This window comes from Triticum urartu, chromosome 2A (assembly GCF_056163025.1).
Source record: "Triticum urartu cultivar PI428250 chromosome 2A, HENAU_Tu73, whole genome shotgun sequence".
Lineage (NCBI taxonomy): Eukaryota > Viridiplantae > Streptophyta > Magnoliopsida > Poales > Poaceae > Triticum > Triticum urartu.
Genome location: NC_141874.1, coordinates 742,425,957 through 742,496,530, shown reverse-complemented (window position 1 = coordinate 742,496,530; position 70,574 = coordinate 742,425,957). Strand labels below are relative to the sequence as shown.

General features: G+C 47.2%; 5 protein-coding genes across 13 annotated transcripts in view; 3 read left to right on the top strand and 2 right to left on the bottom strand.

The window, feature by feature from the left end:
• Positions 1–21,989: 21,989 nt before the first annotated feature.
• LOC147987540 (uncharacterized) lies at positions 21,990–22,546 on the bottom strand. Its single transcript, XM_087542422.1, has 2 exons — positions 22,176–22,546; positions 21,990–22,086 (listed from the first exon to the last, which is right to left on the bottom strand). The coding sequence occupies exons 1-2, from the start codon at positions 22,544–22,546 to the stop codon at positions 21,990–21,992; spliced, it is 468 nt and encodes a 155-aa protein (XP_087398548.1).
• Positions 22,547–25,906: 3,360 nt separating this feature from the next.
• Positions 25,907–29,587, top strand: LOC147987539 (uncharacterized). The gene is made up of 2 exons (XM_087542420.1): positions 25,907–26,237; positions 29,322–29,587. Exons 1-2 carry the CDS (start codon positions 25,907–25,909, stop codon positions 29,585–29,587), a joined length of 597 nt encoding a protein of 198 aa, XP_087398546.1.
• A 4,048-nt stretch (positions 29,588–33,635) lies between these two features.
• Positions 33,636–48,091, top strand: LOC125540257 (uncharacterized). 7 transcript variants are annotated; one of them, XM_048703846.2, is made up of 9 exons: positions 43,726–44,029; positions 44,120–44,241; positions 44,788–45,095; positions 45,202–45,348; positions 46,460–46,552; positions 46,733–46,813; positions 46,945–47,034; positions 47,218–47,298; positions 47,545–48,091. In XM_048703846.2, the coding sequence occupies exons 1-9, from the start codon at positions 43,974–43,976 to the stop codon at positions 47,557–47,559; spliced, it is 993 nt and encodes a 330-aa protein (XP_048559803.2). In that variant the 5' UTR covers positions 43,726–43,973; the 3' UTR covers positions 47,560–48,091. The 7 variants fall into 7 exon arrangements, 2 of the variants coding, with proteins under 2 accessions (XP_048559803.2, XP_048559801.2); XM_048703844.2 differs by having other exon boundaries at positions 46,724–46,813; XR_007297266.2 differs by lacking the exons at positions 45,202–45,348; positions 46,460–46,552; positions 46,733–46,813; ... (1 more) ...; positions 47,218–47,298; positions 47,545–48,091 and adding exons at positions 33,636–33,885; positions 33,954–34,124; positions 40,499–41,242; positions 42,333–42,473; positions 43,045–43,274 and having other exon boundaries at positions 43,414–44,029; positions 44,788–44,941.
• An 11,970-nt stretch (positions 48,092–60,061) lies between these two features.
• On the bottom strand, positions 60,062–62,287 carry LOC147987538 (uncharacterized). The gene is made up of 3 exons (XM_087540369.1): positions 61,762–62,287; positions 61,382–61,608; positions 60,062–61,285 (listed from the first exon to the last, which is right to left on the bottom strand). Exons 1-3 carry the CDS (start codon positions 62,285–62,287, stop codon positions 60,062–60,064), a joined length of 1,977 nt encoding a protein of 658 aa, XP_087396495.1.
• A 5,053-nt stretch (positions 62,288–67,340) lies between these two features.
• The window catches only part of LOC125540256 (wall-associated receptor kinase 3), a 3,515-nt gene continuing 281 nt past the window's right edge, over positions 67,341–70,574 (top strand). Inside the window, exons 1-4 of one of the 3 annotated variants that reach the window (XM_048703842.2) lie at positions 67,341–67,506; positions 68,101–68,998; positions 69,165–69,272; positions 69,472–70,574. The exon at positions 69,472–70,574 is cut by the window's right edge and continues 281 nt beyond it. In XM_048703842.2, the coding sequence (XP_048559799.2) occupies positions 68,110–68,998; positions 69,165–69,272; positions 69,472–70,574 (2,100 nt within the window). In that variant the 5' untranslated portion in view covers positions 67,341–67,506; positions 68,101–68,109. Of the gene's footprint in view, positions 67,507–68,087; positions 68,999–69,128; positions 69,273–69,471 lie in introns of those variants that run through there. The other 2 variants (XM_048703841.2, XM_048703843.2) reach the window with 2 other exon arrangements.

Sequence of the window (70,574 nt, the reverse complement as noted above, 5' to 3'; positions counted from 1 at the left end):
GGGAGTTCCGCCGCCGCAAGCCTCTGTAGCCACCAAAAGTCAATCGGGACCCTGTTCCGGCACCCTGCCAGAGGGGGGGATCCCTCACCGGTGGCCATCTTCATCATCCCGGTGCTCTCCATGACGAGGAGGGAGTAGTTCACCCTCGGGGCTGAGGGTATATACCAGTAGCTATGTGTTTGATCTCTCTCTCTCTTGTGTTCTTGATTTGGCACGATCTTGTTGTATCGCTAGCTTTGCTATTATAGTTGGATCTTATGTTGCTTCTCCCCATCTACTCTCTTGTAATGGATTGAGTTTTCCCTTTGAAGTAATCTTATCGGATTGAGTCTTTAAAGATTTGAGAATACTTGATGTATGTCTTGCCGTGCGTATCTGTGGTGACAATGGGATATCACGTGACTCACTTGATGTATGTTTTGGTGATCAACTTGCGGGTTCCGCCCATGAACCTATGCATAGGGGTTGGCACACGTTTTCATCGTGATTCTTCGGTAGAAACTTTGGGCACTCTTTGAAGTACTTTGTGTTGGATTTAATAGATGAATCTGAGATTGTGTGATGCATATCGTACAATCATACCCACGGATACTTGAGGTGACATTGGAGTATCTAGGTGACATTAGGGTTTTGGTTGATTTGTGTCTTAAGGTGTTATTCTAGTACGAACTCTAGGGCTGTTTGTGACACTTATAGGAATAGCCCAATGGATTGATTGGAAATAATAACTTTGAGGTGGTTTCGTACCCTACCATAATCTTTTCGTTTGTTCTCCGCTATTAGTGACTTTGGAGTGACTCTTTGTTGCATGTTGAGGGATAGTTATGTGATCCAATTATGTTATTATTGTTGAGAGAACTTGCACTAGTGAAAGTATGAATCCTAGGCCTTGTTTCCTATCATTGCAATACTGTTTGTGCTCACTTTTACCGTTAGTTACCTTGCTGTTTTTTTATCTTTTCAGTTTACAAAAACCTATATCTACCATCCATATTGCACTTGTATCACCATCTCTTCGCCGAACTAGTGCACCTATACAATTTGCCATTGTATTGGGTGTGTTGGGGACACAAGAGACTCTTTGTTATTTGGTTGCAGGGTTGCTTGAGAGAGACCATCTTCATCCTACGCCTCCCATGGATTGATAAACCTTAGGTCATCCACTTGAGGGAAATTTGCTACTGTCCTACAAACCTCTGCACTTGGGTCATCCAATAGTTCGTACTAAAATAACACCAAATAATTTCATATTCATAATACTCAATCCAACACAAAGAACCTCAAAGAGTGCCCCAAAATTTCTACCGGAGAAACAAAGACAAGAACGTGCATCAACCCCTATGCATAGATTACCCCAATGTCACCTCGAGAATCCGCAAGTTGAGTGCCAAACATATATCAAGTGCATCAATATGATACCCCATTGTCACCACGAGTATTCATATGCAAGACATATATCAAGTGCTCGAATCCATAAAAGTATTCAATCCGATAAAACGAAATCTCAAAGGAAAAACTCAATTCATCACAACAAGATAGAGAGTGGGAAAACACCATATGATCTGACTATATTAACAAAGCCCGTGATACATCAAGATCATGACATCTCAAGAACACGAGAGAGAGAGAGAGAGAGAGAGATTAAACACATAACTACTGGTACAAACCCTCAGCCCCGAGGGTGGACTACTCCCTCCTCATCGTGGTGGCCGCCGGGATGATGAAGATGGCCACTGGTGATGATCTCCCCCTCCGGCAGGGTGCCGGAACGGGATCTAGATGAGATCTCGTGGATATAGAGGCCTTGCGACGATGAATGGTCTAAAAAGAACCATAATCTTGTCTTCCTACTTACTCTTACTGACAAAGAAAAATAAACTATAAAGGAACCTTTTAAGAAAATAGATAAAGATCCTTTTCGGTCTAGAATGTACAACTCCCAACTTGACTTTTACTTCTGCTATGTGCATGTTCATCCTGCTGAATGAAGTGATGGATGGTTTCCAGCAAAGAAAACAATGTCATGTTGTACTTGTACATACTGGAACTGTAGGCAAATCAAAGTGATGGATGGTCTACAAGATGATCTGGATGAATTCATCTCCAGGGCAAATGAGCCAACCAGCCTGCATGTCGTTTGGTTGGAAATAATATTGCCTTGAAAATGTATGAGTGCATTATTGGCACCCGACGTCGCCAAATCCGTATTCGTGCTTCCTTGTTAAGCATATCTTTGTAAATTCTCTTGGGGACAAAAAGTATAACTTGCTATTTGCAACATTCCCACTACATGAGGTTCACATATATAATCATCTACTAGCAATGTGCCCGTGCGTTGCACCAGATCCAAAGTAGAATAGTACTTTGTTCACAAACTTGAAAGAAAACACTCTTGTTTTGATATACATATATACCACTAAAAATATATTACATTTTACTCAAAATATATTTCTTGGGTTGTTTTGATGAGGCGAGGGAGGGATTGTTGGGGAACGTAGTAATTTTAAAAAATTTCCTACGCACACGCAAGATCATGGTGATGCATAGCAACGAGAGGGGAGAGTGTTGTCTACGTACCCTCGTAGACCGAAGCGGAAGCGTTGACGCAACGTAGAGGAAGTAGTCGTACGTCTTCCTGGTCCAACCGATCCAAGCACCGTTACTCCTGCACCTCCGAGTTCTTGGCACACGTTCAGCTTGATGACGCTCCCCAGGCTCCGATCCAGCAAAGCATCGGGGAGGAGTTCCGTCAGCATGACGGCGTGGTGACGATCTTGATGTTCAACCGTCGCAGGGCTTCACCTAAGCACCGCTACAATATGATCGAGGTGGAATATGGTGGAGGGGGGCACCGCACACGGCTAAGGAACGATCACGAAGATCAACTTGTGTGTCTTTGGGGTGCCCCCTGCCCCTGTATATAAAGGAGTGGAGGAGGGGAGGGCCGGCCCTCTCTATGGCGCGCCCTAGGGAGTCCTACTCCCACCGGGAGTAGGATTCCCCCTTTCCTAGTCCAACTAGGATTCCTTCCATGTAGTAGGAGTAGGAGACAAGGAAGGGGAAAGGAGAAGGGAAGGAAGGAGGGGGAGCAGCCCCTCCCCCTAGTCCAATTCGGACTAGGCCTTGGGGGGGGCGCGCGGCCTGCTCTAGACAGCCCCTCTCTTTTTCCCGTATGGCCCAATAAGGCCCAATACTTTTCCCCCGTATTCCCGTAACTCCCCGGTACTCCGATAAATACCCGAACCACTCAGAACCTTTCCGAAGTCTGAATATAGTCGTCCAATATATCGATCTTTACGTCTCGACCATTTCGAGACTCCTCGTCATGTCCCCGATCTCATCCGGGACTCCGAACTCCTTCGGTACATCAAAACTCATAAACTCATAATATAACTGTCATCGTAACGTTAAGCGTGCGGACCCTACGGTTCGAGAACAATGTAGACATGACCGAGACATGTCTCCGGTCAATAACCAATAGCGGAACCTGGATGCTCATATTGGCTCCTACATATTCTACGAAGATCTTTATCGGTCAGACCGCATAACAACATACGTTGTTCCCTTTGTCATCTGTACGTTACTTGCCCGAGATTCGATCGTCGGTATCCAATACCTAGTTCAATCTCGTTACCGGCAAGTCTCTTTACTCGTTCCGTAATACATCATCCCGCAACTAACTCATTAGTTGCAATGCTTGCAAGGCTTATGTGATGTGCATTACCGAGAGGGCCCAGAGATACCTCTTCGACAATCGGAGTGACAAATCCTAATCTCGAAATACGTCAACTCAACATGTACCTTTGGAGACACCTGTAGATCTCCTTTATAATCACCCAGTTACGTTGTGACGTTTGGTAGCACACAAAGTGTTCCTCCGGCAAACGGGAGTTGCATAATCTCATAGTCATAGGAACATGTATAAGTCATGAAGAAAGCAATAGCAACATACTAAACGATCGGGTGCTAAGCTAATGGAATGGGTCATGTCAATCACATCATTCTCCTAATGATGTGATCCCGTTAATCAAATGACAACTCATGTCTATGGCTAGGAAACTTAACCATCTTTGATCAACGAGCTAGTCAAGTAGAGGCATACTAGTGACACTCTGTTTGTCTATGTATTCACACATGTATTATGTTTCCGGTTAATACAATTCTAGCATGAATAATAAGCATTTATCATGATATAAGGAAATAAATAATAACTTTATTATTGCCTCTAGGGCATATTTCCTTCAGTCTCCCACTTGCACTAGAGTCAATAATCTAGTTCACATCGCCATGTGATTTAACATCAATAGTTCACATCACCATGTGATTAACACCCATAGTTCACATCGATATGTGATCAACACCCAAAGGGTTTACTAGAGTCAGTAATCTAGTTCACATCACTATGTGATTAACACCCAAAGAGTACTAAGGTGTGATCATGTTTTGCTTGTGAGTTAATTTTAGTCAACGGGTCTGTCACATTCAGATCCGTAAGTATTTTGCGAATTTCTATGTCAACAATGCTCTGTAAGGAGCTACTCTAGCTAATTGCTCCCACTTTTCAATATGTATCTGGATCGAGACTTAGAGTCATCCAGATTGGTGTCAAAACTTGTATCGACGTAACTCTTTACGACGAACCTTTTTGTCACCTCCATAATCGAGAAACATATCCTTATTCCACTAAGGATAATTTTGACCGCTGTCTAGTGATCTACTTCTAGATCACTATTGTACTTCCCTTGCCAAAATCAGTGTAGGGTATACAATAGATCTGGTACACAGCATGGCATACTTTATAGAACCTATGGTTGAGGCATAGGGAATGACTTTCATTCTCTTTCTATCTTCTGCCGTGATCGGGCTTTGAGTCTTACTCAATTTCACACCTTGTAACACAGGCAAGAACTCTTTCTTTGACTGTTCCATTTTGAAGTACGTCAAAATCTTGTCAAGGTATGTACTTATTGAAAAAACTTATCAAGCGTCTTGATCTATCTCTATAGATCTTGATGCTCAATATGTAAGTAGCTTCACCGAGGTATTTTCTTTGAAAAAATCCTTTCAAACACTCCTTTATGCTTTGCAAAATAATTCTACATTATTTCCGATCAACAATATGTCATTTACATATACTTATCAGAAATGTTGTAGTGCTCCCACTCACTTTCTTGTAAATACAGGCTTCACCGCAAGTCTGTATAAAACTATATGCTTTGATCAACTTATCAAAACGTATATTCCAACTCCGAGATGCTTGCACCAGTCCATAGATGGATCGCTGGAGCTTGCATATTTTGTTAACACCTTTAGGATCGACAAAACCTTCTAGTTGCATCGTATACAACTCTTCTTTAATAAATTGATTAAGGAATGCAGTTTTGTTTATCCATTTGCCAGATTTCATAAAATGCGGCAATTGCTAACATGATTTGAACAAACTTAAGCATAGATACGAGTGAGAAACTCTCATCGTAGTCAACACCTTGAACTTGTCGAAAACCTTTTGCGACAATTCTAGCTTTGTAGATAGTAACACTACTATCAGCGTCTGTCTTCCTCTTGAAGATCCATTTATTTTCTATGGCTTGCCGATCATCGGGCAAATCCATCAAAGTCCATACTTTGTTCTCATACATGGATCATTTCTCAGATTTCATGGCCTCAAACCATTTTGCGGAATCTGGGCTCATCATCGCTTCCTCATAGTTCGCAAGTTCGTCATGGTCTAGTAACATGACTTCCAGAACAGGATTACCGTACCACTCTGGTGCGGATCTCACTCTGGTTTACCTACGAGATTCAGTAGTAACTTGATCTGAAGTTTCATGATCATCATCATTAGCTTCCTCACTGATTGGTGTAGGTGTCACAGAAACCGGTTTCTGTGATGTACTACTTTCCAATAAGGGAGGAGGTACAGTTACCTCATCAAGTTCTACTTTCCTCCCACTCACTTCTTTTGAGGGAAACTCCTTCTCTAGAAAGGATCCATTCTTAGCAACGAATGTCTTGCCTTCGGATCTGTGATAGAAGGTGTACCCAACAGTCTCCTTTGGGTATCCTATGAAGACACATTTCTCCGATTTGGGTTTGAGCTTATTAGGACGAAACTTTTTCACATAAGCATCACAACCCCAAACTTTAAGAAACGACAACTTTGGTTTCTTGCTAAACCATAGTTCATATAGTGTCCTCTCAACGGATTTAGATGGTGCCCTATTTAACGTGAATGCAGCTGTCTCTAATGCATAACCCCAAAACGATAGTGGTAAATCGGCAAGAGACATCATAGATTGCACCATATCTAATAAAGTACGGTTATGATGTTCGGACACACCATTACACTGTGGTGTTCCAGGTGGCGTGAGTAGTGAAACTATTTCACATTGTTTTAACTGAAGACCAAACTCGTAACTCAAATATTTTACCTCTGCGATCATATCATAGAAACTTTTATTTTCTTGTTACGATGATTCTCCACTTCACTCTGAAATTCTTTGAACTTTTCAAATGTTTCAGACTTGTGTTTCATCAAGTAGATATACCCATATCTGCTCAAATCATCTGTGAAGGTCAGAAAATAATGATACTTGCCGCGAGCCTCAACACTCATCGGATCGCATACATCAGTATGTATTATTTTCAATAAGTTAGTTGCTCGCTCTATTGTTCCGGAGAACGGAGTCTTAGTCATCTTGCCCATGAGGCATGGTTCGCAAGCATCAAGTGATTCCAAAAGCCCATCAGCATGGAGTTTCTTCATGCGCTTTACACCAATATGACTTAAACGGCAGTGCCACAAATAAGTTGCACTATCATTATTAACTTTGCATCTTTTGACTTCAATATTATGAATATGTGTATCAATGCGATCGAGATCCAACAAACCATTTTCGTTGGTGTGTATGACCGTAGAAGGTTTTATTCATGTAAACAGAACAACAATTGTTCTCTAACTTAAATGAATAACCGTATTACAATAAACATGATCAAATCATATTCATGCTCAACGCAAACACCAAATAACACTTATTTAGGTTCAACACTAATCCCGAAAGTATAGGGAGTGTGCGATGATGATCATATCAATCTTGGAACCACTTCCAACACACATCGTCACTTCACCCTTAACTAGTCTCTGTTTATTCTGCAACTCCCGTTTCGAGTTACTAATCCTAGCAACTGAACTAGTATCAAATACTGAGGGGTTGCTATAAACACTAGTAAAGTACACATCAATAACATGTATATCAAATATACTTATGTTCACTTTGCCATCCTTCTTATCCGCCAATCACTTGGGGTAGTTCCGCTTCCAGTGACCAGTCCCTTTGCAGTAGAAGCACTTAGTCTCAGGCTTAGGACCAGACTTGGGCTTCTTCACTTAAGCAGCAACTTGCTTGCTGTTTTTCTTGAAGTTCCCCTTCTTCTTCCCTTTGCCCTTTTCTTGAAACTTGTGATCTTGTTAACCATCAACACTTGATGCTCTTTCTTGATTTCTACCTTCATTGATTTCATCATTATGAAAATCTCGGGAGTCGTTTTCGTCATCCCTTGCATACTATAGTTCATCACGAAGTTCTACTAACTTGGTGATGGTGACTAGAGAATTCTGTCAATCACTATCTTATCTGGAAGATTAACTCCCACTTGATTCAAGCGATTGTAGTACCCAGACAATCTGAGCACATGCTCACTAGTTGAGCGATTCTCCTCCATCTTTTAGCTATAGAACTTGTTGGAGACTTCATATCTCTCAACTCGGGTATTTGCTTGAAATATTAACTTCAACTCCTGGAACATCTCACATGGTCCATGACGTTCAAAACGTCTTTGAAGTCCCGATTCTAAGCCGTTAAGCATGGTGCACTAAACTATCAAGTAGTCATCATATTTAGCTAGACAAACGTTCATAACGTCTGCATCTGCTCCTGCAATAAGTCTGTCATCTAGCGGTGCATCAAGGACATAATTCTTCTGTGCAGCAATGAGGATAAACCTCAGATCACGGATCCAATCCGCATCATTGCTACTAATATCTTTCAACATAATTTTCTCTAGGAACATATCAAAATAAACATATGAAAGCAACAACGCGAGCTATTGATCTACAACATAATTTGCAAAATACTACCAGGACTAAGTTCATGATAAATTTAAGTTCAATTAATCATATTACTAAAGAACTCCCACTTAGATAGACATCCCTCTAATCCTCTAAGTGATTACGTGATCCAAATTAACTAAACCATGTCTGATCATCACGTGAGATCGAGTAGTTTCATTGGTGAACATCACTATGTTGATCATATCTACTATATGATTCACGCTCGACCTTTCGGTCTCCGTGTTCCGAGGCCACATCTGTATATGCTTGGCTCGTCAAGTATAACCTGAGTATTCCGCGTGTGCAACTGTTTTGCACCCGTTGTATTTGAACGTAGAGCCTATCACACCCGATCATCATGTGGTGTCTCAACACGAAGAACTTTCGCAACGGTGCATACTCAGGGAGAACACTTCTTGATAATTTAGTGAGAGATCATCTTATAATGCTACCGTCAATCAAAGCAAGATAAGATGCATAAAAGATAAACATCACATGCAATCAATATAAGTGATATGATATGGCCATCATCATCTTGTTCTTGTGATCTCCATCTCTGAAGCACCGTCGTGATCACCATCGTCACCGACGCGACACCTTGATCTCCATCATAGCATCGTTGTCGTCTCGCCAATCTTATGCTTCCACGACTATCGCTACCGCTTGGTGATAAAGTAAAGCATTACTGTGCGATTGCATTGCATACAATAAAGCGACAACCATATGGCTCATGCCAGTTGCCGATAACTCGGTTACAAAACATGATCATCTCATACAATAAAATTTAGCATCATGTCTTGACCATATCACATCACAACATGCCCTGCAAAAACAAGTTAGACGTCCTCTACTTTGTTGTTGCAATTTTTACGTGGCTGCTACGGGCTTAAGAAAGAACCAATCTTACCTACGCATCAAAACCACAACGATAGTTTGTCAAGTTGGTGCTGTTTTAACCTTCGCAAGGACCGGGCGTAGCCACACTCAGTTCAACTAAAGTTGGAGAAACTGTCACCCGCAAGCCACCTATGTGCAAAGCACGTCGGGAGAACCGGTCTCGCGTAAGCGTACGCGTAATATCGGTTTGGGCCTCTTCGTCCAACAATACCGCCGAACCAAAGTATGACATGCTGGTAAGCAGTATGACTTATATCGCCCACAACTCACTTGTGTTCTACTCGTGCATATAACATCTACGCATAAAACCTGGCTCGGATGCCACTGTTGGGGAACGTAGTAATTTCAAAAAATTTCCTACGCACACGCAAGATCATGGTGATGCATAGCAACGAGAGGGGAGAGTGTTGTCTACGTACCCTCGTAGACCGAAGCGGAAGCGTTGACGCAACGTAGAGGAAGTAGTCGTACGTCTTCCTGGTCCAACCGATCCAAGCACCGTTACTCCGGCACCTCCGAGTTCTTGGCACACGTTCAGCTCGATGACGCTCCCCAGGCTCCGATCCAGCAAAGCATCGAGGAGGAGTTCCGTCAGCATGACGGCGTGGTGACGACCTTGATGTTCAACCGTCGCAGGGCTTCGCCTAAGCACTGCTACAATATGATCGAGGTGGAATATGGTGGAGGGGGGCACCGCACACGGCTAAGGAACGATCACGAAGATCAACTTGTGTGTCTTTGGGGTGCCCCTGCCCCCGTATATAAAGGAGTGGAGGAGGGGAGGGCCGGCCCTCTCTATGGCGCGCCCTAGGGAGTCCTACTCCCACCGGGAGTAGGATTCCCCCTTTCCTAGTCCAACTAGGATTCCTTCCATGTAGTAGGAGTAGGAGACAAGGAAGGGGAAAGGAGAAGGGAAGGAAGGAGGGGGAGCAGCCCCTCCCCCTAGTCCAATTCGGACTAGGCCTTGGGGGGGCGCGCGGCCTGCCCTAGGCAGCCCCTCTCTTTTTCCCGTATGGCCCAATAAGGCCCAATACTTTTCCCCCGTATTCCCGTAACTCCCCGGTACTCCGATAAATACCCGAACCACTCAGAACCTTTCCGAAGTCTGAATATAGTCGTCCAATATATCGATCTTTACGTCTCGACCATTTCGAGACTCCTCGTCATGTCCCCGATCTCATCCGGGACTCCGAACTCCTTCGATACATCAAAACTCATAAACTCATAATATAACTGTCATCGTAACGTTAAGCGTGCGGACCCTACGGTTCGAGAACAATGTAGACATGACCGAGACATGTCTCCGGTCAATAACCAATAGCGGAACCTGGATGCTCATATTGGCTCCTACATATTCTACGAAGATCTTTATCGGTCAGACCGCATAACAACATACGTTGTTCCCTTTGTCATCGGTACGTTACTTGCCCGAGATTCGATCGTCGGTATCCAATACCTAGTTCAATCTTGTTACCGGCAAGTCTCTTTACTCGTTCCGTAATACATCATCCCGCAACTAACTCATTAGTTGCAATGCTTGCAAGGCTTATGTGATGTGCATTACCGAGAGGGCCCAGAGATAACTCTCCGACAATCGGAGTGACAAATCCTAATCTCGAAATACGTCAACCCAACATGTACCTTTGGAGACACCTGTAGAGCTCCTTTATAATCACCCAGTTACGTTGTGACGTTTGGTAGCACACAAAGTGTTCCTCCGGAAAACGGGAGCTGCATAATCTCATAGTCATAGGAACATGTATAAGTCATGAAGAAAGCAATAGCAACATACTAAACGATCGGGTGCTAAGCTAACGGAATGGGTCATATCAATCACATCATTCTCCTAATGATGTGATCCCGTTAATCAAATGACAACTCATGTCTATGGCTAGGAAACTTAACCATCTTTGATCAACGAGCTAGTCAAGTAGAGGCATACTAGTGACACTCTGTTTGTCTATGTATTCACACATGTATTATGTTTCCGGTTAATACAATTCTAGCATGAATAATAAACATTTATCATGATATAAGGAAATAAATAATAACTTTATTATTGCCTCTAGGGCATATTTCCTTCAGGGATGTGGTTGCTTTCAAGATAATAAGGGGTTTTCTTCAAATTGAAGCAAAGAAGTGGGCTATTGTTACAAAAATGCCACAACTTACCTCGCAGCTATTAGATGTAGATCTAATGGTCAGAAATGATGGATGGCAGACACACCATCATCACCAACTGAGTCTTTTATAGGAGTAGAGATTTGTTTAGTTTGTGATCAATCAAAATGCTTAGAGTTTTTTAAAAGCACCATCAATAATCTCTATTTATATAGAAATAAGTAATAAAAAAATGACATTCAACAACTTTAAACCTAACTCTCGGTAGTTGCCTGCAAATGTGGTCCGGACCTCCCATGCTAACTTTGAAAGTATGGTACCATGTCATATGATGAATGTTTACCTTGGTTGTTTTTTGTTGTTGTCATTTTCTTACACCAACATCAAGAACTATAAGAATATGGTAGTATGACAGACATGTAGGGAAGGTGTATTTGATTGGGAGTAGATGTATTTAAAAAATTAATTAGTCGAGACGTGCGTTGCACGTGCAAGCTTACTTGTTTAATTAGGTATACACTCAGATTTGTGTTCCGAGGTATACACACTTGGCATCGTTTCTTAGAGCATCTACAGCCGGACGCTCCAAACCCGCCCCAAAACCGTCACAATTTTTCGACCCGGACGGCCCTGTCAAACGAGCCTCAAATGCTCGGACTAACCAACACTCCTCATATCCAGCCGAAAAATGGGGCGGATATGGGGCGCCCGGACGCGCCCTGGCACGCCCGCCACGGACCCGACTGATGAAGCTATGTACCTAGGGTAGGGGCATGGACCTGTCCTAAGAGCCCTACCCAAGGACATCCCTAGAAGAAGTCACCTTTCAATCGACTTGAAGGTATCCCACTCGATGGATTCAAGACACTCGACCAGGAAGCTATCACTCGACCACGAAGCCAACCACTCGACTGCCAGGAGATCTAAAGTCACTCCGCAGGCAAACGGTCGGCCATTAAGTAGTCTTTATAGTCATCATAGCACTTTATTAGGGACATACCAGTAACGCCCAGTCTTAATGTATTTTAACCCTGCATTACTGAGGGCGGGAGAGGTCTGGCGAACTCTATATAAGCCACCCCCCTCCTCAGTATCAAGGGTTCGCACCCCTGTTATTCACACACCTATAATCCAATCGACCGCCTCCGGGCACCGAGACGTAGGGCTGTTACTTCCTCCGCGAAGGGCCTGAACTCGTACATCCTGGTGTGCTTACAACTTCTCCATAGCTGAGATCTAGCCTCTCCATACATACCCCCCTACATCACTGTCAGAGTTAGAACCATGACAGTTGGCGCCCACCGTGGGGCAAGGAGTCTTAGCGCCTAGTTGGAGAAGTTGCGATTTTTCCGATCCCTTTGATCATGGTTTCGTGCGGAGTTTTGGTGGAGGGCCGCGAGATCCATCTCGACGCGCTCACGTTCACCGCCGACGACTCCGCTTGGCTTCAGGAGGCTCCACTCGACATCGACGCGCTCCCCGTCCGCGGTGCGATGCACTTCCGTGCATGTGTTCGTGGCGTCCTCCTGCGGCAGCCGTCGACCCAGTATCGGTCGGCTCCCGTGTCATCTTCCCGCCCTGTCTCCCACCGGCGCAAGCACTCCGGTCGGTCGAGACTTCAGAGGTGGGTGAGGCATGTCGTGGCTCGCCAGTCAGCCGCCCCACAAGTCACGGCAATCGAGCTCGACGAATCCCTCTACGGCCTGTTCGACCTGTCGACTGGCTCCGCGGAGACCGCATCCGAGTGCGACAGCATCGACCCAGCGGCTGAGGTTCTGGTGGTCGATGGAACACGCAGTCCTCCCGGTTTCCCTCGCACCGATGGAGGCACGGGTGGGGGCGACCCGTCGCATCCCCATGAAGAGTATCTCCCCGAACCTCTCACGTCATTGCAGCGAGAGGAGCTTCGCCGCCGGAACATGGATGCACTCCACACTCCTATCGTCGGAGAAACCCCCGAGGCTCGGGCCTTGGAGGACGCGCGCTTGGCTAACTTGGCCGAGCGCACTCGACTGGAAAATCTCTAGCGAATACTCGACGAGCAAGCGCGTCAGCGAGCTCCTGAGTCCAGTCGATGTCAGCTCTTCCCACCTACGCAGGTATATCGAACTCCAGTTCAGAATTTGGCAGCCGCGGCCCGTATAGTAGAATCGATTCAGCCCTCCCAGTCAGAGGCTGGCAGGGGCTTGTTGCAAATCAGAGCGTTTCTCCGGGCAGCGGGAAACCAGAATTCCGCTGTTTTTCAGTCGCGGAATAGGATCCACAGTCGATCCGTTGCAACGGATACAGTGCAGTCGGCTCACAGCCCAAGATCGCCCCCGAGGCGTGAGGGACGTGGAGACCGGCACGATCAGTATAGAAGAAATGAGCAGTATGATCACCGATTCGATCGTGATGATCGACGTCGAGTGCCAACCCCTCCCCCGAGGAGTGGGTCATATGCGCCTCGACAGCGGGATGACAGGCGCCTTCATAGTGTTGGGCGGAGGATTCCAGTCGACCCCAGGGACCCAGGCTTTGATGCGAGATCCATCCTCGTTCAAGGTTTGGTCGACAGGAACAGAGCTCACCGAGAAGGCCACGACAGAGATGCGCCTGCCAGCAGCAGAGTACATGTTTCAGGGCCAGAGTGTTTCAGTCGAGCCATCAGAGCCGCAGTGATTCCTCCCAACTTCAGGTTGGCGACTGGAGTCAGAAAGTTCACCGGTGAGTCTAAGCCTGACACTTGGCTCGAAGATTACTGAGTGGCTGTCCAGATTGGCGGTGGCAATGATGAGGTGGCTATGAAGCATTTGCCTCTCATGTTAGAGGGCTCAGCCAGAGCGTGGCTGAATCAGTTAGCACCTAGCAGCATCTACACTTGGGAGGACCTCTCCCGAGTGTTTGTCACAACCTTTGAAGGAACATGCAAGCGACCTGCAGGCCTTACAGAATTGCGGTCTTGCGTGCAGGAACCGAATGAAACTCTGAGGGATTACATCCAGAGGTGGATCACATTGCATCACACAGTTGAGAATGTACCAGATCATCAAGCAGTTTGTGCCTTTAAAGAAGGCGTTAAGTACAGAGATTTGAATCTGAAGTTCGGTCGAACTGGAGAGATGTCTCTGAATCAGATGATGGAGATTGCCACCAAATACACTAATGGTGAAGACGAAGATCGACTCCGGAGTGGCAAGCACAAGGCAGTCGCCCAGGAAACCGGAGGAAATTCCAATCGGAAACAGAAGCGGAAGGCCGAGCCAGCCGCTCCTGGGGAGGCCCTGGCCGTAACCCAGGGAAAATTCAAGGGAAAACCCAAGGGGCCCTGGAACCCCAAGAAAGTTAAGGATCAAGATGGAAATGATGTTTTGGATCTTTCATGTCACATCCACACCAAGAAAGATGAAGAGGGTAAACTCATTTACCCAAAGCATACCACTCGACAGTGCCGGCTCCTGATCCAGCAGTTTCAGGGCAAGCAGTCCAAAGATAAGGAAAAAGAGTCGGACAAAGTTGAGGACAAGGAAGATAGTGACGATGGATACCCCCAAGTCAATTCCACCCTGATGATTTTTGCTGATGTCGAAAGCAAAAGTCGACTGAAAGTCATTAACCGTGAGGTGAATATGGTTGCTCCGGCAACACCCAGTTATCTGAAGTGGTCTCAGACTGCCATCACATTTGACCAGTCTGATCACCCTACGCACATTGCCACCCGTGGGAGGCAAGCTTTGGTGGTCGACCCAGTTGTCGAAGGCACTCGACTGACCAAAGTCCTGATGGATGGTGGCAGTGGCCTGAACATACTGTATGCAGAAACATTGAAAGGGATGGGCATTCCGATGTCCAGGCTCAGTACCAGTAACATGAGCTTCCACGGAGTCATTCCTGGGAAGAAAGCCGAATCACTCGGCCAGATTGCTCTTGATGTGGTTTTCGGTGATTCAAAGAATTACCGCAAGGAAAAGTTGACGTTCGAGGTTGTGGACTTCCAAAGTGCTTATCATGCTATTTTGGGCAGGCCAGCTTATGCACGCTTCATGGCTCGACCGTGTTATGTGTATCTCAAATTGAAGATGCCTGGCCCCAGAGGTGTGATCACTGTTATAGGCAATCGGAAGAAAGCAGAAGAGTGTTTTCAGAAAGGCTCAAAGATCGCTGATGCTGAGATGGCAGTGGTCGAGATGCAAGAGTACCAGAAGACTGCTGATCCGAGTGAATTGCTACGAGCCAAGAAGCCTGCTTCAGAATCATCTTTTCAGTCGTCCGGTGAAACAAAGCCAGTCCACATTCACCCGACCGACCCCAATGCTGCTCCGACTCACATCTCAACGACGCTCGACTCCAAATAGGAAGAAGCGCTCATCCAGTTCCTCCGTGAGAGCTGGGACATCTTCGCATGGAAGCCTTCTGACATGCCTGGAGTCCCCAGGGGGCTGGCTGAGCACCGTCTACGAGTCGACCCAAAATTTAAGCCTGTGAAAGAACATCTTCGACGGTCCGCCGTCCAGAAGAGGAAAGCTATTGGCGAGGAGGTGGCTCAGCTCTTAGCAGCGGAGTTCATCCGAGAGATTTACCACTCCGAGTGGCTCGCCAATGTTGTCATGGTCCCCAAGAAGGACAAGTCACTTCGCATGTGCATTGATTTTAAACATATCAATCGGGCCTGCCCGAAAGATCATTTTCCTCTCCCTCGCATCAACCAAATAGTCGACTCGACCGCGGGGTGCGAGCGATTGTCTTTTCTAGACGCCTATTCCGGGTACCATCAGATCCGTCTGTATGGACCCGACGAGATCAAAACGGCTTTCATCACTACATTTGGATGCTTTTGTTATGTCACCATGCCATTCGGCCTCAAGAATGACAGAGCCACATTCATGAGGATGATTCAGAAGTGTTTACTCACTCAAATCAGTCGGAATGTGGAGGCATACATGGATGATATTGTGGTTAAGTCGCGGAAAGGTTCCGACCTGCGGACTGACCTTGCCGAAACCTTTGCCAACCTCAGGAGGTATGATATCAAACTCAATCCATCAAAGTGCACGTTCGGAGTTCCAGGTGGAAAGTTACTCGGTTTTCTTGTTTCCGAACGGGGAATCGACGCCAATCCCGAAAAAGTTGGTACCATACTCCGGATGAAGCGTCCTGTGCGTGTGCACGATGTCCAGAAGCTTACAGGTTGCTTGGCCGCTCTAAGTCGATTCATTTCTCGTCTCGGTGAAAAGGCGTTGCCTCTTTACCGACTGATGAGGAAGTCTGACAAGTTCGAGTGGACTCCAGAAGCTGATGCAGCATTTGCAGAGCTCAAAGCTCTGCTCTCCACCCAGCCGGTGCTTGCTGCCCCAATCAGTAAAGAACCTCTGCTGCTTTACATTGCAGCCACGGGACAAGTTGTCAGTACGGTACTTACGGTCGAGTGGGAAGAAGAAGGAAAGGCCTTCAGAGTTCAGTGCCCAATATATTATGTGTCTGAAGTTTTGACCCCTTCAAAACAAAGATATCCTCATTACCAGAAGCTTGTATATGGGATTTATATGACCACGAAGAAGGTTGCACATTACTTCTCTGACCACTCCATTACAGTCGTAAGCGACGCCCCACTGTCAGAGATTCTGCACAACAGAGATGCAACTGGTCGAGTGGCAAAGTGGGCGATTGAACTCCTTCCCCTAGACATCAAGTTTGAAGCAAAGAAGGCTATCAAGTCCCAAGCAATTGCAGCTTTCGTCGCCGAGTGGATTGAACAGCAACTTCCGACTCAAATTCACTCGGAGCACTGGACCATGTTCTTCGATGGATCTAAGATGCTGAATGGTTCCGGTGCTGGGGTAGTATTAGTCTCCCCCCGAGGAGATAAGCTCAGATACGTTCTCCAGATTCACTTCGATTCCTCCAATAATGAAGCGGAATATGCAGCACTTTTGTATGGGTTGCGCATGGCCATTTCACTCGGCGTCCGTCGCCTTATGGTCTATGGCGACTCAGATTTGGTGGTTAATCAGGTGATGAAGGAGTGGGACGTCAGAAGTCCGGCAATGACTGGTTATTGCAATGCAGTGAGAAAGTTAGAAAAGAAATTCGAGGGGTTAGAGCTTCATCACATCCCCCGACTGAAAAATCAAGCGGCTGACGATTTGGCAAAGATAGGCTCCAAGAGAGAAGCCATTCCCAGCAATGTGTTCCTGGAGCACATCCACTCGCCGTCAGTCCAAGAAGATCCTTTTACAGAAGAAGCCCCACAGCCGAAAAGTGCCACAGATCCGACTGAAGTCGAAGTTCCTGCTGTGGTCGACCTAATCATGGAAGTCTTGGCAATCACTCCTGACTGGACGATACCGTACATCGCGTATATCCTAAGGAAAGAACTCCCGGAGGACGAGGAAGAGGCTCGACAGATCGTCCGTCGATCCAAGGCCTTCACAGTCATAAAGGGACGGTTGTATAGAGAAAGCGCGACTGGAATCGGTCAAAAGTGCATAACACCAGAAGAAGGCCAGATAATCCTTGATGATATCCACTCGGGGACCTGTGGTCACCATGCATCTTCTCGGACCATTGTGGCTAAAGCATACCGAGCAGGATTTTACTGGCCAAGAGCAAATGAAATGGCAAAGGAGATAGTCGACAAGTGTGAGGGGTGTCAGTTCTACTCCAACATGTCGCACAAGCCTGCATCAGCCCTGAAGACCATTCCACTCGTCTGGCCCTTCGCTGTTTGGGGACTGGACATGGTTGGCCCATTGAGAACAGGCAGGAGCGGCTTCACACATGTGCTTGTGGCAGTCGACAAGTTTACCAAATGGATTGAAGCTAAACCTATCAAGAATCTTGATGCCTGCACTGCTATCAGTTTCATCAGGGAGTTAACATTCAGAAATGGAGTCCCGCATAGCATCATCATGGACAATGGATCAAACTTTGATTCGGACAAGTTCAGAGCGTTTTGCGCCTCGCAAGGCATGCGAGTCGACTACGCATCGGTCGCCCATCCCCAGTCGAATGGACAAGCTGAAAGGGCAAATGGTCTGATTCTCAAAGGACTAAAGCCTCGACTGATGCGTGATCTCAAGCATGCGGCAGGTGCTTGGGTCGACGAGCTTCCGTCAGTTCTGTGGGGATTGAGGACCACCCCGAACCGGTCGACTGGAAGAACTCCATTCTTTCTGGTTTATGGAGCCGAAGCAGTCCTGCCGAGTGATCTACTTCACAACTCACCCGAGTCGAACTTTATACCGAAGATGAAGCAGAACAAGCCCAGCAAGATGCAGTCGACCTCCTAGAAGAAGATAGGGAAATGGCTATGATCAGATCGACCATTTATCAGCAAGACTTGCGTCGATTCCACGCCAGAAATGTGAAGAGTCGAGCCTTCCAAGAAGGAGATTTGGTCCTCTGAGTGGATCAACAGAAACCACACAAGCTTGCTCCTACTTGGGAAGGCCCCTTCATCGTCACCAGAGTCCTCCACAATGGAGCGTATCACCTCTACAATGTTGATCGCCAGATCGACGAGCCACGAGCTTGGAATGCGGAACTGCTCCACCCCTTTTACACTTGAGTTCTCTCTCGGATGAGATGTAATAAGAAAAACTTCTGCAGTTTATTTTTATCAAAGACAAGAGTGTTCCAATAATTGCTGTCACTTTTGTTTGCGTATGAAATCCCCCAGTGGGTGACTTAGCTGCGAATCCGTTTCGCCTAAGTTTGTAAAAAAAATCCTACCGAGTGGAGAGCAAACCTCCCACTCGAGGGCTTAGCTGCAGTCCAGTACTCGCCTAAGTGTTTAAAAATCCTACCGAGTGGAGAGCAAACCTCCCACTCGGGGGCTTAGCTGCAGCCCAGTGCTTGCCTAAGTGTTTAAAAATCCTACCGAGTGGAGAGCAAGACTCCCACTCGGGGGCTTAGCTGCAGTCCAGTACTCACCTAAGTGTTTAAAAATCCTACCAAGTGGTGTCCCACTCGGGGGCTTAGCTGCAGCCCAGTGCTCGCCTAAGTGTTTAAAAATCCTATCGAGTGGAGAGCAAACCTCCCACTCGGGGGCTTAGCTGCAGCCCAGTGCTCGCCTAAGTGTTTAAAAATCCTACCGAGTGGAGAGCAAACCTCCCACTCGAGGGCTTAGCTGCAGTCCAATACTCGCCTAAGTGTTTAAAAATCCTACCGAGTGGTGAGCCAGACTCCCACTCGGGGGCTTAGCTGCAGCCCAGTGCTCGCCTAAGTGTTTAAAAATCCTACCGAGTGGAGAGCAAACCTCCCACTCGGGGGCTTAGCTGCAGTCCAGTACTCGCCTAAGTGTTTAAAAATCCTACCGAGTGGTGAGCCAGACTCCCACTCGGGGGCTTAGCTGCAGCCCAGTGCTCGCCTAAGTTTTTAAAAATCCTACCGAGTGGAGAGCAAACCTCACACTCGGGGGCTTAGCTGCAGCCCAGTGCTCGCCTAAGTTTGAAAAAATCCTACCGAGTGGAGAGCAAACCTCCCACTCGGGGGCTTAGCTGCAGTCCAAGTACTCGCCTAAGTTTAAGAAATCCTATCGAGTGGAGAGCAAACCTCACACTCGGGGGCTTAGCTGCAGCCCAGTGCTCGCCTAAGTTTGAAAAAATCCTACCGAGTGGAGAGCAAACCTCCCACTCGGGGGCTTAGCTGCAGCCCAGTGCTCGCCTAAGTTTGAAAAAATCCTACCGAGTGAAGAGCAAACCTCCCACTCGGGGGCTTAGCTGCAGCCCAGCGCTCACCTAAGTACGGAACGCAACCCAATCCGCAAGGACGACGAGGTGCAAATCGACTGCTACCTTCTCCTTCAGAGCTGCACCACAAATACAAAGTTATTTCGAGTGAAGATCGAGTTCCACTCGACGGATCATCCATGAAGATATTCAACGATAAACCAAGTTCAGATAAGACCTAAAGGTCCCAGACCTCAGATCAAAGTACTCGAGCCCTCAGCTCGACAGAGTTTAATGGTTACAAAACCCACTCGGCATTTCGATGCAAATTTAAAGTGAAGCATAAAAGTTTTTCATTCTTCAGGCGGAGGACTGGAAGGGGCAACGAACTCGTCCAAGTCGATCCCGTCTGCAATACGAGTGGCAGCAGCGATGAAAGTCTCCATGAAGTCTTGAAAGCTGTGCTTCCTGGTATTGGCAATTTGGATGGCGGCCAGCTTTTCTTCTCGCGCCTCCTTGCAATGGACGCGGACCAGAGACAGAGCGACATCAGCACCACATCTAGCAGAAGATTTCTTCCATTCCCGCCACTCGACCCGGGACTTCATTCAGTCGAACCATCAGAGACTCGAGGTCGTTCTGAAGCGTCGTCCCAGGCCAGAGTGATGTGTCGATCCGCGACATCGCAACCTTCAGCCGAGCAAGATATCCAACAACACTGGTAACACGAGACTCCAGTCGGAGCACGTTCATAGCAGCCTCGTCCTTCATGAGAGAATTGGCGGGGTCCAAGCCTGGCTCCACTCGACTGGTTTCCTCTTCGAAGCTCTGGCAGAATTCTGCAAACACGATTCAAGAATAAGACAGTGGCCCTACACAGGCTTGGTAACTGCAAGACAGTCGGGTCGGAGTAATTACCTTCGAGCATGACGAACAGCTTCTTGGCGAGTCCACCGAGATAAGCCTCCAGATCGTTCCTCTTCCCCGCCATCTCACCTGCCTTGTCGTGCAGAGCCATCTTGTCGTTCTTCAGTCGGCTAACCTCTTGATTAGCTGTGTCGAGAGCAGTTTTCAGTCTGGAGTTCTCCTGTTCAAGAGTACCGACTGAAGCCAGTTTCTCTTCTGCAAGCTTCATTTTGCTCAAGGCCTCCTTCTGCGCTTCGGCAAGATCTTGATCCTTTTTCTTCAGAGCCTCCTCCAGTTTATCTACAGAACGTCGAGTGAGCTCAACATCAAGAACGGGCAAGAAAGAAAAGTCATTCGTCAAGAATGAGAAACCTCACCAGCCATACCTTTTGCTTCTTCTCGTGCCTTCTGCAGGTTCTGTTGAGCAAGCTTCAAGTCAAGGTTGAGCTGGATCTGTTTGTTCTCCAACTCAGTGTAGAGAGCCACAAGTTCACAGGATTTCTGCAAAAATCAGTCGACAGAGGTCCAAGATAAGTTGCTTCCGAGTAACCAAGAGACAATGATGGCGTTTCTAAGACTACAGCTGAATCAAAAACATTCAATAGTAGTCTCGGGGACTACACCCAGTGGGTGCACTCAGCGTGCCCCCACTGGTTTTGAAAAAAAAATCGACTGCCCGCAGTCGACTGGATACAGTTTCATTCGACATGGCCTGACCAGACCGAGTGAAGAAGTACAACTACAGCAACACAATATAAAGACTACAGTCGACTGCCAGCAGTCCACCGTAGTCTCGGGGACTACACCCAGTGGGTGCACTAAGCGTGCCCCCACTCGTCCAAAACTTAACAGACACCATACCCTAACAGAACAAGCAGTGAATCGACTGACCTGGATGTTACTCTGAAGAGCTAAACTCGCGTCATAAGCTGCTTGGCTGGCTTCTCGAACCACCTTGACCTGCTCCATCATGATCCCTGCCTGGCGTATAGCTTCCTTAGCTGCACCCACTTGGTCCTCAGGGACGTGGTGTGTGGCGAAGAGCGAAGGCGGATTTGCGGTCGACGTCGAGGGCCGCACACTCGTCAGAGGAACGGCGAAAGTCACAGAAGCCCGAGTGGTATCACCACCGTCTCAAGCTACGGCCTCAGGCGCCGGAGTAGATTGTGGGGTCTTGCCAGCCGACGCCTTCCTGTTCCGTCTCACTCTCAGCGGCACTTCGTCGTCGTCGTCAGGGAGGTTAATAACATGAGGAGGAGCTACGAGAAAAATTCAATCGACATAGTTATAAGAAATCGTCAGTCGACTCAAGGCAGAACATCAGTAATCATATCAGGGTTGGAAGTAACAGCATCTTCCATCTCTTGATCGTCGTCCTTGGCGGAGATCTCAGAAGTAGCAGCACTGCAAATTTCGAAAGACAGTCAGTTGGCTCAATGAATCGACCAAGGATCTGTCCACGGTCGGCAAAGGAAAACAAGTTCTATTATTACCCAGAAATGGTGGGGACAGTCATCTTCATCTTGGGCAGAGCCTTGGGTGGCTTGGACGGCGCCGCGCGTGGTTGCTTGGGAGCTTTTTCAGTCGGCGCTGGAGAAGAGGTCCGAGGGCGCTTCGATGACTGCCCAACGGGAGCAGTCGCCTTACCACGTTCCCACGCAGGGTCGTGTGTAAGCTTGGATCGCCTTTCCGAGCGGGGAGGTTCAGCTTCCTCCTCCTCCTCCTCCTCTTCGCTGGAGTCGACGTCGTCATCTCCCTCTCCTTCGCCGTCAGATTCCCACTCTCCTTGTTCGTCTCCACTTTCGCCTCCGCTCACCTCCCCTTCCTCGGCCTGCTCCTGTGCTCCATTGGGTGTCGAGTACATCTCTGTAGTTGCCTGGAGAACAGCAGACAAGTCGAAAGTCAGTCGACCGATTCAAAGAGAGCAAATGAAGAAAGCAAGATCTCAGTCGGGAACACAAGGTCAGACCTGGTCCACTTCGTATGTGTTGTCAAGCGGAGGAACCCTCCTGGCTCCTCGGGGGTTGTCTTTGTTTCCTGTGATGCTCGACAGCCACCCTTCCAGCATCTCGTCAGTGACCTCCTCTGGGTGAATCCGAGTGGTGTCTTCGAGACCCGAGTACAGCCACATCGGGTGGTCACGAGCCTGAAGCGGTTGGATGCGCCTCCGAAGGAAGACCTCCAGCAAGTCCATGCCGGTCACGCCCTCTCGGACAAGTTGAACCACTCGACCAACCAGCACCTTGACTTGCGCCTTTTCCTCCGGCAGCACTTTCAGAGAGGCAGGTTTTTGAGCTCGGTCCAGAGAGAAAGGGGGAAGCCCAGTCCACTGTCCTGGAGTCACCTGGTCTTGGCAATAAAACCAGGTTGACTGCCAACCACGGACTGACTCGGGAAAAGTGATAGACGGAAAAGAACTTTTTCCCCTCATCTGGATCGCCAGGCCCCCGCACAGCTGGATCACTTGCGTCCATTCGTCACTCGACTTGGCTTTCTTTACCGATTGGGAACGGCAGCGAAGATGTGTTTAAAGAGTCCCCAATGAGGGCGGCAACCCAAGAAACTTTCACATGAGGAAACGAAAGCAGCAAGATACACGATGGAATTGGGAGTGAAGTGATGGAGCTGCGCTCCGAAGAAGTTCAAAAAGCTCCGGAAAAAAAGGATGAGGAGGTAGAGAAAATCCACGATCGATATGGGTGGCGAGGAGGACGCACTCACCGTCAAGAGGTTGGGGTTCGACTTCTTTCCCCGGGAGACGTGCAGCTTCATGGGGAATGACTCCCCCCCTCGACCATGTCATCAAGATCTTCCTGCCGAATCACCGACGGCATCCAGTCGCCCTGGATCCAATCCTTGGGCAGAGCAGTCCTCGAGGAAGATCCGCCCCGAGCGGACTTCTTCCCCTTCCCCTGCACCGCCGCCTTCTTTGCGCGCTCCAAAGCCGACGTCTTATCCTTCACCATCGTCGCCGGCGAGGCTCGAACGGACCTACGACGCTAGGGTGAGAGCGGAGGTGGTGGAGGACCTTGTGTGAAGGGAGAAGGAAAAGCGAGAGCACACTGTTTGGGAGCCCCGAGCCGGCAGCTTATAAGAGGCCGCTTCCGAGTGGCTGACCGGTAGGCCCAGGTGATCCTGTCAAATCCCGCAACAGGCGCGCGCGGTACGTGGCGAAAAAGGTGGCGCGGGAATCGAGGAGCTTCCGTCCTATCCCATCCGATTACTGCGGCCGCCCCCGTCCCGCTCGCTTCCCGAAATTCAAATCCCGCAAAATCCGCGGGCTGCAGAACAACTCATCAAACAGAAGATCCCTCTCGTGCCGGCACTCGGTATTTCACAAGTAAGGAAATTCACTCGACGAGAGACCAAGAATGGATCAAGGTGACCGAAAGAAGTTGACAACGTCATCCGTGACAATTGATCCAGTACAAGACATTCATATAACGCTAAGAACCAGTCGGAAGGATCCCCAACTCCTTCCCCACTCGAACCTTGATCCATTCGGGGGCTAATGATGAAGCTATGTACCTAGGGTAGGGGCATGGACCTGTCCTAAGAGCCCTACCCAAGGACATCCCTAGAAGAAGTCACCTTTCAATCGACTTGAAGGTATCCCACTCGACGGATTCAAGACACTCGACCAAGAAGCTATCACTCGACCACGAAGCCAACCACTTGACTGCCAGGAGATCTAAAGTCACTCCGCAGGCAAACGGTCGGCCATTAAGTAGTCTTTATGGTCATCATAGCACTTTATTAGGGACGTTACCAGTAACGCCCAGTCTTAATGTATTTTAACCCTGCATTACTGAGGGCGGGAGAGGTCTGGCGAACTCTATATAAGCCACCCCCCTCCTCAGTATCAAGGGTTCGCACCCCTGTTATTCACACACCTATAATCCAATCGACCGCCTCCGGGCACCGAGACGTAGGGCTGTTACTTCCTCCGCGAAGGGCCTGAACTCGTACATCCTGGTGTGCTTACAACTTCTCCATAGCTGAGATCTAGCCTCTCCATACATACCCCCCTACATCACTGTCAGAGTTAGAACCACGACACCGACAGCCCGACCCTACCGCAAATTGCACCAAATCCACCCAAGGCCCGCCGGATCCATTTGCTATCTCCTCTCTTCTTCCTCCTCCGCGTCGTCCGTCTCGCAGCTCCGCCGCCGCGCGCACTCCGCAGCCGTCCCAAAGTGGACGGCGTTTGTGAAGACTACATCTGAACCGCATGGCAATAAACAGAGCCACTTTGCAATTATGCATGAATCGGCTAGGAAGGATGTTGAGAGGGTATTTGGTGTGCTTCAAGCTCGTTGGGGAATTGTGCGAAGTGCTGCAATGATGTGGGAATCTGAAACTTTGTGGCAGCTGATGACATGTTAATTATTCTGCACAAATATGACTATCGAGGATGAGGGTGATGGTGTAGCCCAAACCAATGATTTTGAAGTACCTGGAGAACAAGTTGAAATCCCGAAAGATCAAGATGTGGCTCAGCTTATGAACTTTCTGCAGATGCATCAGAATCTTCGAGATCACCAGGTGCACACACAGCTACTCAATGATTTTGTGGAGCACATGTGGACCCACAATGGAAACCAAGGAGCTAATGCTTGAGTTGTGCACTTAAAATAAATTGTATGTAAACGATATTTATGCTTCGTACCAACATTTGTTATTTACATGCGACGTGTCTTTTATGATCGACGTGCATGAATTTGCATGGATTTGGGAGTCCAGATTTGAGATATGTGGATGCTGGGAGGGAAATATAAGGACCGTCCGGATGCGCCCACGGACGTGTTCGGGTGCGTCCGCGGACGTACGTGGTCGAATTTACCAAGTCCACCTGTAGATGCTCTTAGAGCAACTCCAACGGGCCGACCCAAACGGACGGCGTTTTTGTCCGCTTTTTGTCCGTTTGGGTCGGCCGCCCGCCCGCCGTCCGCCCTCTTTTAGTTTTGGGTCGGCAGTGCGCCCAACGGGCCGACCCATTTCATGATCGCGCGCGTTTAAGATCATGCCGTCGCCCTAGTTTTGGCGCTCCAGCGCACGGGAAAGGTTCGAGCGCGCGGGGGAAAGCGGCCTAGCGCGTGCTGGTTTTGGCGCTCCAGTGCGCGGGAAAGGTTCGCGCGCGCGCCGCGGCCGGCGCTCGCTATAAAGAAGGCGCTCCCTCCACACTCTGTCCGCCGCCCACTCTCGCCGCATCTGCGCCACCATGTCGATCCGTCGCCTGGGCGCTTCAAATTTTCGCGGAGTCCGCGAGCGCCGCTCCGGCGCCTTCTCCGCCGAGATCTGGTTTCACGAGAAACGTCTCGTCCTCGACACCTTCGACACCGCAGAGGAGGCGGCCCGTGCGCACGACATGGCAGCGTGGCGCCTCCTGAGGCCTCGTCGGGATATGAATTTTCCCAACGTGTCGAGCCAGCGGGCGCAGGATCTGGCGCCTCTCCCGCGGCTTTTCACCGTCGAGGATCGTCGTGTCCACCGGAGGCGGCAGCGTCGCCTCGCCATCGCAGAGAAGGACGTGGAAGCCCTGGTGGTGTGGTGTAATGCCCCGGACACACCCGCCGGTGGTCGTTACTCCTGGCGGGATCTAGACTGGCCCCACAGATCAATACTAGTCTTTTCTGCGCACTTTGTCCTCACTCGTGCGCACCCGGGAGCAACTTCCCGGTCGGTCACCCATCCTGACACTACTCCAAGCTGAGCACGCTTAACTTTGGAGTTCTGTCCGAATGGGCTCCCGGAAAAGAAGGAATTCCTTATTGATATGAGTAGTCTATCATCCCTAACAAGCCAGGCTATCACATACACCCCCACTCAGAGGAACCGACGTGCATCGAACCCCTCACGTGCGCGTCCGAAGTTGTCCCGAACCCGACCCGGACTGTCGCCACCGTTGTGTCCGGATCATCCCCAAACGTCTGCAAAACATCACCGTTTTCTTTTTTGGACTCCCTAGCTATTTTATCCGGAATCGTCCGATTGCGATCGGAGGGACGATATACCCCTAAGTCAACCCACCTACTATATATATAGTCTATCCCTAGTCCATTTTGGACAACCCTAATTTTTCGGGATCCTCCCAGCCGCCGCCGCACTCATTTCCCACCTCGGGATCCTCTCATTCCCCCTGCACCAACCATCAGCCACACCCAGATCCAATCCATCCATCCCATCGATCCATCTCGAGTGAACGACCGCCGACGCTCAAATCCCGCAGGAGCCCGAGCTCCACCTCCTCGCCCACCATCCCCGTCTCCTGGATCCCATCGCGCCCGAGCTCTCTGCTGCTCCTTGCGCCAACCACCACCTGAGCGCAGCCACCCTTCCGCCGCCGTCGAGCGCCGGCCGTGCCCGACCTCGACCTCCAGGCCAGCCCCGCGCCCTGCCTCTCTCCTTTCCTTCCTTAGTTTCTTCCTCTCTAACCTCTCTCTCTCTCTCTGCCATGGATGACCTCAGGAGATCCCTCCGATGCCTTGGCTCCTGGACCTCAAGCCTTCGCCGGAATCTGACTGGGAATGGATGGACTAGTCCATCCCCGACCTCCGGCCGTCCCCTGCCTCGCAGGAGGGGCTCCACGCCATGACTTCCTGAACCTGAAGCTCCATAGTCGCCGGGACCAAGTCTTTCTGCCCCATGGAGCGACCCCGCAGGACCTCCTCCTCGCCGCCCGTCGTCTTCGTTCACGCCAGCACCGAGCCCCGCTCCCCTCCGTCCTCCACCTTCCCTCCATCGCGCCGCCCGTGGCCGAGTCCTTTGCCGCTGCGTGCTCTGCTTTCCTGCATCGAGCAGCAAGAGCGAGCGCCGCCGCGCGTTGACCCACGCCTGGGCTGCGACCAGCGCGTCCAGGGCCCAGCGGGCCTCCTCAGCCAGACGGCCTGCCCGGTCTCCTCCCCACTAGTTGAGTTGAAGCCCATGGTGAGACAGCCCAGCGCCCAACAGATTCAGCCCATGTTGTTTTTTTCCTGAGCAAATTTGTCTAATATCCAGTGTAAAACAGTTTTGCAGTTAAGTCCCTGTTCTTCATGCATTTAATAACTTCACAACTGTGCATCGGATTAAAATGTTTTATATATGAAACTTGCTTAGTTTTTCATCTAGTTTAATAATTTTTCATTTTCATCCATGGTTAAAATGATTAAATTGCTGTTTGTGTAGGTTTACTCTTATGCCATGCTAAAACGGTTTAATTCATAACTAATTAACCGTAGCTCAGTTTTAATTAATCTTTATATGTAAATGGGGTAGAAAAATGTCTAGTTTAACATGGTGGCTTTACTTTGCATGTTTAACAACTCTAAAATATTGTTTAGGGCAGAACAGTACCAAACCTTAAAATATGCACATGAGGAGTTTCCGGACTTGTTGGTTGTTGTTCCGTCCTCATTTAAACTTGCCTAGATAGGTAGTTTTGTTGTGCTTCACCCCTTTCCATGTTAATCAACATTTAATATTGTTGGGTACATAAACGAGAGAGAACTAAATAAGTCATGTGGTGTTTTCTTCAATATGCAACTCCGTTGCATAATGAGCTCCACTTAATTTGTAGGATTGTTTGTGCACTTTGCCATGCCATGCCTCATTAAACCGGACATGCATCATACTTGTTTGCGCATCGTGCCATGTTGTTGTCGTGGTTGTTTACTATGTTGTGTGCTTCTTTCCGGTGTTGCTTCTTCGGGTTGGTTCCGATAACGTGCGTTTGTGAGGAACCGTTCGTCTACGTCCGTTTGTCTTCTTCATGGACTCGTTCTTCTTCCTTGCGGGATTTCAGGCAAGATGATCATACCCTCGAAATCACTTCTATCTTTGCTTGCTTAGTTGCTCACTCTTTTGCTATGCCTATGCTGCGATACCTACCACTTGCTTATCATGCCACCCATATTGTTGAACCAAGCCTCTAACCCACCTTGTCCTAGCAAACCGTTGTTTGGCTATGTTACCGCTTTGCTCAGCCCCTCTTATAGCATTGTTAGTTGCAGGTGAAGATTGAAGTTGTGTTCCTTGTTGGAACATGGAGATGTTGTTCTTTGTTGGAACATGTTTACTTGCTGGGATATCACAATATATCTTATTTAATTAATACATCTATATACTTGGTAAAGGGTGGAAGGCTCGGCCTTATGCCTGGTGTTTTGTTCCACTCTTGCCGCCCTAGTTTCCGTCATATCGGTGTTATGTTCCCGGATTCTGCGTCCCTTACGCGGTTGGGTAATAATGGGAACCCCTTGACAGTTCGCCTTGAATAAAACTCTTCCAGCAATGCCCAACATTGGTTTTACCATTCGCCGCCTAGCCTTTTCTTTTCCCTTGGGGGTCTCACGCCCAAGGGTCATCATTATTTTAAACCCCCGGGCCAGTGCTCCTCTGAGTGTTGGTCCAACTTGTCACCCGCCGGTGGTCGTTACTCCTGGTGGGATCTAGACTGTCCCCACAGATCAATACTAGTGTTTTCTGCGTACTTTGTCCTCACTCATGCGCACCCGGGAGCAACTTCCCGGTTGGTCACCCATCCTGACACTACTCCAAGCTGAGCATGCTTAACTTTGGAGTTCTGTCTGAATGGGCTACCGGAAAAGAAGGAACTCCTTATTGATATGAGTAGTCTATCATCCCTAATAAGCCAGGCCATCACATGTGGCGCGGAGGCTTCCCGCAGGACATCGTCGACGAGCGCCAGTTCTACAAGCAATTGAGATCGGAGAGGGACGCGAGGAGGAGGGAGCGAGCCGCCTATCGGGAGGACAAGCGTTCGCGGAAGCAGGCAGCTCAATTGAAACTGAAGCTACGAGAAACGTCAGGTTGGGACTTTGAAGACGAGCAGCTTGCTGACGCCTACCTTCAGACGTCAGACGGGGACATTACCGAGTCGGAGCCAGAAAGCGACGACTAGTGGTCTTTTTCTTTTATTTGTGTACGCTAGAACTACCTATGTATCCATTTTAATCTGAAAAAATGGCCGGCGGCGTCGGTGACGTAGCAGGCGGGCGAGGGTGTGAATCCACTGTGCCACCGACTAGCGGGCCCGGTGAGGAAAGATGGCGAGCGCGCGCGCGTCAGTCTTGTGTTCGCCTTGATGCAAATCTCTACTCCTAATGGAGGAGTCCGTACGTCGTTCGTTCATTCGTTTCCTCCCCTCCCATCGATCGAAGGAAGTCGCCAGCCCCACCCCTTGCGCGATCTCCTCCACGTTTCCAGATTTCATTTTTTTTTCTTACTCTCCAAAAAATCAGAACGCAATCCATCTTTCCTTTCATGCATATCTATCATGTAGAAAACCGGGACACAATCCCTTCCTTCCCATTAACACACATTTCTCCTTTCATGCAATTATCTCCTTCCCACTAATCTCTCTTATATGCCTTTCTCGTAGTTATCTAGGACCTGCTCATTTTCATCCAATTCAATTTGGACGAAGGAGACTTTCGCTGAGATAGAAAGAGACGAAACAAACTGATCACCGCCTTCTCGTCTCCTTCAGAACCATGACAAGGTCCTCCGGTTTTCTCGTGTCACCCCGTCATGCCGCCTTCGGCCAACCCATGTTGTGCCACTTTCGCGCGCGCGTGTGTGTTACTCATGTGTGCTTCTAGCCGGCGAGAATACATCGAGTCTTCATGTACGTAAGTATCCAGCCACCGTAGGAATCAATCGATTCTTCATGTACGTAAGCATCCAGCCACCGTAGGAATTAATCGAGGCAGATGCATGTTGTATACGTGCACGCTTTGCCAGCATCCAATCGATCTGCTCCTGGAGCCAGCTTTGCACTACCTCGTTCATGTACTAAACCACTCGATAAGTCGACGGCTAGATCAGCCCTATACGAACAATTATATTGCATATTACATATACTACATAGGCATATACTTTGATGCAATTCTGATTTTATAGAAGGAGAAGAATAGATCACATGAATTCAGTATGCAGGCCAGGTGTAGGTGTCATTCAAGTTTTGTGATTATTGTAAATGCACATCATTTGTAGCTTCTGCTATTCAAACCATATTTGACCACTTCTGCTATTTATGTACTCCCTCCATCTCAAAATAAGTGACTCAATTTTATACTAACTTTAGTACAGACGCATGGATGATGTTTGTACATTTTGCCTTCTATATTACCAGGAATGTGTTGGAGCAATCAATGTATTTCATTTGCCGTGGACTAACCACATAAATGGGTGTGCTCAAGAAACAAATTCAGGCAAGCTACATGGGTCTGATATCTATTGTCGTAATCGGCACCTTTCATTATTATTGTTATTGTTTTTACCTTGATTGTTTGTTGCTTTGCATTCATATGACTATTTAGGACCATACAAAAAATACATAATGGTCGACCAAACAAGGTGTATTCTCCCTATGAGTAGGCTTTTCTCAACGTTGTTGTTTATTTGAAGGGCGCATATGCTTTTGTGGTGTATTCTCATTGTACCTTGATGAACTTCTTTTTCCATTTTTCGTATGCATAAAGTTTCAGGTTGAATGCTCACTCAGACATCCCGCTTTTATGACCTGAAAAATATAAATAATATAATAATGTTAATATAAATAATATAATAGTATATATTTCTATTCATGCACTATATAATACGTTTATATATCTATTCGCAAAAAAAATGTTTATATATCATGAATCTATGGAGAAAGTTAGGAAAGAAAGAGGAAAAAGGCAAGTTTGATTTGGTCAAGAGAGATAAACCTTGAGAAAAAAATAACAGCGAAAAGAAGGAACGTAAGGATTTGTTGCTTTACTTGGCCAACCCTTTTCCATCGTAATTTGATCCGAGGTTTCTTAGTAGTATTGGTGAAAGAAATCAAATAGAGTGAAAGCAAGGCTAATTTGCAAATAAAGCAGAAAACCGAAAGAGGAATGAGCTAGGAATGAATAAAGAAAGGGAAACGTTTCTATGCGGTGCGCCGGCCGAAACTTTCGGCCGGTCCCACGCGAGCCACTCAATCGAGGCCATCGTACGCCTGGCGCGAGCCCCTGCCCCCGCCTTATCTTCTTTCTCCAATCCCCTTCTCTCTTAGCCGCATCCACACACGGGGGTTGTCGCGCTCTTGGTCTTCCTCCTTCAGATCCCGTCGTCGCCATGGATGCGCCCGTCACCATGCCCGCTCCCTTCGCCATGGCCGCGCGCGATGAGGCCAAGCACCAGGATGCCTCTGACAAGCGAGCGGTGCTACAACTGGCGTCCAAATATGCTACGATCGGTGAGCCAAAGTGCTACAATGGGCATAATTTTTTGCTACTACGGACGGTGACCGCGGTGACCACACTTGCAGATGCTGCGAACGCTCTGGATAGATGCTGGAACCGGCATGATTTTATGCTACTACGAGGTGGTGACCGCGGTGACCACGCGCCCACAGATGCTGCAACCCGCTCTTGCTAGATGTTGGAACCAGCAACAAAAAATGTTGGAACCACGGTGTTCATTTGCTGGAACCGGCAAGGTGATTTGCTACAACAGAAGACGCTAATGTTCACGACTTGCACGGCGACTACAACTAGCGGCGACGGCCATGATGTTCTTTTGCTACAACCGTGACCATGCTTTGCTACGACTATCATTAAAATCGTTGCCACGACGGCGGCCTTGTGTTTGCGACCTGCACGGTGAGCTACAACCGGTAGTAGACGGCTATAATGTTTTTTTACTACAACTATGTATCTGTTTTGCTTCATCCAGTGATGAAAATGTTGCCACGACGGCCGCCATGATTTTTCCATCAAAGAGATGTCTTCGTTGATGGCGACAATAGACGACAAGCATGACGAACAGGGGGGCGAGCGGTGGCGACACCGAGGTGGCCGTTAGCCGCGGATGAGCGCGAGGTGGCGGCACGGGTGCGAAGCAGAGGTGACACGGGCTGGATCCTGTGCGGGAGGAAGGAGAGATGCAGATCGAACGGATCTGATTGCTCCAATCGGGCGGCTGCTAGGCAACTGGCCCAAATCTAGGCCGGTGCACCGGTGCAGATCAGCGCCCATAAAGAAAAGAGGAAACCCGTCAAGCTTCCCATCAACATATCAAGCCTACGATCCCGGACAGAAGGAGTAAATTTGTCTACGTGTAACCAAATCAAGCTTTCCATCAACATATCAAGCGAAAAACAAGGGTTTTTACGCTAGGGATTCTATGTCGCCAGCCCATCTTTCGTTCGGATGTGGTCGACTCGAACGACATTGCCTTGATTGCTCATCGACCACAGACACAAAGGTGGCTCCCCCACCATGACTATGTATGAAGTCTCGATTGCCTACACCGGAAGCCGAGCTATGTCGCGCGATCTGGCTTATTATCCATCCATGAGCATGCAACATGACACACTGGCGTCCCGTCCGGATGTCGACATGTGATAGAGGCCGCAAAGACCTGGGTTGTTGTATTGACGACAATCGTCGAGGATCGCTAAAGTCATAGCCATTGATAATCTCGCCACCCTTCTCCAGGCAGTAGCTGATATATACCAATATACCAATGACGTCAAAACATAGTTTACGCCACCATGGCCGATGACAATCGGCCTCACGTTACCTCTCTTTAAATATTGTTTCATCCCGTAGCAACGCACGGGTATTTAGCTAGTCAGCCTAAAAAATGGGTCGGAAATGGGTCGGCAGGCGGACGAAAGCGGACGCGCGTCCGTTTGGATCGGCGCGTTGGGACGGCTTTTTTGTCCGCACCGACCCAAACGGACGCCCGCGAATGAAATGGGTCGCCCCATTGGAGTTGCTCTTAGCGTCTTATACTAAGGTGAAGCATTGGCAGGGCCCTAGCCTGGTTTGACAAAGAAAAAAAGTGCGTATAAAGGTGGGGCAGGCGCGGCTCGACGTAATAAATATAGAGTAATAGTGTACGTATATGGTAGCTGTACAACCACCCCGCCCGATTATTGGGCCACCCACCCAGTCTGGCAGACATTGACATGACAAGTTACGTTTCCTTGGAAACATCTTCTCCGTGCTTTTTTCCTTGATTGAGTCGTCCTGCCCCCCTTCTCTCTCTCTGCCACACGAAGAAAAACCGCATCGAAAAATCGCATCTCTTCCTAGAGACGGCGGAACATGGCGATGGCTGATGGAGGTCTACATCCGGAGACCGGAGTTACGCCTGGCCGGTTGCCGGCGAGGACCTCACCGGCCGCACAAACGGCGGCCCGGAGGAGCCTGGCGATTACTGGTGATTAATTTTTGTCTAGAATTCCAGGTTTGTTCGGATCCATGTTTTCATCACTTTTAATTCCCCAGATCTGTTCAAGTTTATGTGGAGGCGTTTGTGGACAGCAAGAACTCCAGTGGTGCCTTCTATCTGTTCTGAGATCCGTCCCCCTTACGAATACCATTGACACGACAACCCTCCAGCGAGCAACACGGTGACGATTCATCGATTTCAGATGAGCTCTTACGACTGTCAATACAGTAAGTCACCCCCCTCCACAAAATTTGCACTGTGATTTGATTTCTCTAAGATGGTTTACACGGCTCCGGTAGAACTATAGACACAGACACATGGTGCGTCTGATCTAGTAGATCTTATTGAGCAGCGGACCCGCCTCTAGATTTATTGAGATGTACTGTATAAACCTAGATTTTTGGAAGGAAATTTTTCTAGAGGTGCAAGGAAACGACCGGAAACAGGGCTATTTATATTCATTACAGATCAACAAAGTGCCATTAGAGGACGATTAAACATTTTAGCCCCTGCTTTCGTGCTTGTAGGTGCATCCTCAGGCATTGCAGCCCACAATTGATATCCTTGAGATATACCGCCACAGCTGCATAGCTTGCAGCTGGCACATTGATCTCTTGCAAATATAGCGCCATAGCTGCATAGTGGCCGAGCCAGGATTATATATATTATACATACATACATACATATATAGTCTCACACCGTCATAAGGTGAATAAGTTAAAATTAGCAAAAAAAATACAAATAGTTCAAAGTTTAAACAGAAAATTATGACACTAGAAGTTACGTCACACCTTCCGCCATATTAATTAATGGCTTAAAGCATCTACAGCATGGGCCGGTCACGTTTTTTTGACCCAGATAAATGCCTCAAACGCCTGGGCTGTCCGACCCCCTCATATCCAATCCAAATATGGGGCGGATATGGGGGCGCCCGGGCACGCCCGCTATGTCGGACCCGACCCATGTTGGCCCATACGACTCCACATATATTCGTCTCCGTCCACTCGCCAGATCAAACCCTAGCCACTTCACTCCACTCCACTCCCCTCCGCCACCCGAGCTCATCTCCCCGCGGTTTTCGGCCTTCTCCGCCATGGCAGGCAGCGGATTGGACTCCGACCAGTCCGGATCCCTTGAGTGGGGTGTCATCCCGTGTGGGTTGGAGGAGGCAATGGCAGTCCGCATTGCACTCCGCCGCTCCCGGGAGGACAGCGCCCGGCCGACGGACAGATCTGCCTGTAGCGACACCATGGCGTCGGCTCCCCGAGCGCTCGAGTCTTCTAGTGTTGGATCCTTGCGGTCCCGTCAGCCGGAACACCTCTCCTTTCCCATCACCGGTTGGGCATACTAGGAGTCCTACCAGGAACTGGCGGCTCTCCATGGGAATGAGAGGATAAGGGCCGCTGAGGCCCGTATCGCGGCGGAAATGGCGGTTGCGGAGGCGGCTGATGCGACGGCGCAGGCGGCCGCGGAGGAGGAAGCCATCCACACTCATATTGTGAAGAAATGGCAGCGGAGGAACATGCGCGCCCTCACCCAAGAGCAGAATCGGGCGGTCCTTGCCATTGAATGAGGAGAAGGAGGACAACGACAGCGAGGACAGCTTCGGCAACGAGCAGATCCGGCTCGATCCGTACCGCGTCTTTGACCGGTACTTCCGCGAGAAGGACGGCAAGGGCGCCGAGAAGGGCAAGGGCAGCTGTGGATGAACTCCACCATAGCCAAACATGTCAAATTTTGATAGTCCGATGGCATGTTTAGTTAGTAGTGAATGGAGTAGCCGGACAATGTGTGTGCATCGATGTAGTTGCATGAGTTTGTATGGATTTGAGATATGGTAATTGAGGTGTACGGATGTGGATTACATTATTTGAGGGGTGCTCGGTCAGTGCCGCCGGACTCGCCAGACGTGCCCGCGGGCATTTGAGGGGCCAGATTTGCTAAGTCCGGCTATAGATGCTCTTAGTGCTCCAATTTTCGCATATATTTGATTTTTCATTGACATCATTGTTGATATTGATTTGTGATTACTCACCACTATTGGCTATAGTAACATATACCACATGTAAATATGAACACAAATACTCCCTCCGTCCAGAATTACTTGACACTGAGATGGATGTACTCTCAGAGTCGAGTAATTCCGGATGGAGAAAGTAGCTATCAACAAGACAAGAATGCATAGGTATCACTTTGATTTCCCTAGGTATTAACCGACGTGTATTGTGGAATTTGGGCGGCATGGGGGTGGTTGATCCTTACAGTCCTATGCACCGCTGCTAGACTGTGGAGCCGTTGTGCCGACTTGAGTAAACTAGCGCTTTGCGTTGCGTTGCACACCCAATCACTGTGTCTCATAAACAAACGTGTTGACATATGCGTCCGCTCTCTATGTTTTGCTCTAGTGCCATTTTTACCGGGATCACTTGTGAGGGTCAAATCTTAAGGACGAAGAGGATAACCATTTTCCCAATTGTTTTGCTTGTTGTAGTAGGTAGTATCTAGCCTCTACCTATCTAGGGTGACCCATGACATGTGAAGGCCTTTGATAATTTTTTATTTAGTTAAATCCTTGTTCATATACAATCCTTTATGGTTTGTGTCAAGTCGCAAGGTGTAGTTTGTTGATAGACTGAGCTTCGTGTCTTTGACTTTTCTAGACCATCCAATAAGTGATTGGTGAAGCCAAAAGTAGACAATGAGCTATGATAAATGCACTACCTTACCAAATCGTCCATGTATATACAACAATGATCCCATTGACGTGTCGCTAAGCATAACCAAACTTGCTTCACAAGTACATCAATAAGAAGCATAGTCTTACACAAATGAGACCATTACGGTGGCAGTTTACACATAAGATCTCATGTGCTGAGTATCATTGAAGTCATGCAATGGAAATTCCGAAAGATAAATCCAGATCCGAATCAACATGTCTTAACCCTACAACCTCTCACTAGGAAAAATAATTATAGTTCGCACATACACTTCGCACAATAAATTGGATCTTCTTTCAGCCTTCTTTGATTCATAGGATAGGAATTTTATAGGAATAGGAAAATCATAGAAAGTGAGATGACATGCATGTTAATTTCTATAGAGAAAGAGATGTCATTTGATGCATAGGATAGGATTTTTTCCATTAAGTTTAGGCTAATATTTTTTTCTCCAAAATGTGAAGGATTGATTCCTATCCTACATAGGAATAGGAATCCATTCCTACAAACCAAAGAGATTCAAATGAATTTTTCCTTTGCAAATCCTATCTTATAGAATTCCTATAAAAATCCTACAAACCAAAGGAGGCCGAACATGTCTGGTCAATCAACAAGTCATACATTGAATGCACTTGCGGGCCTAAGGAGATTATAACATACATATACTTTTCGGCCTATTTTGAAGCTTATAGGTAGAGCTAAGCACACAAGGGCATGGCAGTGCCTGAGAACGGTGCGACCACTTTGAATCTTTTGTACGTAACATTTCCTTGTATTTCTACCTACAAGATGTGTTTCCAGGACTTGCACTGGCAACAACTTACCGCCGCGCCAAGGCTCCCCTTCATAGGTAGAACTAAGCTTTTGTTATGGGTATAGACTTGTGCACGGAGTGATAATAGAGTGCAACTATTTTCTAAGCGTAATGACATTTTCTATGAAATCAATAATGCACACTTAATCATACCAAGATATAAATAAGCAAGTATGGGGTCAACATGATCAAAGCGGGTGCTTTAGTGGCTCCATCGGATCTTGGTACTGGTCAGGGTATTTGATGATATCGTTTGAAACTTTTCCTTCTAATTGATGAGAATGAATAATTATAACCAATAAATAATAAATTCCAGAAAACCCCAAATTATGAAATTGATAAAATTTGATATACTTAGATTTTTGTGGATTTATAAAAAAATAACTTCATTTGGATTCAGAGTAATTTATGGTTGTTTATTGCTCATTGTTACTCTGCGAAACAAGCTCATTTTCTTTGTTAACTAATGAGAATCCACATAATGTTAACTAAGGAACATAATAAAATAGAGAACCAAGGCAAACTTGAGAGTAATCGTTGACGTCTCATGCATATATCTAGGAATACGATTTCAATCAAATTAATAGAAAGCTTATATGCCAAAAACTTAAATACGCCTTCCTGCAATGAAAGCGTACTTTGAATTTGTACACACATGTAAGTATTTTAAAGTCCACATGTCGACCCTGCAACGGGTTTAAACGCTAATGATCATCCTCACAGGTTAGGCCCGCCCATTAGAAACGGAGGTGTTGGAGAGGCTTACCGGTGACGAACAACGACTAATGAGTAGGCCACAACGACATTGTTGGGCTTAGGAAGTCCTCGTCATGGGTAGGAGAAGAGAAAATGGAGCATTGCGTGAGCAAAGTTTGGATCGAGATGAAGCAAATGGGGTAGCATGGGGAGAAGGTTGACTGGGTGTTCACGGTGGTGGCTGGCCCATCTAGCAAGAGAGGGAAGAGAGGAATGCACATGAGGCAAACGGTGAGCGGAGGCATCTACGAGGACTACAACGTCGTCGCTATAGTGCAACACATGACCTAGGTTAGGTGATCACCCGTGGTTGCCGGTAGGTGTGGCGTGGGCGCACTCCATGTTGTAGCATTGTTTGGGGCTTTCCTCGGCTCGGGGAAGAAAGGACAGGGGGAGTTTGCTTGGTGTGGTCTTGGTCTAGAGGTAGTGAGAGGGAGTGAGAGAGGTGCAAGAAAGGAAGTGGGTAAAGTAGAAAGAACAGTTGCACTTGTAAAAGATGATTTCATCTTGATATAGGAGGTTGAGGTGGATCTTCATGATTTTTTTGGAGATTTTTAGATCATTTTCTATATGCCAAATATTGAAGTTTCTGCCCAAAACTGAAAATTTGGTTTAGTTCCAAACTTTTGAACTTGAGGTCGTGAGTTTTCCAATTGGAGGTCACTCGGAAGGTTGGAAATAGCAAAGATATAACTTGGGTAATTTTTTGATGATGTTTTGTTATAATATTAAACACGTGTTAAAAATATCTTTAGTCATGCAGATTTTTGGTGAAAAAAGGCAACACCATATATTATTATTTTGATATGGGAGATAATATATTATGATACAATTTTCATTTCTCATTTTCATTAAATTTATGTCATCAAATATCTTATCACTTGCTTTGAAGAGATAGATTTAGGGTTATGAAAGAAAGGAAAATACTTAGGGATTTGGGTGATTCAATTTTACAGCAATGATTTTTTATGCAAATGAAAGACTGAATTCCATTTGTCCGCCCCACGAGAGAAATGAGAGAGAAGAGAGCTATGCGATTTAGAATTTCACGGTTGGGTTTGCATTATAGAATTTGGTCAGAATCTAGATAACTAGTACTGTAAGAGTTCCGAGGCAGGAGGTGGGTCAATGTCGGAGCCGTCGTAGTCGGACCCATAGTCGTCGGAGGAATCAAAGATGATGATGTAGCCCTTCACGCGACGGACGATGCGGTCCTGCTTGCGCTTGAGCTTGGCCACCCTCGCCGCCTCCCGCTCGGACTGCTCAATGCCGAGTCGAAGCGCCTTGGCGTTGATCCTCGGAGCCGGTGGGCGTCTGTCTCCGCTGTCGTAAGTGACCGGCGGTACAACCACTAAAGGAGACACTTATCCTTGTTTGGCGCGTCTGGCATCACGCGGCGGCAGCGGGAGGACTGCGCTGCCGCATTCGACGCGGCCCCCATCTCCCTTGCCCTCTGCCTCTTGTGGCGGGCAGCGCGCGCCTCTGATTCCGGAGTCCACATCCGTGTGGTGCCGGTGAAGCGGGCACTAGAACCCACGGCTGCCCGCACGGAGCAGCGGCCGTAGGTGGAGGAGGCCGATGGACGGGCGACGCCGATTGAGCTGCCCTCACTGATCCGCACACGGGGCGGAAGTGCCGGCACCGGTGTCGACGCTGCGACTGCGGGTGACAGGCAGCGTCGCACTTGAGCCGGAGTTGTCGCTCATATCCACCCGCAAGTGCTCCCGCGTGATCCAAAGCGCCAGCTCGTCCTCGTCTTCGGAGCTGCCGTCCTAGATTTGGGCTACATATGAGGGGTGCCGGTCAGTCCGGACGTTTGAGGGCGGTTTGAGGCGTCCAGTTGGGTTTTTTTTGTGACCGGGCGTTTGAGACCGGTTTGAGAAGTCCGGCTATAGATGCTGTAACAGCTACTTTCTTGGTTCTAAAATATAAGGTGTTTTTGTAGTCCTAAAATATAAGGTGTTTTGCAGTTCAAGCTCTCAAATACTTTTGAGGTATTTAGTGTAGAAGTTTGCCATTTATAATTTCATCTAACGTTTACGTTATACTCCCTCCGTTCCCAAATATAATTCTTTATAAAGATTACAACAAGTGACTACATAAAAAAGCAAAATGAGTGAATTTACACTCTAAAATATGTCTACATATATTCGTATGTTGTAATTCATTTGAAATGTCTAAAAACACTTATATTTAGAAACGGAGGGAGTACATTTCATACTCGGAATTTAACTTACAAAGTTTCAGGCAGAAACCAGCTACTCGGCCTTAATTAACTCGAAAATGCTTGTGTTGCTACTTTATTGCTTGGCAGCCCAGACTTAAGCCTCAGGACGCCCTCACGCCAGCCCCACTCGGTCCTCTTCCGCAGGCGCACACCATCGTCCTCCACCAGCCGCCACCGCCGATCCGCCGGTCACCCCCACCCCATCCGACCAACGGCGACCCCCCCCCCCCCCCCCCCCCCCTCCCCACCTAGGCCTCCCCGGGCGGCCACCCCGACCCCAACCCCACCACCGGCGACCCAGCCACTCCATCACCGGCGACCCGGCCTCTCCCACCACCACCGGCGATCTAGTCTCTCCAACTCCACCACCGCCGATCCAGCCACTCCCAGCATCGGCCCCCCTCCTCCCACCCCCACCACCTCTTCCCACCCCCCACCACAGGAGCATCAGCTTAACCCTAACCCTAGGTTGTTAAAATGGTTGGACGACGCCAGACTGCCAAGAGTACTCCTTCTAGTGGCCATGAAGGGAGGATGACTGATCCCAAGTATCCTGAGCTGACCCCTCTCCTTGAGATGGTGCACAGGAGGAGGGTTGAGAGGGAAGCGGTTGAGGCTGAAATGGCGTCCAGAAAAAAGAGAGGGGCTGAGCTCAAGAAACCCACACAAGGTGGGGCTCCCGGGGAGGAAGAACAGAGTCAACTGAGAACTGTTCTGGAGTCGGCGTCACGTCGATTGGGCAGCGGCGGTGGACATGATGTAAAAAGGGACATGCTGGCACTGTTTGAGGCATCAATTAGGGTGGCTTCTAAGAAGCAAAGCAAAATGACAGTAAGTTTCTTGTATAAATTGTATTTTGCGATTGCAGGAGTACATTGGTGCTAGTATGTTGATGTATATCTGAAATTCAGCATTGTGTCATAGACTCATACTCCCTCCGTTCCTAAATACTCCCTCCGTCCGAAAAAACTTGTCATCAAAATAGACAAAAAGGGGTGTATCTAGAACTAAAATACATCTAGATACGTCCCATTTTATTCATTTTGATGACAAGTATTTTCGGACGGAGGGAGTACTTGTCTTTTTAGGCATTTCAACAAGTGACTACATACGGAGCAAAATGAGTGAATCTACACTCTAAAATATGTCTACATACATCCGTATGTAGTAGTCATTTGAAATGTCTAAAAAGACAAATATTTAGGAACGGAGGGAGTAGTTGATAATAATCTTGCTTTGTGCTTTTCTGAAATTCAACAGTGGCATAGTTGATAATACTATTGGTGCTCGCATGTTAGGTATACTAAGCTGTCTATAACTGCTAGTAGCTTCTAAAGGGATGAAAATCTTTATCAACTGAAATACCCGTGTAGTGCCGAATGAGGAACAGAGCAAAGTTAGATGGCTGCTTGTGAAAAAAATCGTGCGTCCTCGGAAAATTAGGACTGGGACATGTTTTAATTCACTGATCATAATCTAGTATATAGTACTACACAGGGATATGATGTAGATTTTGTTACAAAATGTATTTTGGGATGGCAGGAGTATTGCTAGCATGCTTAGGTACATCTGAGGTTTAAGATTGTGGCATAGTTGATCATAATCTTGGTTTGTGATTTCCTGAAATTCTATGAAGCAAAACGTTCCCCTAAGTTGTAGTAGCTTCAAAAGTGGCCACTTTCATGAAAATTACCCGTGTAATGTCAAATGAGGAACAAAGCAATGTTAGATGGCTGTTTGGGGAAAAATGGGGTGTTCTCGGAAAATTAAGACTAGGACATGTTTTTAATTCATTTTTACCCTAATGATCTGAATACTGTGAAGTTTTGTACTTGTGATATGATGGTTTACTTCTTACCTAAATACTGGAAAACTAATTCTATTACGTTTATATGGCCATGACTTTGTTCCCTAAATGCAGGATATTCCGCATTTTTACTTACCTGAGAAAGCCACCTTTGCTGATCTCATGAAACTAAAAATGGAGAAGCTTCAGCGCTATGAAAGTGTAAAATCGTTCGACATCGAAGGTCTATCACCTGTGACGCCCCCCACAGAACTGGTATACACCCATACTGTATGACAGCAGTGGTTAAATATTTCGTCCTTGCCAATTTATCTTATAAAATATATGGTATGCAGTGTTTAATTCTTGTCTATTAAGGTTCTTCTGTCCCTTTATCTAATAATAACTCGTTTTAGTATGGTATATAGGACATGTGCCTCCACCTCCTTTTCAATTTCCATTACTTTTGTTATTATTGAAGGATAACCAGTATAATGCGAAGATATTTTGTATTACATGGTCTGTGGAGTGTGGACTATTTATTGATGTTTTGACTTCAGAGCTGACCTTGCTCTTGTCCTGGTATTTTCCAGTAATGTAGTCTATGAGTTTAAAGAACGAGCCAACCCCCTTTGCATGGGAAAAATATACCCACCTGGTATTCCAATCTAGCAATAACTGATCATTTAAACCATTTGATTTACTCTTCTGTTTGGTGCTATCCCGCAAAAAGTTGCAACACTTATTGTGATCTTGACATCATACTGCCAGTGCTTATTGCTAATTTTCCTTCATTCAATCATTTGCCATGATGGTGTACTAACAAATCTTTGATTTTTCCTCATAGGACACATATCAGATTATCGATATCACCCGTCCAAGTGAAACTGACCCTGAAAAGGCAATATCAGTGGCTCAAATTCTATCCCGTGAAACAGACAATTACTTTGCTGCAGTGCGGCCAACTCCTGCTGATCCTACAGCGGCTGGAGGGTTTTTTGTATTCTCCAATATTATTTTGCCATGGTTCTTTGGAAAATGTCATCAAATGTCTTGTAGTTCGAGATATGCGAAGATGTAAGCTTCCCCAATTGCTATCATCTATTGAGCCTTACTTATTTCTTGCACGTATGGATGGATGTGTTATGATTTTACATGCAGTGAATGATACTTAGTTGCGTACCTTATATTTTAACTAGCACATACGTTTCTGCAGAGAGAATATGCAGGTTTGTTGTGATAGCATATACTTGTTGGTTGAAGAAATCCTCCGCCTTGATGATGAGAACTGCAAGCATATTACTGGTTACATGATATCGCTGCTCGAAATAGGAATGTTCTTGTTTGGAGAATTTCCTAGAATGCAAGGACCAGTTGATCTACTCCAGGACAATTTCGACTTGGATCTCATCATTCATTTGACAGCTGAAGTTCTGTTTGATATGAGAAACTGGTCGTATCTCTCGAAGACGGGATTTGCATTTTATCTCGGAATGGTAGAAACATGGTTAGATGTGATTGGGCACAAGGAAACGTTTCTGGAAGGTTGGAAGCAGATGACTGCAGCGGTGGCCAAATTTGAAAAGAGTGGACATAAGCTGGACCTCCTTGGTGCCAATGGTTATTTCTCTTTGAGAAAACTGGTCGGGAACCGATTGCATCTTCTAAAGTTCGATGAAGAATACGTGAAGAGACTAATAATCAGGAAATGTAGGCAACACAAGGGCAGAATGGAACCTTTGAAAGAAGATACCAATCAAGTTCAGTCGAAAGACCATGAGGGAAAGAATCAGAATGGAGAGGTGGTGGAGCCAAAAATTCCTGATCATCTGGTAATGCAAAATGGTTTAATGGCTATGCATATTTTTGATATTGATTGAATGTCATGCATTTTGACTAATTCCTCATGTCTATTCATTCAGGCTTGGAAAAAGGCTAAGAAAGAATGAGTATTGGTTGAGCTTGATGGTTGAAGACAGAGATATGCTGATCAAAGTTCTCTGTGAGCTGAATGTGGATCCGTCAGACAAGGATCAGAGTGAAGGTATGTCAGTCTTGCGTTGGCAAATGATTTAGTGTAGTTTCACATTTCATTAGGGCTCTTATGCACATCAATCAAACATTCGCCTGGTGTCCATCAGTCCTTATTATCGTAATACCAGACGAAATGTCTCCCCACTGCAATTGTAAGAAGTTGACACACATTGCAAGATTTAAGCTTCTTGGATTGTACATGAATGGAGGGAACGGAATAGTTTTAGTCTGCTGTTTAACTCTGTTATTATTAGCATTTATTGTTCACTTCATCATTTTTTATAGTAAAAATTACGTTTTTGCTGTTATAACCCTTGATTCCTTCCACATTATATGGTACGCTCGTCTATCTATTTGACCAATGTGCTGTAAACACGTACCTCTTGAAGCTATCTTGGGATGGCACTGTTGGCGATTTTCTTTAGGAATGCGTTTATTGTTTTTCAGACAAATCCAGTTGGCCTTATTAATTTCAACATCTTCTAGCCGCACTATTCTAATTTTCATGGCTTTTCTGAGCATCAGAGTATCTGATCGTTTGGTAATCTTTTGGCAGGTTTGAAATGTGCACCTCCAAAGTCGTGTCCATCAGAGCCTTCATCTCCCGGCCAAGAAAAAAGCTTATTGAATGGTTTCTCACAAGATTCCACTTTACCTGGTGAACTACCTCATGCACCTCCAAAGTTGTGTCCGTCAGGGCCTCCATCTCCTGACCAAGAAAAAATCTTGTTGGAAGGTTTCTCACAAGATTCCACTTCACCCAGTGAACAACTTGGTGATTCTACATCAACACCTGAGTGTGTTACACCTTGCTCTTCAATGGAATCAGACTCAGACAAAAGAAGTTTAAACACAAAATTGAAGGTCAGAGAGTGGGGAATATTCTGTATTATATTTGACCTTTTTTTTCCTTGGGTGTCTGTTGGTCAGCCATGGACTTTGACACTGACAGTTGGTACTTCCAAACCAGGAATCCGAGCTGAATGCTGATGCTAAGAGTTTCACTCCCTTGGCTTATCAGAGGCCACCTCAGCCTCCAGTTTCTGATGCAGCACACTGCCATTATCCTAATAGCATGCTGTTTACTCCTGGATCTGGTTTACCAGTTGGCATGGGGGTAAGTTTCTTCTTTGTGGTACATATTCACTGAGTTGTTTATCATTTATATGTGATATATACCAGGTGCAGTTACTGCCTAGGTGTTTGCCCTTGACGTGTTAAATATTATCTCCAAACCAAACGGGTTAGTGGTTGTGCAAAAAAAATAAAAAAAATCCAATAGCAGCCAAGAACCTACTGTAATTGTTTGATTAATTTATTAATTAAATGTAAGCAAATGCAGGTCATAGATGCATCATGCATGGTTGCCATGGCTGTAGATTGAAAAGAATTCACATTAGAAAAGAAATCAATCTGGAAGAGTATCAAAGAGTGTGTCCGATGGATACCGTGTAACATGCATCCATGCTCCTAAACCATCTGGCTACATTTTGCTGGCAGCAGCCCTACCCCTTTATCTCGCAGTGAGCTGCCATGAACATAGAAACAATGCATGCCCGCGGCCAGATTTGAAAGCTAGCTAGGTTGTTATATAGGAACAGTGCGACTGGTTGTTCTATTGGGCCAGGAGAAAATCAGTCTAACTGAAACCAATAATCAACACTCCCACCGGTTGATGCTCTTTGTTGTTGATTGGAGCTGAGCTGCCATGGCTGGCGGTGTGGTTTGGGGTAGCTTTTGTTTGGAAGCATCAGATGTGGTTGCTGGCGGCTGGATACCGAGATGGAGCAACTCATCAGTAGTGTATGCCCCAGATTTGTGGTGGAAGATAGTACAGATTCGTTCCGCGACCTAGCAATCCAGCGCACCCCCGTTGCAACTTGGCAATCTAGCCCCCTCTACATGCCGATGTCTTTTTTAACCTTGCCATTTTAAACATAATATAAGGCTGAAACTGATTGAATTGTTCTTATTTGGGTACATGTGATCTCGAAACATTAGCTACAGAAAATAATATCCGGGTCATGTTCCAATTGTGCTTTCAGTTAAACCAAGTGAATAGTATCCTTAAATGTCCTGAGTTAAACATTATGGGTTCTATTTTATATACTTTTTTCTTGTATAATGCTAACTTCTAATGTATTTGCAGTGACTTCTCCAGATATCTTTTGCTAGCCATTGCATTTAAATGAGTATCTTTCTTATATGTGCCTTTCCTCATGCTGCAGTTCCCAGAGTTGTATGGTAGCATGCACGTTGCATACAATGCTCGGCCTGGACCTTTACCACCCCAAGGTTACACGTATCTTTCCTGGCCACAGGTGATACAGCTTCTCTGAAATGAGTTCACCATGCATTCTGATTTTATAATGTTTGGGTGATTATCTGTTGTCATGCTTGTTTAATTTGTGCTATCTAAGAAACTTCTGCAATGCTTTTAGATGAGTATGTATCCTTTATTGCCTTTTATCATTATGATAATGGTATTACAGTCTCTTCAGCTGTATGGTGGAGCGCCTATTTTTGACAGTGCCCATCCTGGATCTTTTCCGCAAGCTCACGCACACCCTTCTCGGCCACAGGTGAGACAGCTTCTCTGAAATGACTTCACCGTGCATTCTGAGTTTGTGTGATTTTCTGTTTTTAAGCTTGTTTAAGTTATCCTATTCCTACCTAAGAAACCTCCACTTTATTTTTATGGTTGGTATTACAGTCTCTTCAGCTGTATGGTGGGGTACCTACTGCTAACAGTGCCCAGGCTGGATCTCTTCCGCAAGGTTACGCACATGTTTCTCGGCCACAGGTGAGACAGCTTCACTCGAATGAGTTGACCATGCATTATGAGTTTGGGTGATTATGGGCGATTATCTGTTATATTTTTAATTTGTCGTATCTAAGAAACTTCCACAATTCTTCTAGATGAGCATGCATGTATCCTTTATTGCATTCTGCCATTATGGTAATAATGGTATTACAATCTCTGCAGCCGTATGGTGGGGTGCCTACTGCTAACAGTGCCCAGCCCGGATCTTCTCCGCAAGGTTACGCACAACCTTGTCGGCCACAGGTGAGACGGCTTGACTCAAATGAGTACACTATGGATTCTGAGCTCATTATGCTTGGGCTTATTACTTGTTGTTATGCTTGTATTGTTTGGTAGCTGTTTAGTCACAGAACATGATTTCTAATTATTTGTAGGAATATTGTTTCTGTTTATTGAGGCATGCAATATAATAAGGGAAAGCCAACATGCCTTCTTTGGATTACATCAGTTGTATCGTGCAAGCTAATTTTCTTTGACATTGTTTTGCAGCAATATCGAAGATGAAACCAGTGGGTAGCTGCTGGTATTGATGATACACTGCAATTTTGAAGTCGGCGGCAATATCGTTTTGTGGTCTGCTAACCAGGCCAACAGCAGGTCATGTACACCCCTGTGTTTCCTGCTGCAGTGAAACTTAGTTAGACGGTGATTGCCCCTGGATGATGCAGATGTATGCCTGAGTCTGTTTTTCTTCTTCTGGGTACTGTTTGTCTTCATTATATCTTTGCTCAGAGCATCCAAGACTGAAGTAGTCTGGGTGATTGCCCCTGGATGATGCACATCGCCAACCTTTCATATTTGCTACTCCTATCCAAAATAAGAGTCAGCAACTTTGAACGAAGGTTAAACTCAACCAAAGTTCAAAGCTGCATAACCTTAGCTCAAAGCTGCGGCGCTTATTTTGGATCGGAGGAAGTGGTTAAAATTTGCGCTGTTTATCATGTGAACATGCTAGTTAGAAATCTCTCCGGCATAGTGCTTTGTTGGATACCAGAATGTACCATGTACCGATGTACGTAGAACTTTGCATGGTCCATGGTTGTTTATGTGTTCCAGTCTGGGGATTCCTAGAGAAAGTTATATATTTATATATCCTGCACGATCTGGATCTGGCAGAGCATGAGCTACCGATAAGTCGGCACACGTCGCAAAAAAAGACCACCGCTCCAGCCCTTGGCCGACTCTTTCTGTCTCCAGAAAATTAATCTCTTGGACACGATGGCCGGATTTGCTGTGGCTGGAGGCGGCTGGTGGTGGCTTCGTTGTAGGGAAGGGTGCGGCGGCCGGATCTGTCGACCAGAGCATAGACCGGGTCGATCATACGGCGGCGGCTTGGACATCTCCATCGAGCAGTGCAAAGAATGGCGTAGGTGCGTGTTAGCTCGCTGCCGTCGCTGCTGTTGTATGTGCGCGTCCCGTCTTAGAACAGTTTAACTGAAAACCTGACGCATAAATGATGACGTGGCATGAAAACAACTCGCACCGTTTGACTCAAATAATCTGGCTGGCTTAGGGCCCACCTGTCATCCTCACTCCCACCCCTCTTCCTCCGCTGATCAACCCGAACACACTCATCACTGGTGTCCTCGATCGCAGCCAGGAGAGCGGGAGAAGGGGAAGGCTGAGCTCATCAGGAGCTTGTAGGCGATGCAGAGGTGGCAGGGGAGCTCGAGGACGATGAGCTTGGCGCGCGGCGGCTGCTGCTGCCGGAGGAGGGCGACGATGGGAGCTAGTGGGAGGTTGCGGTAATCGTCGTGAATATGCCCTGCGGCACCAGGGCGTTGAGCCGTTGATGCGAAGCCTCTGGGGGCGACCGCGAGGTCTAGCGCTCGACCTCGATCGCTGGAGCGGTCAGGTGCGCTGTCTCGCTGGAAGTGGAACTCGGCGGCCTTGCCGGATTAGGTGGCGGCGGCTTCGTGTATGTACGCATCTGGCCGGAATCAATTAAGGTGCTTCTGAAGCAAAGTTTACTCGTCGTACGTACGTGTATTTGCTCATTCAAGCGTACGGAGTACTTGCTTGAAGACCAATCCACGACGCAGCTCAATGGAATCCGGAAGCTGCCGCAACAGTTGGTTTGGAGGCTGGTGTCGTTGATGGCGATGCCTCTAGGCGGGCGGGACAGAGGAGAGCCGCTGCAATTGCCAATTGGTGCGTGGCCGAGATGATGCCCATGAGGCGATGACGACCAGGCGCCCATCGTCATTGCGGACACCGGCTCGTCAGCATCAGCTGCTGCATCTCGGCCATCGGGGCCTCGCTGGATCGATGCTCGCCTGCCGCCGTTGCCTTCACGACCACGGTCCGCGTCCCCGCGACTTCTAGTTCTAGCGCGTCGTCATCTCCGTCCCTCCGCTGCACTCCCATCCCATGTGCACGCCGCCGTTGCCGTCCGGACCGGCGGATGCCACCGCGCTCGAATGCCAGATTTTCGCAGAGCGGAGGATGTTGCGGCGTGCCAAGCGGGAGGTGGCGCGCCGGCGGGATGCACCGGGCTGGCGGGCTGCCACTCTGGTGCACCGCCAGGGAGGCAGAGGACCGTCTGTTCCATCCTTTTTCCCTGTCACGTGGCACCTGGCAGCAGGACCCACCCGTCAGTTTTTTCACTCAATATGTTTTAATTTAGGAAAAAGCTTACCTTCTACCGGCCGATCATGCGCACCCGTCCGCCGGCTCCGTGGCCGTTTGATCATGTGTTGATCAGACGGTCAACAGCGTCCCCGCGTCCGTCGAAGCCGCGTCTGTTTTCCTACAACCCACCTGTTGTTTCAAGACAGTCATTCCTGCAACTGGGTAACAGTAGGGGGGTTTCAGGGCTCGTCCGGAAGCCGCGTCTGTTTTCCTGCAACTCATCTCCTGTTTCAAGATAGTCATTCCTGTAACTGGGTAACAGTAGGGGGTTACGGGGCTCGTCTGGATTAGAGGGCGAGCGGCTGGATTTGGGAGCTGGCAGACGGGCGCGGCAGCGCAAGGCATTGGACCACCGGGCCTTATCCACCGCGGTGGCGATGATGACTTGCTCGGGATCGGCGGTGGCCGACAACAACTCAAGCAGGTACGATTCAGAGATCGGCAGTTTTTGCAACAAAGATCTTGATTCAGAAATAAAAAACGATCCGGCGGTGAAGTTTCTTTTCAGCAATAGGGTCTAGTTTTAGAAAAAAAAGGTTCAGCAGCGAAGTTTTTTTTTCTGCAACATGGGTCTTGCTTCAGAAATATAGCCCTGGTTGCAGAAAGCGTTGGAGAAGCACACGATGTTAGAGCATACGAGGCCAAGCATTGCAACACGACACATGTTTCAGAAATATAGCCCGAGTTGCAGAAATCGTCAAAGGAGTGCCCAGCGTGGGAGCTCGTCGTCGTCATGCTGGAGTAGAGGCCGCGGCTGTTCTCGAAGCAGGTCACCTCGGTGAGCTTGATTTGCGTCTGATCCAACCATGGTGCACCATAGTGTGGCAGAAACTTCGATTTAGTTCCTGCACGCCGGCGGCGGGCTGATTTTGCGGTGGATTGGCAGTGGCGCCGCGCGAGGCGCAACTCTGTCAGGGTCAGGGGCAATAGTGTTCTTTCCGCAATAGAGCATTTGTTGCGGGAAATAATGAGCGGGCATGCAGGGCGCGGACACTAGATCGGACAACTATCAGTTCGGGCATCCAACGGCCGTCGAGGCGACGGATAAAATCTAAACATCGGCCGTCGGACGTGTAGCGTCGCAAAGCTTACCTTCAGCCGGCTGATGCACGCGCGAGTGTCCGTCGCTTGCGTAGCCTTCAGATCAATCCTGATCAACTGGCCACGTTGGCCATAAGTCAGTCCCGCGCGGCTAGTCTTTTTCTTGCAATAAGGGTCTTATTTCAGTAGATTTCTGCAACATAGGACTAGTTTCGGAAAGAAAGAAAAAACGATTCAGTGATGAAAGGTTTTTCTTTTGGGTCTGTCTAAGTCTAAGTCGACTGAGACTTCGCGAAGTCTAAGTCAGCCGATGTCACCTAAAGTATAATAGGCCCGTTTCTTGAATTGGTGTCTGATGGGCTATACCCGCATGACCTCTGGGCTTTTCTTGTTTATTTGTTTGTTTATTTTAGCTGGGTTTCTTTCTCTGTTTGTGTCTTTGTGCTGGGATGTTCCCTCGCTTGCTTTTTTTTCTGGGCAAAAAGGTGTTGAACAAAATAGTACAGGCCCAGAATAGAGACAAAAGTACAGGACAAGTCCTCTCGGCCAAGGATTTTTTATTGCGTTGTGATTTTTCTGGACGCTACTTCTTCTTGTAGCGCACTAGAAGGGCCACTAGCGTATCGTACCTCTTTGTATGATTTCCCCGCGTGTAGTTTTTGTTCTTTCTTGGTTTTCCTGTTTTATCTTTTCCTTTTGTTTGTTCAATTTTTTTCTTTTTCATTTTCATTTCCATGTTGACTAAAAAAGAAATTAAGTACTTGTTTACATTTGACGTGATATTCACAAAAAAGTGTTTCTTTATTTCAAAATCTTCATTGTGCATTGAATAATTGCAAAAAATGTTCAGTAAAATTTAAAAATATTTTCCATATATTTAAAGAATGTAAAATAAAAAAAATGTGCAATGTATATTTGGAAAAACAATGAAAGTTTAGGGAGTGGCTAGTTACAGGATTTTTGTACACCTTATAATTGTGTTTGATGTTACGTTGTGCCGTTGCAATTGAGATATGGCGTGTGCATTTGTTTTTTGTTGATAAAACCCGGGAAAACACCATTAAATTGTAGTCGTGTTGAAGACATGTAGTTGGAGTCTGAAACGACACCTGCAGTTGTGTGTCTAGTGATAGACATGCAATTGCCTCCTCTGCCTCTACAAACACCACTAAGTTGTAGTCAGGAGCGACACTTACAGTTGCAAGCCTAGTGTCGGCCATGCAACTGCCCACTCCTCTCCCGACGGCCTCCAACAAAAACATAAGGCCACTTGCAGTCATGAGGGAGACATGCAATTGCAGTTGAGGGCGACACTTGCAGTTGCAAGCCTAGTGTCGGGCATTCAACTGCCCCCTCCTCTCCCACCGGCTTTTGACAAAAATACAAGGACATTTACAGTCAGCAGGGAGCATGCAATTGCAGTCCTGGGGTACACTTGCAGTTGCAAGCCTAGTGTCGGGCATGCAACTGCCCCCTCTCCCACTGCTCACCGACAAAACAAAATGTCAGTTGCGGTCGGGTGTCTCGACATGCAATTATAGATAGGGCGACACTTGCAGTTTCATGCTTAGTGTTAGACATGCAACTCCCCCCCACCAGGTCTCCCATGGACCATCGACAAATCAAAAAGGTCAGTTGCAATCGGGTGTATAGGCATGCGATTGCAGTCAAGGGCGACACTTGCAGTTGCAAGCCTAGTGTCGGGCATGCAATTTTCCCCCTTTCACACCTCACACTGACCACATAAAAGGTTAGTTGCGGTTGAGTGTATAGGCATGCAATTGTAGTCTAGGGGAGATACATGCAGTTGCAACCCTAGTGTTAGACATGCAACAGGCCTCCTCTCCGCCACCCACCAACAAAACAAAAAGTCAGTTGCGGTTGGTCTGTAGGCATGTAGTTGCAGTTGCAAGCCTAGTGTTGGGCATGCAACTGCCCGCCTCATTTCCCGTCGGCAACCAACAAAAACATAAGGCCAGTTGCAGTCGGGAGGGAGACATGCAATTGTATTCGAGGGCGACACTTGCAATTGCAAGCGTAATGTCGACCATGCAAAATGAAAAGTCGAGTTGCAATCAATTTATAAGACATGGAGTTGCGACCATGCTAGAAGACATGTAGTCGCGTGCCTACATTTGAGAATGCAACTGCCCCCTCCTACAAAACAAAGGTCCTCAGTTGCGACCAAGTTAGGAGACATGAAGTTGCGTGCCTAGTGTGGGACATGTAACTGGTCCCCTCTCCCCGTACAATAGAAAATGAAAAGTCGAGTTGCAACCAAGTTATAAGACATGCAGTAGTGATCATGCTAGAAGACATGGAGTTGCGTGCCTATGGTTGAGCTTGCAAATTGGCCGCCTCTCTCTCCACACCGACCCCTCCGACAAAAACAAAGGTCCCCAGTTGCGACCAAGTTAGAAGACACGCAGCTTCGTGCCTAGTGTGGGACATGCAACTGGCCCCTCTCTCGTTGCAACAAAAATGAAATTCGAGTTGCAAACAAGTTATAAGACATGTAGTTGCGACTATGTGGAAAGACTTGCAATTCTATGTGTATGGTTGATCATGCAATTGGCCCCCCTCTCTCGACACCGCCCACTCTGACAAAACGAAGGTCCCGAGTTGCGACCTAGTTCGAAGACATGCAGTTGCGTGCCTAGTATGGGACATAAAACTAGCCTCTCTCCTCGTACAACAAAAATGAAAGTTAGAGTTGCAACCAAGTTATAAAAGACACACAGTTGCGACCATGCCAGAAGACTGCAGTTCCATGCCTAGTGTGCGACATGCAACTAACCCTTATCCCCATACAAAAAAAAAATGAAAGTCGAGTTGGAACCAAGTTATAAAAGACATGCAGTTGCGACCATGCTGGAAGACATGCAGTTGCGTGCCTACATTTGAGCATGCAACTGCCTCTCTCTCTCTCTCTCTCTCTCTCTCTCGACGCCACCCTCCTCCGAGAAAACAAAGGTCCCTAATTACGACCAAGTTTGAAGACACACAGTTGCGTGCCTAGTGTGGGACATGCAACTGGCCCCTCTCCCTCTCTCTTCCCACTGCCCTCTTCGACAAAACAAAAGCCTCCAACTGCAACCAAGTTAGAGGACATGCGGTTGTATTTCCTAGTGTGGGACATGCAACGCCTCTCTCTCTCTCTCTCTCTCTCTTGATGTCACCCCTCCGACAAAACAAAGACCCCCCAATTGCGATCAAGTTAGAAGACATGAAGTTGCGTGCCTAGTGTGGGACATGAAACTAGCCACCTCTCTCTTCCCGCCGTCCCCTCCAACAAAACAAAGCTCCCAATTGCGACCAAGTTAGAAGACATGCAGTTGCAACCATTGTTGAAAAGACATTGCAGTTGCGTGACTACAATTAAGCATGCAAAAACTGACCACCTTCTCTCTCGAAGCCGCCCTCTCCGACAACACAAAGGCCTCCGACTGCGACCAAGTTAGAAGACATGCAGTTGCGTGCTTAGTGTGGTACATGCAACTGGCCACCTCTCTCTTTCTGCCGTCCCCTTTGACAAAATAAAGCTCCCCAATTGCGACGAAGTTAGAAGACATGCAGTTGCGTGTCCGGTGTGGGACATGCAACTGGCCCCCTCCGACAAAACCAAAAGTCCCTAGTTGCAAAGAATCAAGTTAGACAAAACTCCTTCCCTCTAGGCGCCACCCCCTCTGGCGAAAAAACAAAGGCCCTGGGTTGCAAAAACAAAGTTAGAAGACATTCAATTGTGTGAGGACATGCAAACTGGACCTCTCCTCGTCCGACAAAACAAAAGCCGAGTTGCGACCAAGTTAGAAAAATACATGCAATTGCAACCATATTTGAAAACATGCAATTGCAATGACAACAATCTCTCTCTCTCTCTCTCTCTCTCTCTCTCTCTCTCTCTTCCCGCCGCCCACTCTGACAAACCAAAAAAAAGTTACCAAGTTAGAAGACATGCCACAACATGACTATGGTTAGAAAAAATGCAACTGGCCGCCCCTTTCTCTTCTCGCCGCACCCACCAACAAAAGGCGAACAAATCCTCCGGTGCAAAAAATGGCCATGCAACTGTCCCTCTCGCTCTCTCCCGCCTCCAAGTAAACAAAACCTAGTTGCAACCAAGTCAGGAGAAAAATATGAAAAAAATGTTCTAGCTAATTCCAAACACACACACACACACACACACACACACACACCCATCAATGTATATACAAAAAGAAAAAAAATGAGGCAACATCATGTACAAAGGGGGTTCAATGCGAGCGCGCACGCGCACACACACACACACACACTCATCATCTACATATAAAAATCATGCATATTAAAAAAAGCCACAAAAAACACAAAAAACTAAAAGAAAAAGAGTTTCTGAATTAGCTCATGAGAGGCTTAATTTTTCAAAAATTTCATCATCTACATTCACCATTCAATGTGTGTGAGGAGCGTGTCCCTCGGCACCACATTCAAAAACACATAAACTAGCGGGATAGCATGAAGTCCTTAAAGAAAATTACATATTACATAGCATGAAAAAAATCCACATGTATAGAGGAAGTCTGGTGTCCTTGAAATGAATACAGGAACACACATTTTGACATTTTAAAAAACACATATACACATAGATTAAAAAGTATGTATGGTTACTGAAAAACTTAACAAAAAATACTTAGGTGAAAAGTTGAATATCATGTAGAAGGGTTTCCAGCATAGGTAATTCACGCCAACTGTTCAGCAGACACATAAAAACACAAACTACAATGACAGGTTCAACATGGCATAAACGAAAAGGTTCGGCATACAGACTTCTACACAAAATATAGAATACCCAAAGATGAGTATTGTAGACCCAACTCTGCTTGTAATCAGCTGCTCTGGGTGGTGCCTAGCCAAGCTTCTTCAAGATAACCAAGACATGGACATCGTCCCTCGTGCTGCTCTTGAAGCCAATAAGAACAGCTATGTTGACCTTGAGTCCTATGCTAGCTGCGAACTCTTTCCACTTCTTGCTGCCAAACACAATGCGGCCGTCATCAACAGTTTTGTATGAGATTTTTTTGAATCTCCGACCATCCACCCAAATACCGACAACCCCCTGTTCTTCAAACGGCGCAGCAACATAAACTTTCTTGGGTATTTTTTGTGTGTCATGGAAAAAAACAAAAAGAGAGACAAATTATGTGAGTGTTTTTTTATCAAAACCATCAAACTTTCTTTGGTCTTTGAATTATTTCAAAAAACACAGTAGGGGAAACTGTCATAAACAAAGGTAAAACAAATTTCAGATTTTTCACTTGAAAGCATACTTGAAAAACAAAAAATGAAAAGAAGAACTGAACATGAATACATGTACAAACATACTTGCAGAAACTAAAAACCTTGCAAAAAATCTTATATTTTTTACTTATGTAATTTTCAGTTCAGAATCCACATTATATGGACACATGCAAACGTACGTATACCACTAAAAATCCAGCATGCATCTTGATACACACACGAACACACACAAAAAAGGAAAAAATCTAATAAAAAAAGAGCTACACACTGGGGGCGATTCTCTACTTGAACCTACTAAACCAATATACTTGATACATAACAAAAATCCTACAACCCTACTCAGATCTATGGTGTGGCGTGCAAACAACAAAAAGCAATCAAGCTTCTGGATGACTCACTTGGCCAGCAGCGCCGGCCATTCCTCTCTGGCTGGTAGTGCAGGAACGGTCGGATCTATCCGTCAGAGAACCCCTGCGGGGAGCAGCAAAGCACTTCTACAGATTTGAGAGAGGGAGAATGGAGAGAGTGGAAACGATAGAGAAGAAATGATTGTAGCTAACTGCCCCCTCGCCTCATATTTACCACGGGTGGCCTCTTCCCCATCCCCCTCTTAATTACCACAGCGCCTGGTCCCCTTCCCTCCCAGCGGCTCGAGAAAAAAAAAGATAGAACAAACAAACAAAAGAAGCCCACCTCGGACAAACTGGCCCAGCCCACAAAACCACAAACGCTCACGCGCTGCTGAGCTTCGACGTAAAACATGAAACGGGCCGGTCTGCGCCTTACACTGGCCAAAAAGAGGGACAAAGCGCCTCAGCGCGAATCTTCACGCCAAGACACATCGGACGGCTGGCCGGTCGACTGAGACTTCGCGACTGATTTAGCAGATCCGTTTTCTTTTCTACAGCTGGAGTCTTGTTTCAAAAGATATCTGCAACGTATCTTTTGTTTCAGAAAAAAAAGAAATGTTTCGATTGTGAAGGTTTTTTCTGCAACAATGGTCTTATTTCAGAAACATAGCCCGAGTTGCAGCACCGCAGGAGCGCCCGACGTTAAAGAGTGAGTGGTTAGACATTGCAACATGAGGCATGTTTCAGAAGCATAGCTCTGATTGCAGAAAACGCCGAAGAAGTATCGGGTGTGAGAGGTCGTCGTCGTCATGATCAGTTGGAGCAGCTGCCCGCGGGGCTGAGATGGAGGAGCTAGGAGCAGTAACTCCGGCGAGCACGACAAGGACTAGTTCCCCCGGTGCCGGTAGCAGCGATTTTGTGGTGGTGGCGGCTGGCGCCGCGCTGGGCGCAGCTATGTCAGGACGGCGCACAGGGGAATTTGTTTTCGAAATTGAGCGGTTGTCGCAGGAAGTAAGGAGGTGGTGCGGTTGTTGCAGGAAGTAAGGAGATGGTCAGAGGCGTGGTGGTTAGATCTGACGGCTCCATGCGGCAGATGTTTTCTAATACATCCGCCGGCGGACACGTAGCGGCTGCTCCGGATCAGCCGGGGAAATCATCCGGCTAGCCAGCCATACGATTCAGGCGCGGTGTCCGTTCGATTCATGTGATGCAGCTAGTCTTCCTTCCCTTTCCCCGGGTCTACACACAACGCGACACCACATGAGCTTCTGCAGGGCCTTCTGCAGAAAAAGAAGTTGCAGCATCAAAGCCTCCGCCGCGGCACCGGCGCCGGCGGCCACCCAGCAGCGGATGCCGCGACCCCCACGACCGCAGCTCCGATGAGACACGAGGCTGCGCACTACCTGCTGCATCTCTCGCCACGCAGCAGCACTCGTGCTACAAAAAGTCAGAGCGACGCCGGCCACTGTCCTTGCCATCGGTGCTTCCATGTATGTTAATTTGCAGCTACGCCACCCCTACTCTGACCGTGGATGCTTTGCAGCACTGCCGCCGCTCCCGCAGCACTAGTGCCTCCACCACAGCACCGCCCACGCCGATGAGCACTGCATCGCGCATCACTTGTTCCTCTCCGCAGCGACACACGTGCTGCATAGAACCGCCGTCAGCACCGACGAGCGTTGCGTTGCAGCACTGGAAGTTGCCGAGGAGCGCCGTGTCGCAGTGCCGGTTGCCATCGAGGAGCGCCGCATTGCCGGCAACACTGACGAGAGTTGCATCTGAACATTGCAACTACCTCCCTCCACGCTGCATTGAAGCTCCGCCGCCGCGCGTGCACCACCATGCGTGTTGCGTTGTCAGCTTCTGTCGCCAGCGAGATACGCGGGTCGCAGCAGCAGGTGGTTTACGCGAGGGAGAACTCCGGCTCGACGCGCCAGCAGTCACACGCTGAAGCTCCATCGCAGCGCCCTCGGCAGCACGTAGTGCTCCATTACAACGCCGGCTTACGTCGATGAACGCTGCATCGCAGCACCGGTGGCCGCCGAGGAGCGCCACATCGCCGGCTGGCAGCACTGACGAGAGTAGCATCTGAACATTGCAACCCGCCCACGCTGCATTGAGGCTCCGCCGCCGCGTGCGCACCACCATACGTGTTTCGTTGTCAGTTTCCGTCGCCGGCAAGATACGCGGGTCGCAGCACCGGGTGGTTCACGCGAGGGGAACTCCGGCTCGACGCGTCGGCGGTCGCACACTGAAGCTCTATCGCATCGCCCTCAGCAGCACTCGGTGCTCCATTCCAGCGCCGGCACACGATCCTCTATCGCAGCGCCGGCGGTCGCCCGCTGAATCTCCATCGTAGCGCCGGCAGCCGCGCCAGGAAGCTCTATCACAGCAACCCGCGGCGCTCGGTATGCAACCCGCGATGTTGCATCAACTTCCCGGTCGGGATTTGGATGCGCAGGAGGGTGGCCGGCGTCGGAATCCTCTCTGGATTCACGGTGGCGGGGAAAGTGGTGGTAGCGGCCGAGAGCTGTCTCCATATCCTGCGGGAGGAAATGGAGAAGATAAGTTGCGCGCGACAAAAGTCGTGGAGAAAAGATAAGGCTGGGAGAGATGCGGTGTGTGGGACCGAGCACGTGTCACCTCGAGGAGGCGGTTTACGAGAGAAACAAATCAATCGGTAGATAATAAGAGTTTTCCAAAAAATAATCGATACATCTTAAGATTGTAATCTTTTGCTGCACTGCATCGTTGTAAATTTCTCTTTCGATCCGGATGAATTATTACACAGTATGTATTTGATGTTTGATCATTTATCTGCACAACAACCCTCTACATCCTCATTTTTTTAACTGTAAAAAAGATGTGAGTCTACCCTTCACCCTCCCATGCGCAACTTGGTAAAAAAAAATTTGAGACATTATTTTTTTGTTACCGCTGCTAGTTATTTACATCAGTATGACTCATGGGATGGCGCTTCGGAGTTCCAAGGCTGCAGATGTAAAAAAAGCTTAGCGAAGTAGCGACCTTCCAAGCTTGTCTATTGTTTTCTCTGTGTCCTCTGCCCCCTCTCTTTTGCTTTGGAGTTGTAATGGAGCTTAAGACTGTTGTCACAGGGGTGCTATTAGCTATAGGCCCCCCTGCCTTGTTCTATTTCTTATTTGCTTCTGAACTTGTATCAATACTATTAGACTGCTGCTCGGCTTCGGCCTGGTTTCTCTAATGAAAATCGGAGGGGAAACCCTCTTTTTGCTCAAACAAAGAAAATGACTCATGGGCCTTCTGCGACTGGGTCCAACAACTTGTTTGTGGGTGCACTATGCGAGGGAGCCAGCTCCTATGCTTGCATGTCTCAAAAAACAAAAAAGATCCTATGCTTGCGACCCGTAAAAAGGGACCACTGTGCTTGTGTAGGTCCCCACAAGACGCATATCAATCGCTTGACGGGAACGTGAAATCAGTCGTGCAATGTAAAGAGTTTTCCTTTTTCACGTATGCAACCAGAATTAAGCTGTGTTATTCTTTCTTTCTTTTTTGAGTTGAAAGTGGTGTTATTCGGACTAACTATATTATGTGTTACGATATAGCATGCTACTAAAACCAAGCGGTGGTATACAGGAGTAAACACAAAAGAAAAAGAAAGAAACATGGTAAATATATAAATAGCATGCTAGCCGGTTTTTTTCTAGAAGACTCAAGAGCTTCATTGATCATATAGTGGGATTACATTCTTTCCTTACACAATCGGCAAGGAAGGCTGGGATATAATTAATCCATAAACACCTTCTCCTAGAGGCACTACATTGTTCTACACAAAGATGCGCCAATTCATTCGCTTCCCTCGTTGTGAATACTAAGCGAAACTCCTCTAGATTCCCACAAAGCTCTTGTATTTCATGCAAAGTGGCAGCTATCTCAGAATGATCGAAACATCTAGCATTCCACATGTTTACCACTGTTTGGGCATTGGTTTCAACTATCACCTTCCGCATACCAATGTTGCGTGCCAGTTGGACCCCATCTCGGATTGCGTAAGCCTCCATGGCCATTGCGCTAAGCCCTGCATCATACCATATTGCTTGGGCACGTAGCAAAGTGCCCTCGTGATTGCGAATGCCCAATCCCGTGCCACCTTGTTGTGCTTCTTCATGGAAAGAAGCATCCACATTGACCTTGATAAAAGGATGATCAGGAGGTTGCCATTTCTGTACTACCTTTGTCGGTTTCGCCGTCATCTCCTTGAGGAAAAGGGAGGGTTCTGAAGGACATGGGGCCAAAGGATCCACACGCCCATTCATCAAGATATGCTCCTCATCTTGAACAAGAAAGGACCACGCAACGGTAAACTCCACTTTGAAGCCATCAAGGTGACATGCATGTTGACTGGTGTTGCTTGTTTTGGGCATGACGAAGACATGACCCGATGTCATGATTTCCCCGGATGGTGTGTATGCTTGAATGAGAACTTTGAGCTTTCCACTCAAGTTTACAGAAACTACTTGCCTTGACAGATTGAGGTAACCACGTTTCACTACGCACTTTCTTTCAACTTTCGAATCAAGCAACACAACTTCCATAGATGGGGACTCAACGGTGTCTTTGGTGTCGTGCTGCTGAGATAGTGAGGCGCAGACCACTCGAACTCCATGCTCAAAAGGATTTGATTTGTAATCAGCAACATGAACACCAAAGATAGTGGCTTGAACTGAACGTTTAAACTGTTGGGCGCCTAACTCTAGTGTGCAAGAGTGCTTTTCAATGATGATCGTACTTAAACTAGCTTTATAATAATCACCATCATAATAAAAGACATGACTGAGCAACGCTCTATCTTCGGAGGCCGTTGTGCCCTTTACTTTGAGTTGGATTTCAATGTGAACGGGCTTCTCTGACACAATTGCACGAACTGGGCCAGTCAGGTATAGAAAAGGATCCTGCAAACATCATGGTCATATTTGCCATTAATAACTACTCAACAAAGGCAACCTCCAAGAACTGACTACAAGAAGAAGAAAAGTATGTATACATACCGCTTCATCGAGGATTTGGCAGTCGTCCCTTGAACGAAGAAAGATGGGGTTGCGGTGCTCATCCACAGCATCTCTGGCAGCAACCACGCCGTACACCTGCAGCGGCCACTCGAAGAGTTTCACGTCGGTGACTTTGATGGAACAGATCTGTAGGGTCCTCGCGGGGACGGCGTGGATTGGCATGAATCCCGGCGTGCAGTGTGTAAAGAGCATGGGACTGATCAAGGCTGCATGCATGCATGCCAGTTAAGTAGGGAAGTTAATTTGGGAAATACCCAATGGTTCCTGGGTACATATTTGTGTTATGTAAAAAAATAAAGAGCGACCTGCCAGACAGATTAACCAAAAATCCCAGAAGATTTAGATGCATGTTTACTCACTCAGGTCTTCGAAGCAGTGTTTGCCTTTGCGACGCTCCCAGTCCGTGCGGAAGCGAGCGAATGCCTCCTCCTCGTACTCGGCGTAGTCGACTTCCTCGGCTCCCGGGTTGGTCTCCGCGGCTGCATTGCGTTCGCGGTAGACCACCGATTCTTCCGCGACTCTGCCTTCCCTGCCGCTCATGCCCGTCTCATCAAGTTCCTCTTCCTCCTCCTTCAGGTTGCCGCTGTCGATGGCCTCGACCTTCTCGTCATCCAACTCCTCGATGGTCGGTTGGCCGTGGGCTGCACAGAGCCGCCCGATTGTATCCGAGATGGACTGCAACGTGGGGATTGCCTCCAGTTGTTCCTTGTCTGCCGATATCAAACTCCGCACTAGTTTGTCCATCTGCTCGCGCACCCGCTCGCGCAGCATATGTATCTCCATGTCCATGGTGGCGGCCCCGCCCTTGGCCTCGTCTTGCTCACCTTCGGCCTGGAGAAACACCGTCGAGACATCGCGTGATGAATCCTCCATCATCTCACCCATCGATTTGGGTTGGGAGAGATCGGTTGCTAATCGATTCTGTGGATACGCGCACTCGAATCTAATCGCCACGATTGATTATGTGTTTACCCCTGTAGGGTCCGTCCTTCGCGTCGATTGATTGTGTGTAGGGTATACAACGTATATATACTAGCTAGGTTGGCAACCAGACTAAGAATCGGTGTTAGACTTCCTCCTCTCCTCTCCTCCATATCGGCAACTAATCGGTGTACCCAACCCTCCTAACCCTACACCAGATGGGCCTAAAGAGCTGGAAGGGTTTCCTTTTTTCGTCTCGGACTATTTTATTGCGGGCCGTGGTTCTGGACCGCTTTACTCGGGTGTTTTGTTTTCCCCTTTTATTCTTGCTGTTTTTTGCAAGTCTTTCCGTCGTTTTATTCCTTTTTATATTTTATATTTTATAACTCCAATGTTTTTAATCTGAGAACTTTTTTCGAAATTTATGATAATTTGTAAAATCCACGAAATTTCTCAAATTTGTGAATAGTTTTAAATTCTTGATTATTTTTAACATTTCGTGAATATTATTTTTCAATAAAGAACATTTTGAAATACAAAAATATTTCTTTCAAGCACACCAATATTTTTTCACATATGTCAATTTTTTAAATTTTTTTGCTATTATTTTAAGGGTTAGAAACTTTTCTTCATAATTTTAATTCTAAAAGGCTTCCAAATTTGTTTCTTAATATTCATATTTTACTAAAAAAGACAAATACTAACCCCCACATAGAAGAGAAAGCCGATTAAAATTCCCTGGAAAAGTGAACAACTCGACACAACGAGCTGGAAGAGGATACCGGTGCATCTCGGATTTTGTAAAGTATCACGAAGCAAAGGGAACATCATGTGATAACCAAAGGTGCACCTGATGTCATTCGTGTAATCATAGGAAGTGATATGGATGTCCACGGTTCCGCTATCGGTCATTGAACGAAGGGGTTTCGTTCATGTCTATGTTTTACCGAACCTAAGAGGTCACAAGCTTAAGGTAATTGTGATCTGCTGGGTGTTAGTAGGATGAGAGTATCGATGATTTATTTGTTGAATTGTTTCATTAGTATTCGATATAGTTTTGAGAGGAACCAGAAGCGTTTCAGGGTCACCGGAAGGGTTTCGGAGTTTATCGGGTATTACCGATAAATAATATATCGAATACTAATGAAACAATTCAACAATGTATATAGGGGGTGGAAAATGTTTCCAGTGATGCTAAATTAATAATAAAGGCTCTAGTAATTGTTAGGAGACTTTTATATTTAATTTAATATCAACGGGCCTTAAAAGTTCAAGTGTGGAGGAACAATTGGGCCACCAGGGCCCAAGAGGTGAAGGCACCCCCTGCTTTCTTTAGGGGGGCGGTGAATTGGAGTGGGGGAGGGAATCCCCCTATGGTCGGCGCACCAAGGAGGCACTCTTGCCTCCTTGTGTGGCGCCCCCTCTCACCCTCCAATCCTATATATACTAGAGGATTTTGCACTACTGAATACATAAGTTTTAGAGCCTCCTCTAATTATCTAGTTCTAATTGACCCTGGGTGATCATTAGAGCTTGACCTAGATCCTCTAATCCTCATAATTAGAAGTCTAGTATGGTTCTAATCTCCTACCTCTAATTCTCTGGCGACGATTAGCTCTAGACGGCGAAGCGCTAGGATCGTGAAGACCGTACGCTTGCAACCAAGTAGAGAGATTGTGCTTTTGGTCTTCCGTTCGAGGGACCGTTAGTGGGTGGTTCCCGGGATCGTTCATCTACGGGCCGAGGACTCCAAGTATGATCTACACCGACTCGTCAACTTCCGCTGCTACTCGGATTCGGTAACGATCACGATCCAAACCACATCTTCATATTGTTCCTGGGTGATCGTAGGGAGGATTTTCGTTTGTTTTCTACTATGTTTCCCAACACTTTGGGCATTGTCCTGACCAACCACCTAGTAGTTGATTTGCAACTTCCTTCCTACCCCGCGAATGTGCAGTTTTTACCACCCCAACTATCCATGCAAGAGAGATATGCAACTTTGTCTGTTGCCTCGGCCAACTGCACCAGTCAACTGCCTCACAGCCAATGTGTAATTTCCCCCTATCCGTGGATGTTCGGTTTTCACCAACCAAACTACCTCTACCCGTGAGATGTGCAGTTTTCACCATCCAAACTACTGCTACCCGTGAGATGTGCAATTTTCACCACCCAAACTACCACTACTCGTGAGATGTGCAACTTTGTATGCTACCGCGACCAACCACCTAGCAGACAATGTGGAACTCCGTCTGCTACACCGGCCAACAGCCTCGTAGTCGATGTGCGACTTTTCCCTGCCCTTGGATGTTCACCACCCAAACTATCACTGCCCATGAGATGTGCAACTTCGTGCGCTACCCTGACCAACCACCTAGTAGACAACGTGCAACTTCGTCTGTTGCACCGGCCAAGTGCCTCGTAGTCGATGTGCAACTTTTCCCTCCCCTTGGATGTTCACCATCCAAACTATCACTGACCGTGAGATGTGCAACTTCGTGCGCTACCCTGGCCAACCACCTAGTAGACGATGTGCAACTTCATCTGCTGCACCGGCCAACTGCCTCGTAGTCGATGTGCAACTTTTCCCTACCCGTGGATGTTCACCGCCCAAACTACCACTACCTGTGAGATGTGCAACTTGGTGTGCTACCCCGGCCAACCACCTAGTAGACGATGTGCAACTTTGTCTGGCGCACCGGCCAGCTACCTCGCGGTCGATATGCAACTTTCCCCTACTCGTTGTTGTGCAGCTTTCACCACCAAAATTACCCCTGCAATGAGATGTGAACTTTGTGTGCTACCCGATGTGCAACTTTTCCTGTACCTATGGACACATTCGTGCTAACAACTTCCACCAGTGGGATGCATCTTAGGCCAATAAATTGCAAAACAAAAAAATATCACATCTGTGGACCCTAAATCAAAAAACTAGTACCACATTTCATTTTTATTTACTCATTTGCACAAACCCACCACCACTATATGGAAAGGGAAACACTTACCATCAACCAACGGATAATTGGGCCGCGTTCGTCGCCTTCCCTGCATGAGACGCGTCCCGCATACCATCCTTCAATAAACTCGCTTTTGCAACAGGAGCGATGCTTCCGAAACATATGCAGTGTTGCAATACTCTATAACGGGTCTACGTTTTACAACAAAACTCCTCTTGCAATTTTTTTTCTGCAACAAGACTTCAGTTGCAAAAAAATTACAACAAAACCTCAGTTACAAAAAAATACAAAAAAATTGATGTTGCAGAAAAAATCCACAATAAAATCTGTGTTGCAGAAATAATTCCGCAACAAGACCCGTATTGCAGAAATAATTCCGCAACAAGACATGTGTTGCAGAATGGAGGCACATTCGGCCGTGTGATGTGGTAAATCCGACGGCCCGCGTCCGCCGATAAAGATTAGCCGGCGGACACGTAGCACGTCCCTTATTTTTTAGAAAAAGTGTACAATGGCATTGTACAATAATTTAATTTCGAAAAGGGATGTAGCGTAGGTTGGTAGCGCGTTTGTTTTGGGTACAAAATGTCAGCTAGCACACGATGGGCTTGTTGGGGTGCATGCTGAAGATCCCTCCTCTGTACCCACCGCCGCCACGGCCACCGTACCTCACCACTGGGCCGTCACGGCCGTAGACCTCCTCCCCGTTCGGCCCTCTCGGCCGGCGCCGCCCGCCGGCCACCAAGTACCCGCAACAGCAGCAGCAGAGGACGACCAGCGCCACCACGGCAGCGGCGGGGAGGGCGACGGCCAAGGCGGAGCCCGCTGCTCCATTGCCACGACCCACTCCCGGATCCCGGCGACGAGCACCGGGAACGCGGACGCGAGGAATCGGAACAGCTCGGCGAGCTTCTTCACGACAACGTCCCACGGGATGTGGTGCCCGTCGTGTCCTTGGAGGAGGACGGACTCGAAAGCTCCCTGCGCCGTGATGAGCTTTCTAATCCTTGGCGCAACCATCTTCGTGGGTGGGAGGAGGGAAGATGTTTGAGCGTCGTCTTGGCCGCCTGATTAGGTGATGGTTATGCTCGCCGGGACTAAGGACGGTCGAGCCGACGACTAGCTGTGGTGTTGATCTGTTACTGTTAGCAGATAAAGGTTATATATGTAGTCTGATTGAGAAAGGGTATATATGTTTTTTTTTCCTTTTTCGTTACTCCCTAAGCCGCTTGCTTGTCTGTCTTGCAGCGACGTTTGTGATGCTCCACCTCAGTTGCAGTGGCGGAGACAGGGGGGACCAGCAGGGGCCCTGGCCCCCCCTAACATCAAGGATTTGTAGCTAATTTACTGATGAACAGTGCAGACTTCATGGTTATTTGCTGCTAAAAGCATGTTTTTATATGATTTGGCCCTCTCTAACATGCCTCAACATCCCTCGGCCCCTCTAATACAATTTTTCTGGCTCCGCCACTGCTCAGTTGTATCTAAATCATGAAAGCAGAGAGATAATCACCAGAAACAAATTGATGATTCATATCCGTAGGAACTTTTCTGTTTTAGGAATGGACGTGTAAAGCTTTGGGTAATTTCGTAGTGTTGTGCACGTCTGGTACACGCGGATCCACGTAGGGTGCATTACGTATCGTGCCAGTGCCAGCAGGATAGAGGTCATTTTCGTTATCTATTACAGTATGTGGCAAGTGTAGGAAGAGGAAGGGACGGGCTTTGCAAGTTGCAACGGCTGTAATCAACTCGCCGTGGAATGAGAGGAAACACCTAATAATTCTGGGACCTAGAATTGTTAACAGTTAATCCATCGAATGCAGCCATGCATATTAGCTGAAACTCCGGTGGGTGGGTGTTAAACTCGCTTGGTTCCGGCTGAGGAAATTGTTAATCAGTAGGAAGATTCAGAGACGCTTCTTCTTTCTTAAAAAATGGAGTATCATGACCACTAGACCGTTTACTTTTGCGAGTTAAGCACGAGGGAGGTCCGGCCGCCACCACGTGCCCATGTGTGGTCATGCCTTGACTAGTTCCCCACGGCCCGTTGGCGTCAAGAGCTCTACGTGCATACATACTACAGAGAGGGCTCAGCTCGACCGAGGTGTTGGCTTCTTCACGACACATCTCCGGCCGTGTCTTGTCGTGGGCAAAAGGCAGACCTTGGAGCTAGCCCTTGAGATACTTGTTCATCTCGACGAGCACTGACCCTCCTTATTTCAGGTGAATTTTTCATCACCATGTTTTGTCTTTTGTACAAGCGTTAATTCGGTTCCTTTTTTTTGATTTAAGTGAATGTTGGATGCCTATTTGTTCCAAAGACTCTGAATTGCTGAGGACACCTAATGGCAAACGCTAAATTTAACACATGCGCCCTTTGTTATTGCGACCAGGGGCTGTGCTGTGAGTAGGTTCATCAAAGCAGAGTTAAGTTTGTTTTGGTCAGAAAGCAGAGTTTAAGTTGTCCACGAGACAAGCTTCAACTAGGACCAACATGATTGAATCTGTTCTTGCCTTGATGACATATCCTGGTTTGTTAAGATCCTTCTATATAGCAAAAAAGAAAAAAAAACTGTTGTGATATACTAGGATACTTATATGCCGATGTTTTGCCTACATATTTGGAGTAATAATCTACAACAATCAATGGGGGCTCTATCCTCCTTTCCTGAAAAAAATAAATAAATACATGGCCTCTATTTTCATTCCACCGATTGTTTTTTGTTTTCTTTTCTTTTCAAAGAAAAGATATTTTTTATTTTCTCTGAAACCGAGGTGTCTATTTAGTTGACAATCTCACATTTATTGACTCTCCAGCGGAAGAATATGCAAGCGTTGTTGCAACTTGGCCTTTGCCTCATATTGCTTGCAACACAATATGCCCCAGCTGGAAGTGCGGTTCCTAGTTCACACTGCCGAAGACAGTGTGGGAATGTCGAGATACCATACCCATTTGGTATAGACCCAGGCTGTTCGCTCGGAGACGGCTTCCACCTCGACTGCAAGGTCCACGATGGCATAGAGAGGCCATTCAGGAGTGTCTTTGAGGTCCTCGACATCTCCTTGAAGCAAGGGACAACCCGAGTGCTCAATTTCATCGTGGGGTATTGCTACAACACTTCCACCAGGAGCATGGAGTATTTTGGCCGATACGGGGGGCTCAATGAAGGCGTTTCTTCTCCATACCGCCTCTCTGATGTCCAGAACAGATTCATGGTCATCGGCTGCAACGCCCTGGCCTCCATCTCGGACCGTGACGGCACAGGCTACGAAGGCTATGGTGCCGCGGCGTGCCGCAACCAGTCGGACCTAGTTGATGGATCTTGCTCCGGTATCGGATGCTCCCAGACGACGATACCGAAGAGGATGTACTTCTACGCAACAACCTTTTTTAGCACGGTCAACAATAGTCAGATATGGAAGTTCAATCGGTGCAGCTATGCAGTGTTGATGGAAACAGCGTCATTCAGGTTCAGCACTAAGTACATAACCACCAACAAGTTCAATGGCACAAATGATGGGCGGGTGCCTGTGGTGCTCGACTGGGCTGTGAGAGATATCAAGTCATGTGATGTTGCAAAACAGAATAAGACCGGCACTTATGCATGCCTCAGTAGCAATAGCAAGTGTGTGAATTCCAACAATGACCAAGGGTACATGTGCAATTGCACCAATGGCTATGAAGGAAACCCTTATCTTCCTGGTGGATGCAAAGGTACCAATTATTAGCTCCGAGCTAGTGACGGTCTATATTTGCACTAATATCAATCAAATTGCACATCGGATGTAGGGTCCCTTTATCTTATTTGAAACTAGATTATTTTGTTTGGCTACTTTTGTTGCAGATATTAATGAATGCGATCACAATCCATGCCCTTCAGATGGTGTTTGTCGCAATATCGCTGGAGAATACCGATGTTCTTGTCGAGTTGGAAAAAAATATGCCAAAGAAAGCAATACATGCAACCCAAATGCAGGCTTCATAATAGGTAATGACCGAACAAACATGAACACCTAGCTAGGTCATTAACTTTATCGCACTCTTGTGCAATGTCATGAAATAAAAGAGTAATGTGAAACCAATCTAATGTTAGCTAATTTACACCAACTATGTTCTACTCTCTCTCTCTCTCTCTCTCTCCCCCCATTGGTCTCAAAAATAATTCTCTCATATAATGTTGTTATCAGGACTTACAATGGGATTATTTGGTCTGATGGTTATCATCATGATTTCCGTCTTCTGGGGACAAATGACAATTCAAAAGAGAAAATTGAATAAAGTTAAGCAGGAGTATTTTCGCGAGCATGGAGGCTTGCTTTTGTTTGATAGGATGAGATCAGAGAAAGGTCTTTCTTTCAATGTATTTTCAGAAGCTGAACTCAGACATGCCACTGATAACTTTGACATTAGTAGAATACTTGGAAAAGGAGGCCATGGAACAGTCTATAAAGGGATAATAAAGAGCAGCACGCCAGTTGCAGTTAAAAGATGTGGAATAGTTGATGAAAGGCAGAAGAAGGAATTTGGGAAAGAGATGCTCATTTTATCGCAAATCAATCACAAGAACGTTGTTAAACTCTTGGGTTGCTGCCTTGAGGTGGAAGTTCCTATTCTAGTCTATGAGTTTGTCCGAAATGGTACATTGTTTGAGCTTATCCATGGCAAGAACCAGGCATTGCAAATTTCCTTCAGCACTCTCTTAAGGATCGCTCATGAAGCAGCCGAAGGTCTCAGCTTCCTACATTCATACGCGTCTCCCCCAATTATTCATGGTGATGTGAAAACTTCCAACATCTTGCTTGATGATAACTATATGGCCAAAGTGTCAGACTTTGGAGCCTCTATATTAGCCCCATCTGACAAAGAGCAGTTTGTTACAATGGTTCAAGGTACATGTGGCTACCTTGATCCTGAATACATGCAAACATGCCAGTTAACAGACAAAAGCGACGTGTACAGTTTTGGAGTTATCCTTTTAGAGATCCTCACCGGCCAGTTGCCACTAAAGCTTGAGGGGACTGAGAAGCCAAGAAGCTTGTCATTGATTTTCCTTTCTGCTATGAGGGAGAATAATCTAGAAGATGTGTTGGTGAGCCAAGTGAAAGGTCAAGCAAGTATGGAGTTGCTGCGAGGACTTGCAGACCTGGCTAAGAAATGCCTAGAAATGTGCGGTGACAACAGACCATCAATGAAAGATGTCGCCGATGAGCTAAATAGATTGAGAAAACTTTCACTACATCCTTGGGTACAACTTGAGATGGAGATGGACGAAGAAAATCTTCTTGGGGGA

What these genes read in the sequence shown, in the direction of transcription:
- LOC125540257 (XM_048703844.2), top strand. Translation starts at nt 43,974, where the DNA reads ATGAGGGAAAGAATCAGAATGGAGAGGTGGTGGAGCCAAAAATTCCTG. An exon ending in CGTATCTTTCCTGGCCACAG is followed by an intron (nt 46,553 to 46,723) that starts GTGATACAGCTT and finishes ATGGTATTACAG; the next exon opens with TCTCTTCAGCTGTATGGTGG. An exon ending in CACATGTTTCTCGGCCACAG is followed by an intron (nt 47,035 to 47,217) that starts GTGAGACAGCTT and finishes CAATCTCTGCAG; the next exon opens with CCGTATGGTGGGGTGCCTAC.
- LOC147987540 (XM_087542422.1), bottom strand. Translation starts at nt 22,546, where the DNA reads ATGTACTCGACACCCAATGGAGCACAGGAGCAGGCCGAGGAAGGGGAG. An exon ending in ACTGTCCCCACCATTTCTGG is followed by an intron (nt 22,087 to 22,175) that starts GTAATAATAGAA and finishes CGAAATTTGCAG; the next exon opens with TGCTGCTACTTCTGAGATCT.
- LOC147987538 (XM_087540369.1), bottom strand. Translation starts at nt 62,287, where the DNA reads ATGGGTGAGATGATGGAGGATTCATCACGCGATGTCTCGACGGTGTTT. An exon ending in ACACTGCTTCGAAGACCTGA is followed by an intron (nt 61,609 to 61,761) that starts GTGAGTAAACAT and finishes GCATGCATGCAG; the next exon opens with CCTTGATCAGTCCCATGCTC. An exon ending in GCCAAATCCTCGATGAAGCG is followed by an intron (nt 61,286 to 61,381) that starts GTATGTATACAT and finishes TGATGTTTGCAG; the next exon opens with GATCCTTTTCTATACCTGAC.
- LOC147987539 (XM_087542420.1), top strand. Translation starts at nt 25,907, where the DNA reads ATGTCGATCCGTCGCCTGGGCGCTTCAAATTTTCGCGGAGTCCGCGAG. An exon ending in GGAAGCCCTGGTGGTGTGGT is followed by an intron (nt 26,238 to 29,321) that starts GTAATGCCCCGG and finishes CTAATAAGCCAG; the next exon opens with GCCATCACATGTGGCGCGGA.